This window comes from Amblyomma maculatum, chromosome 5 (assembly GCF_055883805.1).
Source record: "Amblyomma maculatum isolate TAMU_Amacu chromosome 5, ASM5588380v1, whole genome shotgun sequence".
NCBI classification, from domain to species: Eukaryota; Metazoa; Arthropoda; class Arachnida; order Ixodida; family Ixodidae; genus Amblyomma; species Amblyomma maculatum.
This window is the reverse complement of record NC_139348.1, coordinates 146977291-147049379: the sequence shown is the minus strand read 5'-3', so window position 1 is coordinate 147049379 and position 72089 is coordinate 146977291. Positions and strand designations below refer to the sequence as shown.

The 72089-nt window shown below is 42.8% G+C and overlaps 2 protein-coding genes across 2 annotated transcripts in view; both read left to right on the top strand.

Moving 5' to 3' along the window:
* LOC146189876 (sodium-dependent glucose transporter 1A-like) overlaps positions 1-8613 on the top strand; it is a 12156-nt gene extending 3543 nt beyond the window's left edge. The window contains exons 3-5 of the mRNA XM_084605361.1: positions 2672-2798; positions 6048-6206; positions 7427-8613. Coding sequence (XP_084461487.1) covers positions 2672-2798; positions 6048-6206; positions 7427-8424 — 1284 coding nt within the window. The 3' untranslated portion in view covers positions 8425-8613. The remainder of the gene's footprint in view (positions 1-2671; positions 2799-6047; positions 6207-7426) is intronic.
* An 11202-nt stretch (positions 8614-19815) lies between these two features.
* On the top strand, positions 19816-40379 carry LOC146189875 (uncharacterized). Its single transcript, XM_084605360.1, has 9 exons — positions 19816-19888; positions 24381-24427; positions 25719-25757; positions 26468-26503; positions 30003-30099; positions 32885-33018; positions 37012-37059; positions 38000-38035; positions 40197-40379. The coding sequence occupies exons 1-9, from the start codon at positions 19816-19818 to the stop codon at positions 40377-40379; spliced, it is 693 nt and encodes a 230-aa protein (XP_084461486.1).
* The last annotated feature ends 31710 nt before the right edge of the window (positions 40380-72089 follow it).

Below are 72089 nucleotides of genomic sequence, written 5' to 3'. Positions count from 1 at the left end.
ATAAAAAGGACCGCGAAGTGAATGAAGAGTTTGTTTTCATTGCTACCAAACCTAATTGCGCATTTTACCATTCGTGCTATATTTCAGCTGCTCGCTTCCAGTGGTGCAGTTTTTGCCTACACAACTAGGGATCTTCATCCCTTCCTTTGCAAATGCTTTACAACAAGAATACCATAACTACTTATACTAGTAACTGAGGAAGCAAGTAGTAATGCTGATCTTGAAATCAGCATTTTATCAAAATTGCATTCGACTCAGATATGTTTTCGGAAATAAGCACATGGATTCCGAGGTGCTGCGTTTTTTAGTCAAGAAATTGTTTTTATTGCTTCCAGCTGTACTCACGGTTCAGTGCCGCGTTAAGTGCATTATATGTAAAGTCACTGCAGAATATAATGAGAAGTAATAAAAATTTTAGATATCGCTTAGGGCTCGAGAACTTTTAGCTTCAACATTCAAAACCTTCGCTTGTTAGGGCACTCCACAAAAGCGTCATCATACGCTTAGTGGTAACGCTATGATGATAAGTAGCTAAAACATCAAAATAATAGGTTTTCAACACTGCCTTTGTCCACATTGAATAGGGCATGAGGTGGAGCCCTTGGCCACAAAGTAAATCAGCGATCTCTAAACTCAACAAAAGAATGTTGTTGAACTCCAACACAATGAATAATACATAGGTTGACAAGATGTAAAGTCGATTGGGGTGCTTGGCTCGATTTTGGTAGGTTGAGTCAGTTGAAGACTCATACCGAGAGGCACATCGTGCGAAGAAAATACGGGAACACGAAGGTGCATTTCGTTTCTGCTGGGTCATGGTGCTCTTATTATGCTTGGTCAAAAAATTTATTAAAGTCTGTGCACAGGGGAAAACAAACATATTTGGTTGGCGCATATTGAGTTTTTTTTTAATTTCTCCTATATTAATTCGTCACTTGTCATATGCCGTTTCAATACTCATGCTTACGTTCCCCAGCGCAGTGCAGTAGGCCAGAAAATGATCCCTCACTTTGACATCTCTGTCTTTCCTGTAAATAAACCTCTGTGCGTTTCTGTTACTCTAAACTGAAATATGATTGAAATTTTTAGAACTAGCGCTTCCGTCTGTGGATTCATTTGTTCCGAACAATTAGGCCACCCAATACTCTGGCTGCATGTTAAGGTGGCGTCCAGTTGACGGGTGTATTCTGACATATGTTGGAATACAACGCGCTCAGCACAGTGAATGTACGTTCATGAACAAAAAGTTCTAGACAAAAGGAAAGAAGACAAAAGCAATTTCTACGTGATAGAGCAAACCATTTAACTGGGCGAACCCCCTGGGCGTCGCCATATGCTCGCTGGGCTGTTTTTTGCGCCTGACGTCAGCCCGGTGGAAGTGGCAGTGAAACAAGTTTCCAACAGCCGAGTGAGGAGGTGTTTCGACATCCTCGTGCCCTGATGCAAAGGTCACAAGAAGCCACCGATGTGCCATTTTTGCTATTAAAAAAACATCCGACGGGCGATTACGATACTCGATAAGGCGAAACTTTTTGCGCAGCTCATTACGTGGAGGAAGATATACCACCTCACAACAGGACAGGCGAAGCATTTTCACAGGCTGCATCACACATTATTTCAGAAGAAAATGCCCGAGTCAAATACGCGATAACGTAAACGTATCGCACAGCAGAAAACGTGACGTCTTCGTTGCGAGCGGTGTCGGCGAGATGCATGCATCTTTTCTGTCAGTGGCACAGTCTTAGATTATGAGAGGTACTCAAATGATGTTATGGGCGCCATTTTGTGGCGCAGAGGGCAGCCTCAGCAATGCAAGGCAGAACAAATAAGTGTAAGCTGATTAGATACGCCTGCAGCCTTTCGGTGTGCTTCATATAACACAAAATGGCCGCCAACGTGACGTAGGTGCATACTTCCTACACTGTGCTCCCAGTTGAGCAGCGTCACCTAGCGGCCGATTGGAGGAATTTTATGGAGTCGATTAAGAGAGTAAATAGCCAACTCCTCGCTGGCTACTGACTCAACTTATTGCTGCTGTGTTTTTAAACGCGAGAAGTGGTAGTCCGAATCCAATTCTTTTGGTTCTTGTTCCTCTCTTGGGTTACTTTCTCTACAGCACATTGTCAACGTTTAACAAAATAGAGACACTTGAGCTTCGCTTTCGAAGTCGAGACTCCATAGAGTTAAGTGTTCCCTCAAGATCCCAATGCTGCCACACACCGGACTGTCCGAGACGTCTGTGCTCCGGGTGACTTCTGAAGGTTGCGCGAGGAAGACCACAATCCTGCGCCACAGGTTCGCTAAGGCAAACTGTTATAGGGTGATCCAGTAGGACATCCTACAGCTGAGCACTGGGTACGCCCACACCGTTCAATCCAAGAATGTGTGCATAAGTTCGACACTCTCAAAAATAACTTGGCAAGGTATGGCAATCAGCACCCTGTGAAGTTGAGTTCGTCAATGTCCTTGTTGATAACTCCAATTGATGCCGGCGACGAACCCAGAAAAGCGCTTAGCTTCATTGAAATCTGACCTATGAGGCCTTGTACATACAATCAACCCGTCGAAAAGTGAAAGCACTGCACCTCGCGCTTTCTTACTTTATTTCCACTGAGTACATTAAATTGCTTATTTTGTTGTGCTGCGTTTCGCTGTCGCCCCGCCCATGCAGGGACTGATCACGGCTCTTGCTGGCGTGACGTTACTGGATTTGGGAGAAATTTACGGCACCCGAATAGCCATCACGTCTCATCTCATCACGACACGAAGCGTGGGAGGACTGTTGGGCTCCCTGCTTGGTACGAAATGCTTGCCTCTAATACTACTTCTTCAGCAGGCTCGTCGAAGTACCCAGACTGCAGTAGACCATCGGAAAATGTTGCGACCAACTTACGTTTTCATTCGCTCTAGTAGTACGTACACAAAATGAAAATAGCAACGTCCTATTACTGCACCGAAAATATCTGATGAATATGTCTCAATTTGAATCGGTCTGAGTATTTAAGTCACGCGGTCACGACGTCGATCTACTTTTGTGAAGAAAACGCTGAGTATAGCTTAACACAGACTTCGCAATTTTCTCTCTCATTTGATATTGCGGATAATGGGCTACAAAATGTTCAATTACTTATTTGTATAGATAACGTGATTAGCCTGTGCAAGATCAAATCTGTCACGAAATTACAAACGGAAACAGACACGCAAAAAAAAAAAAACATTCCACTTCAAAAAGAGCACATGTCCATAAACAGAGTACCAAAATGAACCGTGCACCTTATCAAGACATGGTTTGGTTTTCTTTCTAGCATAAGAAGAGAATATTTCTTTAGATGGTCGGTTAAGAACAAGATGAACATAATGCTTGCGAAGGCTTTTGTCATATAGAACGCGTACTCTAGTCAATATAGCGCAACCGAAGAAACTAAGATCCGGAACAGGAAAACTTTGTCTTTTTCTTGATATATTACGCGATGCGTATAAAGCGCGTTCAGTGGAAAAGCCGTCAGAGACCTAGTACTATTGATATAATAGTAGTAGTTGTTGTTGACACCAGTGTCGAAATTATTCGGGCGAAAAAATCCTGATTGGTGACAGGGTGACATGTCACAACCACGTGATTTCAAGCCCCTCATACTCATTGCATCTTACCTGTACTCACCTATGGCGCTGAAACGTGGAGGCTAACCAAGAGAGTTCTACTTAAGTTGAAGACAACCCAGAGGGCTGTGGAACGAAAAATGGTAGGGGTAACATTAAGAGATAGGAAGCTTGCAGAGTGGGTCAGAGAAATAACTTAAGTTACCGACATTCTAGTGGAAATTATGAAGAATAAATGGACATAGGCAGGACATGTAGTGCGAAGAGAGGATAACCGATGGTCGCTGAGGGTAACAAACTGGATTCCAAGGGAAGGAAAGCGTAGCAGGGTGCGGCAGAAAGTTAGGTGGGCGGATGAGATTAAGAAGTTCGCAGGGGTCAAGTGGATGCAGCTAGCACAGAACCGGGTTAAGTGGAGAAATATGGGAGAGGCCTTCGCCCTGCAGTGGGTATAGTCAGGCTGATAATGAAAATTAAGGAAGGAATACTCAAAATAATGCAATAAAATATATTCGATGAAATATATTTGTGGTTATTGGGTTTAGAAACCAGCTTCTCTGCATTCCACACGGGCACGGAACGCCACGAAGGGTCGTTGATTCCAAGCTTGTAAGTGCGGACCTTAGTGAACGCATTATTGGTAGTACGACTAGTTAAATTGCGTTTCGGATGCGTATTGACCGTTGCATCAATAACAATTCTAAAATTGAAATGATTTAGGAAAGGTTTTTTTTTAATTCGTGAAATGAAAATGCTGTGTTAACGGCGCTTCGCGTCTACTTTTAAGACGAAGCAAATTAGAAAACAAATTAGAAAACTCATATGTGCAAATTGACAAGCGCTGCATCCTGCACCACTTAAACATCAAATTGAGAATGAAACAAAAGAACAGGAATGAATATTTTCTTGTATGCCCTGCATAAAACATTTTCTTAATGAAAGTACAAGCAAAATAAACATCATGTTAACGTAAAAAAGTAGATGCTAAGGCGCACGTACTTTGTTACGTTTAAATGCGGGGCAAACGTTGCTAAAACAGGGGAGAAAACATTGAGCTTCCGAAGATTTGTTTACTGCTTAACCATTTCATGACTAGCTTGCAATGTTTTTGACTATAAGATAATGCTTAGTGCCTCTGCGCAAAGCTGTTGCAGCTTATGTCTAAGTGCTGGAATAATCGACAATATATATATGATTAACTCATATAATTGACATATACTATAAACAAAATAGCCGGCAGTATACAGCATGGTGAAAATTATTCAATTCATTTTTCTTTCAAGACTCGGGAATGGTATGCAGACGCGATCTGTGCATATTTTTTGTGCCAAAGTGCGGACATTATTTGCGCAGCGTAGCGCATTTACGTGCGAATTTTTTTATCAAAGTAACATACAAATCAACCTTTCAGTTTCTGATGTCTGTATAGGGAATAGCAATATAAATGCGAAATTGACGGCCTTCAGAACTGAAACTGAATTCAGCTATTTACTATACCTAAATCGACACTGTTAAAAATACCGAGCTTAGAAAAAATATTTCCATAACATGTCAAGTTGGACTTGCCCCAGTGAACAGCGCTAACATGGCAGACCTGTCCATGGTATTGTCTCAGGAATCACGTTAACCCATTCCTGGAAGCACATTTTGTAATGTAGTTCGTTAAAGCTAGTATTCTAATAATGATATTTTATTAATGTGTGCTAAGGGAAAATCAACTTGAATACCTTCAAAAGTTGTTGTTTTAACTTTGAATACCACGAACAATACGATGCTGCTTCTGAAATAACCAGTTCGCCCTTTTATGACGCGTCCTAAAGCTAAATATAAAAAAGTTTATTACTAATAGTTCTTCTCAATTGTATTTCTTTGCACTATAACGTGTAATCTCCGCCCCGTGGTACAGCCAACCTACGCCCAGTGACTCAAGAATTTTGCAACATTTTGAAAAACAAAAAACAAAAACAAAACATATCTGCATTGAGCATTCAGTCGCACCTTCAGGATATTAGCGGAATACCAGATCCCAGTGATTGCAAATACATTTTATGTCTAGCTAGTACAACTTTCTTGGAATAGTTTAAACGTACTTAAAGAGAAGGGTAAGTAGGTGTCCTCTGAAGCCGTAAGAACGAAATGTTTCAGACATCATGCTGTTATGCACGGAATCCTATCTCTTCCATATATCGAAAAGTAGCGCACACGCTGAGCCATTTCCGTCATTACGTTAACTTTCTAATTTCCGCGATACTTGACGAACGCGAACTGTTCACAGGAGAACATGTCACGAAGGCGAAGGAACTAAATTATGCTGCGAATGAATCAATGTCGGCATTTACGAGCCACTTTATACCTCACAACTTTGAATTTCGCATTTTATGAACATTTGAAAACATTGATAATGGCACACTCTACTCATATTATACTTCTCCGCTACAATATCGTCACAGGTGGCAAGCTGTACGACACGTACAACACGCAACTGACGTCAATTTGGATGATGCTGCTGACTTCAGTGACAGTTCTCATGGTTCCCTTGAGTGGAACCTTGCTGTTGGCCCACTTCATGGTGTTCTTCATGGGCCTCAGCCTGGGTGCATTCGGAACAGGTGAGCATCAACCACGCGCAGTCTTATCACTCCCGCCCTGTCTACTAACCTATGAGTTTACTTCATTTGGTATTCCTCGCTCTCAGCGAGGCCATGCGATTCTCGCCTAATATGGTTACAATTGCGAAGAATATGTAAGGCAATCCACATTCAACTTGCGCTGAAGCCTGTACCGGCTGCGCTTTGAAACAAGGTGGCATGCAATGCGAAGCACCAAATCTCTCAGCTCCTGGCCGTTTCGCAGACATAGACCAAGCGATTTGTCCTGAGCATTTTAGCATGCCGTATTGCTATCGTTCCTTCCATGTTCTTATTCTATATAATGGTCTAATTAATTTGCTCATCAAATGAAATTTTTCAAACGGCCATCTTCAGTGCTGTTCAAACATTGTTCATGACATATACCGTATACAGCACCCACTACTACTGTCTTTTTTGTGTGTGTGTGTGTGACTCACACATCTTATGACAGAGGTGCAAGCCTTGCAAAACTCGTTTTCCAATGTAAAAATGAGTTGGGTGTCGTATCCTGAAACAGAACGTAACCAATCACTGTCGTCTTGTTCTGCGAGCCGTTGTTTTTTTTTTTTCTTTTCATGAGAGCTCTGGTTATCTTTTTCAGTTCTGGGCCACACTTCCACAAATTCGAGCAAAATATTCATGGGCAAAAGCAGCATTTTGCGCCTGACTTCATAATTACAGATGTCTTATGAGGACAGTGCTATGCAGGACCTCCCGAGCTTTACGCTCGTTGTCTAAGTTTTACCGGAGTTCGCGCTACGGCGGTCAATGAACGTAGATAGTACGTAAAGTACGAAAACAGCAAACAGCGAAATGCAAGGGTCAGAATTTTTTCTCGGTTCTGCCCTTAGATTTGATACTGTGGAGATATAAGTACGGCTTCGATACTAGTGTTATTATGTTACCATTCAGTTGACGTTGAGAACATTTAACAGAATCCCTACGAAGACGGCGTAATACATAGCCATTTCAAATAAATGTCAACGATCTATAATGCCCGTTGGGAAGGCTGACAATTTCTTGTTATTTAAGTACGTCTTCTTGGATCCTTGGATCCTTTGTGTACGTCGTGTGGACTTGCAAGGTACCCCACGAGACCGTTAATTATATAGCATTAAAGTGCCAGTGCAAGTAATTAAGGTACTGAAACATATTGCGGTGTTGTGGGAGCTAAAACGTCTTGAACCATTTCTCCGCAGGCGCAAATGTGTGGATCATGAACATGTGGCCGGAGGACAGCAGCCCTGCGCTGCACATCTTCCACTTCGCCTTCGCTGCTGGGTCTCTCGTGGCTCCGATGTTAGCCAAGCCGTTCCTCTCGACCTTTACAAGTGGGGATGCGCTGTCGCTAAACGGTGGAGCTAACCTGACCAACCATTTCCACTCCAATCAGACTGACCGCAATGCCTCAGAACTCGAAGGGCTGTCCTCCAAAGCCGTATTCCGCACAAGCCGCGTCTATTACGCATTTGGAATCGTCAGTGCCTTTTATTTATTAATCGTAGCTTTAATGGTCATTCTGTACTGCATTGACAAAGCTGATTTCAGGCGAGAGGCGAACAACAAAAAGGGCGAGGGTGGCGTGAACGCGAATGAAAAGTCCGAAGACGTGCGCTTCATCCGTGTCTCCCTGGGCCTCCTTAGTGTTTACGAATGTGTTTACGTTGCCTTAGAGTGTACGACGTCACAGATGCTGACGGCGTTCGCTGTTACAAGCAACCTCCACTTCTCCAAAGCAACAGCGTCTCAGGTAGCCAGTGTATACTTCTCTTTCTTCGCAGCGAGTAGGCTGGTTGCCGCCGTGGTCGCCATGAAAATGTCTTCGTTCTACACGCTGGTATTCACCCACGGCATCCTTGTGGCTACGGGTGCGGTAATGGTGGTGTGGGGCTCAAGCGTCGGCCTCGTGTTTTGGGTAGGTAGTGCGATAACGGGCTTTGGTCAGGGACCCATCAAGGCTGCTGTGGTTGCCTGCACGGCCGATTATATCACCATAAGCAACAAGATGATGTCAGTGGTCGTGGTTACGGGAAGTATCGGCAATCTCGCCCCAGCTCTTCTTGTGGGCCAGTTTATAGACAAAAATCCCGATTTCTTCCTCTACGTTTCTCTTGGGACGGTTTTGCTTTCCGTGATTATCTTGGTTGCCATGCACCTATACATGACGATACGGTGTAAAAAAAATTCAAACAAGTAACTATTTCCTAGTGTCGACTGACGCTTAAGCGTTTAGCACTAGCTGCAGCGTACTCCGCAAAATCTACGCTGGGGTTTATTTTGGGACTGCCTTCTGTTCCAACTTAAGAAGTGGAGCCTCAGAAGTAGAGCTGATCCTCAGCAATTCAGCGGATTGTAGTTAATTTTATGAATGAATTAAACGCCAAATAAGCACGAACGAAGCCTCCAGTCTTTCGTGAAATATCTAAGCTCATATTAATATACTCGGCGTTTATTTAATTTTCATTGTTCACTTATTTTCCACACCAGGGATAAAAATTGATTAAGGTTTGGTTCATCTTGTGGCGTTAAACGTCCCAAACTGACACAGGCTATGAGAAGTCTTAACGGAGGGCTCCGGATATTTCGATCCCATTGGCTTCTTTACCATGCACTGACAACGAACAGCCCATGGGTGCCTTGCTTTCCGCCTTCATCGAAGATCGGCTGCCGTGGCCAGAATTCGATCCCGCATCACTGAGCCCAGAAGTTGAGCGCCCTAGCCACTGCACCACCTGGACGGGGCGAAAAGTGATGATAGGCACTTATAGCCTGTGAACGTTGATGTCTCGTAATTGTACTTAGTATTTTATCCTCCTTCTACTATACAAAACCTAATCAATTAACGCAGTTTGTACAATTATAATTCTGTTTTCCTCGACTGTCGTCTATGACTCGCAAAGGCTGACGACTTGCGGGGACACGCGACCCAAGCTAAGAACGCCCGCCGGACTAACTGTGTCTGAGGCCAGTGCAAGCCGCAGCTCGGTCAGCTCCCTAGCCGATGAAGAAGCCGTAATACCACGGTCACTACCACACAAAAATTTCCTGTAATCAGCTATAGAAAACCCTTTTTATGATTGTCTATAGATATTTGGTCCAAATATTTATAGCCGCTCCTATGGGAATCTTCAAATTTTGCTATAGTTTCTGCTATAGAAGCTGTAGACCTTTTCTGTCGACTTATTGTTGAGTGTGTACTGGAGTCTCTAGCATTTTCTATGGTCACGTATAAACGTTTATGGTCGGCTATAAAAAATCCTTTCTATGGTCGGCTATATATATTTGGCCCCAAAAGCTATAGCCATTCCTATGGTAGTCTTTAGGTTTTGCTGTAATCTATGCTTTAGAAGTCTTTAAGCTTTTCTATAGACTAGTGGTTGCCCATATACTGCAGTTTTTACCATTTTTATGGTCATGTATATACTTTTATGGTAAGCTATAGAAAATCCTTTGTATGGTCGGCTATAGATATTTGGCCCAAACGCTATAGTCTGCTATAGGATAAAAGGAAAGGTTAACAGCGGAACAAAAAGACACTCACAAATAGGCAAACTAGCGCAACAATCAGTTTCAATTTGCTATAGGATGTCTATATCCTATGGAATTCTGGGTCTTAATGTATTGCAGTTTTTAACATTGTCTATAGTCAGTTATAAAAATATTTTATTTTTATAACTTTTTAAATAATCGCACGCGCGCGCGCGCCCGTGTGTGTGTGTGTGTGTGTGTGTGTGTGTGTGTGTGTGTGTGTGTGTGTGTGTGTGTGTGTGTGTGTGTGTGTGTGTGTGTGTGTGTGTGTGTGTGTGTGTGTGTGTGTGTGTGTGTGTGTGTGTGTGTGTGTGTGTGTGTGTGTGCGTGTGTGTGTGTGTGTGTGTGTGTGTGTGTGTGTGTGTGTGTGTGTGTGTGTGTGTGTGTGTGTGTGTGTGTGTGTGTGTGTGTGTGTGTGTGTGTGTGTGTGTGTGTGTGTGTGTGTGTGTGTGTGTACCTGCCTGTGTGCGCATGTGTGTTCATGCGTTTGATATCAGTGTGCGATACAGCAAAACAGCTGTCAGAAGGTCTCCAGAGTGGCTTCCGATTGATCAGCGTCAGCTGTGCCCACTTAGAGTGGGCACAGCTGACGCTCCACTAGTGCGGACTGGCAACAAGTTGTGCTTGAAGACATATATGCAACTTTGGTTTGTTTCCATGTTTACCGAAGGTTTTCTGGTGAAGAAAATGTATCCTTGGCAGTGAATTAGTTACTAATAAAGTCAGTTGGATTTATTAGACGGACTTGAAATATTCCAGCTTTTGGAGCAAAAGGTGTAAACTTCTTCCAGTGATGAGTAAAAAAAGAGTAAATAGCAAGATAACAAGGTATGTAGCCACCTATCTTGAATTTGCTAGCGTCGTTTTGTACGTGTTTCGCATTGTCCCATGCTCACTGGCCTGATAATTACCCTGGAACGCTTGATCACAGCATTCTATTTTTGCTCCCATTCTCACTGGTGCATACACAGGTGCAACAAAAAAACAATATAGCGTCACTTCCATCGAGCACATTTCGCCTTGTAAAATATCAACGTGGGGATACCGAGGTAAATTGAAAAGGTAACGACCATCTGAAATGTAATTTCCGGAAGCAAAGTAATGCGCATGTGCTATTCCTTGTCCACCTCTATTTTCTACAAGAAGCTACTATGCCTGTCTTTCTTGACAGGCATACAGCAAGGGCACAATAAACTGCGAAACGATTAAATTGTACTTGACGCTGCCGAACATTTCTTGTCAAGCATTTGCCAATGTTCAGCCATTTTTTACTGTTCTTTAGAATCGCCGTAATAGTTGTCTTGGCACGGCAAGCATCAAGGTTACCTTCTATCGATCTAGTATCGCTCTGTTTGTATATATTCATATGCCCATTTTTGATTGAACGGGCAAATCTGTCACTTTATAGCAGCATTCAGTTCTGGTCTTTTACGCTTCCAGCTAGTAATTTCATAGGTTGCTGTTGATTGTGTCTTATTATCTCGTGCAATTAATCCAATAACAACCTGAAAGGCTTCCATAATTTGGCTTAAGAGGAAGGATGGCCAGGCAGGCAAGGCTTGATAAGAGTTGAAGATGAAAGATGTACTTACAAAATAAAGTACAGGATCAAACTGAAGTCACACCATGTGGAGTCAGAAAGATCATCAACAGGCCTAGCAGAAGGATACACACAGATCCACTTCACTTACATAGACGAAGCCTACGTGCTGAGTACAGTACCGGATGTGCTCACCTCTGCAGGACGACTTATTGGGCAGGAGCCATTGAATAATTTACTTTACCAAAACCCAATCAAGCCTTTTAATCGAACCACAACGTATATGGTTGAAAACTCAGGCCTTTAATTATATAATACAAAAATGGAACTTCCCCAACACGCGCTCTCTCCACTCGCGGGTCTCAAGCATTCTCTTCGGGTACCAATCTACCTTACTTTCCCACACCTCCCTCCCACCCATCCCTGAACGGCTGCCTGCACAAAAAGGGATGCCGCGAGAGGCGAAGAGTTCCCTCTCACCTCGCTAACCATGAATCGAGAAGGTTATTCCACTCTACAAAAAGGATAACCGATCATCACCACTTAACTTTAGGCCAACGTGGCTAACAAGTGTTTGTTGTAAGATTGTGGAACATGTAATATATTATCATACTGTCAAGTTTCTGGAAACGCCTAACTTTTTCATCCTAACCAACATGGCTTCCGCGAAGGTCATTCTTCTCACTCATAACTCGTTCTTTTCCTTATAGAGATGCATGCATGAATTGATCTAAACATTCCTACAGATACCTTATTCATTGACTTTGAAAAAGCATTTGATAAAGTTAATAATGCACTCCTCATTCTTCAAATTTCCCCCTTAAATCTTCATCCTTTGGTTGTGGACTGGATTCGGGCTTTCTTGATGGACCATTATTAATTCGTACTTGCTAATTATCATTCGTCATCTCTTTCCTTAGTTTTATCTTGCGTTCCCCAAGACACTGGTTTTAGCCCTCTTCTATCTTTTTTCTATATCAGTCTTTTGCACTAACATCAGGTTATTTGCTGATGACTGCATCATGTATACTCTAATAGCTAACTCGCCCGAAGAAACCAAGCTTTAAGAACACTTTTACACATAGAAAAGTGGGGTAACACTTGGTTAATAAAATTAAATTTTACGAAAACATGTCTTCTTTCTTGGTACCACCGTCGCAACTGCCTGGACGCTATTTGTGCAATTAAAATATCCTCATTACATCAGTAGATCCATATAAATGCCTCGGCATCAACTGAGGTCAGGATTTAACCTGGTCGCAACATGTTCCACGTGTAACTAATTCCGCTAATCAACTTTTATTCTACTTACGCCGTAGCCTTGCTTAGCACTACATTCAATAAAATTGCTCGCTTACTTAGTAGTTGTATGATTAAATGAGCACCTGCATGCTCCTGCGTACGATCCTTCCTTTGTTAACCTTGTTGAAACACTCGAATCTGTCCAGACCCACGTTGTAAGATGTATGTGCTCCGACTATTCATGTCACACCAGCGTCTCCTAACTTAAACTCTTTGCTCGATCTTTCTACATTGGTCTGTCGTCGCAAGATCGCTCGTCTTTGTTTATATTTTGTCATATCTTTGATCCTGAAGCTACCTCTATTACACGCGCTCATCGCTTTTCGCGTACTACTCGTCCTAACACCGTCTATCCAGTGAACGCCTACGCCGAAACATATCAGTCTTTTTCTGAAAACAGCCCGATACTAGAACGGCCTTCCATCCGAAGAGACAACCATCATCAACTTAAGCAAGTACACAAGCGCCATCGAAGGTCTCCTGTACTGAGTTGCATTTCACAACTCACCCCATTCATGTAACGTCCCATATATATACACGTTGCCCCGAACAACAGGGCAAGATGTGTACGGCAGGGATAGCTGTAGGAGCGGGCAGCGTTTTGTACACAGCGCGCGAGCCGACTTCAGTGTCCTCTTCTTCCAGGCGCCACTTAAGAACATCAGCAACACCAGGTGGCATTACTCCCGCTCCTAAAAAGAAATCAGAGACGGAGCGAGAGCAATGAGCAATGTAAGCGAAAACAAAAATCAGCTCATGAACAGAATAGATAACGGACGCGGTGTAAGGTGTCCCCCTCCCCCCCCCCCCCCCCCCCCACACATATATATATATATATGATGAAGACCAGCTTCTGGTCGAAACGTCGAGTCCAATAAAATGTTTTTTTTAAATTATTAGCCGGGCCACTACAGACACAAACACGGAGTCTTCTACATGGATGCCTCCGGCCCGCACCATGTCTGTACGCGGCAGTAGTCGTCCACGAAAACACTGTAATAAACGGACTCACTTTCCGTGCACACAACACTACACACGCGTAAGAGGTTGCCATCGCGCTAGCCACTACAGATCAGAACTCACGGGTCATCATGACCGACGCACGGGGTACGTTCCTGCTACAATATCGAGCAGGCGTACATATCGCTCTTCTTCAGCCAACTTTCACAAAACAGCGACTATCTCTGGCCTCCCGCGCATCGAACGATTCTCTGGACTCCGCACACACTGGCTTCGAGGGAAATGAAACAGCCGATGCCGCCTTCCGCGCGCTCACTTCCGGGCACCAACCTCGTCTGCGATCGATCCGGACTCCGAACCCAATCTGCTTACACTTTGAAAGAACAATTCACTTCTATCAATCCAGCCATTCAATCTATTGTAAGCCCTTCAAGGGTTTCACAAAGGAAGAGGAGCGCATTCTTCTTTGCCTTTACACCAAAACTTTACTGAGCCCGGCAGTATTAAAATACTTTGCCCTCAATTTCACGGAAAAATGCCCGCACTGTGAGAAAAATACTTAGGACATTTTTCACATGATGGGGGAATGTAAAAAAAACTTCAATCTACCCTCCTACTCCACCCTTCCCGAGAGGACTGGGAGGCGGTCCTGCTCGGCTGCTCTGACCTGACGGAGCGACGAGCCTTGGTAGAGCGGGCCTGGGCCGCGGCCGACGTGAATTGGCTCCCGTAACACTTTGCCTACCTAATAATTTCAAGGGGCGGCCACCTAAGGACCACTGCAGAACCCTCTCTGTATAATAAATAAATGTTTTTCATCATCATCATCATCATCCGTTAGTAGTGCTGGTACTGGCTTTACCGCTAGCCAGATTTTCTCATGGACGATGTCCCCAGTAGAAGGAATGCTTGCAGACAGACAATCCAAGTGCAGATGTTGCTGGCCTTCGTGGATAATGCTCCTTTTAAGCTCTCGTGGCACCTCGTCCCCGGCGACTGTAGGATCGCGCAGTAGTGCGTGGCTTCTGGACTTGCCTGCGGCGCTCTTCGCTCCTACACTAAATGGCCCATGACTGTTTTGGCAAAATCGGCGACGGTTCTTGGAGGGTGGCGAGTGAGGCCAGCAAGCAGCTGCTCCTTTACCTCACGCAGGAGATACCATATATTCATTGCCTCAAACATGGCAGGGCTGGCCTTTTCGAAGAATTATATCATGTCTTTCTCAAACATGGCCACACATTCGTTTTACTGCTGTGATCTGGACCGAATGGCGATTTCCGTATTTTTTTTTTCGCGTGCACGAGCTGAATCTGCCAAGCGATTCATGGCGAAAAGCTTCTCATTTGGCAAAGGACGCCTCGTGGTACTCAAATCACGTCTTAGCGGAGTCTTGAAGTGCGAAGTACACGTTCGTCTCGTCCCATTGAATAAATCGTGCGACAGTGTCAAAACTGGCCAACCAATGTTCCATGTCCTCGGACCGCTCATCGGTGATCGAGGGGCGAGAAGGGCGAATGGTGGGGCCTTTATGGAGTACCGACTTGCCTGGCGGCCGGTAAGGGATGTCATGTCTCTGAAAAGCAACCTAAATGTATATTGGGTGTCCATGCTAACTTAGGCAAGGGTTAACAAATGAAACATTTCAGGTAGGACAGAGAAACCATTTGTACACAGCTTTGTACACACATTTTTATTTCACAAAAGCTAATTAGTCATTAGGATAAAGTTTTCTACTTTCGCCGTTCGACAATAACTGGATTTGCAAAGTTGGAGAGCATCTTCTGGAACCTCCATTCCATTTATTTCCGACAAAGCCTCAGGTGTATCGTTTTTCCAAGGGCTAAAGAAAGCCCGCGAAATTCAAAAAAAATATCACGTGATTGGCGCATTCTATCACCCTGGGTCTCAGTGACTGAAATCGGCTGTGGATTCTGCTCCCCTACCCCGTTACAGCGGCAGGCCGATATGTCTTTCACTGCGCTGGCTGCAACCATCACCAACATAGCCTACCGCAGGGACTGGGCCGGCAAATCACGTCCACAGCTAAGTTCGTTCATTCAGACTACGATTAATAGCACCAAAATTGGGGCGCATGAATGTGCAGTTTACAACTATTTCTATAACAGTGTTCTCTCCTAGCAGGGAGTGGATAAGCAGGCGTGTAGTGGCTCATTCTTTTTCTTTGATGAGAAGAGTATGCATTTTTTATTTAATCAATCTCTTCCGCAACGGTTAGTAGGTGAAGTATCCCGAAACTCTCATTGTCATCTCTTCCACTTCACTCAGTGGAAACCGGTAGCATAGGCGTATGCATAAAAATAATACGACATGAGGTCACCACACGCGTTCCTTTTCTGCTCCGCCGAATACTTTCGGAGTAATATGGAGCAAACATAACAGCACTCTCACTAAGGACGGGAGGTTGCAGGTACAGATAGAGTGTATCTTTATGTTGAAAGGAGAACATTTATTTTCCACAAACAATAGAGCTAACTTCAACATTGCCCATGTGTAACCATTTCACAACCCAAAATGCTTCAATTGCTAGAATCAGGCAAGTAGACTTTCCTAAAATAATTCGTTATATCAGCAGGGACCGTTAATGCAAGGCTTTATTTCATGGGTTATCAAATCAGAGTACGTGCTAAATGCAGAAAAAAATGTACAAATTTTTGTTTTCACAATTCATCCTTCTTAAGTAGCTTGCCATTGATAAAAAAAAATGTCAAGCTACGTTGGCATGGACCTCAATAAGCGACTGCGATGTGAAGTAATGCGTCTGTATATATCTCATACCTCTTCTCATAAGACAGAGGATCACGACCGTTTTTCTTTAGTTACATTTCCATAGTGCAGAGTGGCATGACGGGTAGTCATATTTCCGTCTGAATTATCTGCATTTTCAATGAACAAACTCATTATACTATGTACAGGACGTATATTTATTACCCTAGAACGACGAAGTGATATGGACACTATGTCGAACAATCACATTTTCCCAATGCTAATAAGGGAGTCAACGGACGCAATACACAACCTTCTGGTACCGCGGTAAGGGTTTTTAGTATTTACGATGTAAAGCTTGCAGCATGTACTGTCTTTTGTGCGGCGTTGAAAACGGTACAATATATCAGTTAATAACTAAACCAAGAAGCACTTTACTGGTTGCAAGTTCTATCGAAAACTAGAGCGGAATATGGTAACGTTCCTTCCTTAAAATCCCGGCATATGGTGATAACATGAAAGTGCTTATTACATGAAGTAATATGTTCGTTGTAAAATGCCTGCGCAAATCAAATAACTAATTTTGAGATGCCTAAGAATGTGGAATGTACGTCCATATCATCAAATATTGCAACGTGCCGAAGAAGCTCGCCAGCTCGCTAAGCTGCGAATCCGTGAGCAGCAGGTGCAGGATGCGCGACGCTACAACCTGCGGCTACGTGAAGTTGAATATCAGACGGATGATCTTGTCTGGGTTTGGTCTTATATTCGACGACGCGGACTTAGTGAAAAGTTCTTGCGTCGCTACTTCGGCCATTACAGAATTCTGCGCCGCGTTGGCGCTCTCAACTACGAAGTTGTTCCTCACGAGGCCCCACATTCAAGTCATGCCGCACGCCCTTAAATGGTCCACGTCGTTCGCCTCAAACCTTATCACGCGAGGACGCCCTCCCTGTGAGTCCGTGACTTGCCTCGAGCATCGGGTCGATGCTTCCTCAACGGGGGAGCTAATGATACCAGTGTGAAGAAGACGATGAAGTTCCAGTTTCGCGCTCGGACCGTTTGCCCCTGGACTTCGGCAACACCGGGCTCGTGTGTTACCGGCTCTGCGGCCTTCACATGGTTTTCTGCCAATGTGACAATATATTGAAATGTGTTCCAAAATTTTTCAGGGACAGACGTTGTGTTTCACTTTTCATTAACAAGATATCATAGCAAAACAGCACAACAGCTATTCCGTGTACTTCTCGTCTTGTGTTTCTGTGTATTTCGCTCAGTATGTTAGATTCGCGCCAATAGCGAAAAGTGTAACCATGTTAAAGTCCGTAACAGAGTTTAGCCAAAACGTTCCATATTTGAAGCCTTTAAATATCGCATGTGTCACACTGGCACACAGATGTACGAAAAAAATCACATCCGCAGTAATGATTCTTTTTAATATATCTTACTATAGCACTTGACGACACAACTGCAAATGCATGCGTTTCTTTTTCTTTTTTTTCAGGAACCCTTAAGCACGCCACCATTGTTGGGCAGTGCAGGAGGCCTAAGTCGGCTTCGCCAAATGTCCGACCACAATCACACAGTTTAAATCATCATCATCAGCCTGACTATACCCACTGCAGGGCGAAGGCCTCTCCCATATTTCTCCACTTAACCCGGTTCTGTGCTAGCTGCATCTACTTCACCCCTGCGAACTTCTTAAACTCATCCGCACACCCAACTATCCGCCGTCCCCTGCTACGCTTTCCTTCCCTTGGAATCCAGTTTGTTACCCTAAGCGACCATCGGTTATCCTCTCTACGCACTACGTGGCCTGCCCATGCCCATTTCTTCTTCTTAATTTCCACACAGTTTACATTCACAGATAAAAGAAACGGAGCAATAACAGGGCATCTCGCGAGTGGTCGGACACCCCAATATGGCGGCAAGCTGTAAGTTCTTAGCATAGCGAGCAAATGCCCCGAAAAAGGAATATACTGCCCAGACTACACTTCGTCAGGTGCATATCATCTACAGGAAGGTAATGAGCAGACGGACATGTCTGCATGTCCTTTGCGGTTGAGGTTCGAACTCCAGATAATAAGTATATCTACCTTTATTCCAAAAAATGAGGGACGACCGTGGGAACCCTTGGAACTGTTAAACAGGAGCAGAATGCGCACCATCACTCACTTGCAAATTTTTACACTCGCATCTTCGTTCTGTCTCCACATTCTGAAGTGGAGTAAATATGTACACTTATCTTTAGCCGGAGGAAAAGCCAGAGACCTGTCTTTGTACCGGTTCACTTAGAGGGCAGGTTTGTGAGAGACAGGGAGGAAGTTGTTTGTAAACAGTACAATGTTTGCCTTGGCAATGCCTTGGCTTCCGAACCAGGCGCCTACAAGTTAACTTGGGGCCATTGCTTCAAAAAAATGTAGTGCTTCGTGTTTCGATTTAGTTAGGCATAAATCTTGATGTCAAAGCAATCGCAGGTTCTAAGCGACATCATCAGGTGCCATTGCAGTTTTCGCTCGAAGTCACCGCTTTTTTTGTTGTTTGTTTTTTTCCCGAGTGGCGATGTACATAGTCGGTTAAAAGCCGGATACGGATCCGTATTTTCGAAATACAGCAGTCTAACAACTTGTACATTTTTTCACCTTTCAGGCGTTTCTATTCTACAAGCAGCCGCCGTTTATCACGCATATAAGGAGAAAACAAAGCAAAACTACCAGCAATGAAGAAAGGATTTGGCGCTTACCTCTACGCATGTGCTCAGTGATCAACGGCTCTGAATGAGACTTGCTCATTCATTATTGTTGAAAAGCAGTTGTGACTTGGCACGGATGCTCGTATTGCATCCTTTGCTGCTATCGTGTTCGCTGCAGCCACCGCTTCTAGATTTTTGCCTTGCCGTTTTGCTCTGTGCTGCTTTTTTGCCTTTGCACTGGCAATAACTAGACGTACTCTACCGCAGTCTCATCGGTGGCAACAGGAACTTCGTTAAAAACGTTTAAGCTAAAAGGTGATAAATGAGCTCCAATTCTCTCTAAAGCTAGTGTCTCGCTTAAAAAATACATCCGGGATACACACACATGCGCGCTAAATAGAGAAGCCCAACTAGAGGCTACACTTTTGGCTCCATAAACATCCCCTTCTGTCCCGCTGCAGCATCAAGAATGATCATCAAAAGTTACCATTTACTGCACATGTCACTCCGCAGAGTAGCGTGATCGTTGCAGGTGTCGAGAAATGTAAGTGTAAATGCGTGCAGAGAAGTGAATAATGTTTAATAAGGAATTTCAGGTGGGCACGGGGAGAAAAACACACGTGTAACCATACACTATGCACTTGAATAATTTTGGAAAAGCTTCGGCCATCCGTTGCACTGGAAACGACCCTTTCAATGACGTCATTAGTGCGTACCTTCTCGTGTTATTGGATCCTGGTTTTGGGTATAAAAGGAATCAAAGTTCCTGCCCACATATATCGAGGGCTACTCCTACCAGTCGAGTCTCTTTCATCGCCTCCTGCCGGACAAGCAATTCAACCATGGCCTCCGCCTACACCCTTGTCGCTCTGCTGATCGCTGCAGCCATGTCTTCTGCGTCAGCTTCAACTTCGAGTAAGCGTACACCGCAATTTTATTACTTATTGGCTTAAATTTTGGCTCAACAATTTCCGCTCATCCTTGCCTGAAAACATCGGTATTTTTGTTGCAAATAGTCCCGACAGGACTATCAACCTTATTTAAATTTTTATGTAAGCTTTATAATTGTAATCGCATATCTCTTTACACAGAAAAGCAAACGCCTGTTGAGAGAGGGTCAAGTTGATTTCGAAATTGTTAAAGATTGGCAACTACAGAAACGTGGTAAGATAGGGGTACATGAAGCCTCCATGATAGTGGTACATGAAGCTGGTACATAACCTCCAAAACTGACTTTATCTTGCGGAACTTCGTAGTGGAGAGCTCCGGATAAATTAAACCATCTGGTTTCGTTAAGGTGCAGCGTCGTCGCATATTACGCGGGCACCTGGCGTTTCACTGCCATCAAAATGCGGTCTCGCGGGTCGGGATCAAACCACCTTCCGCGGACCAGAAGTCGAGTACTTACTAATCCAGTCATTCAACTAGCACGGCACGGCAATTCAAAGTAACAGGCTCTCGAAAGACTGAAACCCCTTTTTTGTAACAGGAGAGAAGGCTAAAAATAGACATAAATTCATTGAACTTAGCCTCCTTATGCACCGTGAAAGAAACTTTGCTGCTAAGCTGTTTTTGTTTTCTTTTTGATAAACTTTGCGCAGGGTATTCAACAGACAACAACAACAACAAAAGTGTACAGCTGCTACACGAATGCGGTTTTTTTAAATGTAAATTATAGCAGCCAAGACTAGCAGATAAAAATAAAAAGTTAAAATTCGTTGTGATAAAAATTATGCGCAGAACGCCGCAAAACATTAAGCCTGCAGTTGATCAGTGGTGGTGGCGTTCAGCTTACTGAAATTAGTGAGGTAGACTCCAGCAGTGGCGGCCATATAACGAGGTGGGAGAACTTCAAAACAACCGATGAATATTTCCCATCGTTGGGGCTCACTTCAGGATCTGAACGATGGGATTTGCAGCGCGAAATTTCTTCAACACATGCCCGCCTAAATAATATTCATATGAAGTGTTTGAAAATGTGAAGGCTTGACACAAGCTTCAATTTTAGGGCCAGCTTCAAGTTATCCGCGGTTTAGGACAACATCACCATGTAAGGGCCAAATGTTGGAGCTAAAAACATACCCAAAGGCACGTCGCCGCAGAGATTTCTAAATTATTTTCTGCCTTCTACTAGAGCGTGAAAAATAAGTTGCAGAGCGCGCGAGAGAATTAATATCTCGTTTTATATTGAATTTAATCTCTGCCCTCGTACAATTTAGGGCAAATTAGGAAAGGTACACACAAACAAAAACTCTTCTTTTTCTTTTCTTCTCCCTGGATTTGCCTTAAGGGACTTATCGCCGGGTTATAAGTGACTACAGTAGAAAAATGGACCCTCAGTGCATAGAGGGAAATATATGTTATAACGACGCATATTTATCGCGATTTTAATTTATAATATTTAGGCGCATTGCACAGAATATTAAGGTATTTCCGGGCGTATGAATGTTGGTAAACAACTCTCAAATGGCGAACACTAAAAATGACCGGAATAATAATACGCCACAAAATGCCCAACTTCATTTAGAATAAGCCGCTGAAAAGCTATGAAATGTTGTGGTTTTTTTCATTCAATCTACCAGTCAGTTCTTTAAATTAGCTCTTTATGAGTAAACTAATGTTCTATTCACATGGAGTTCTGCCAAAGCTTTAAAATAATCCCGGCTCTACTATTGGCGACCATCTTTACGATCAAATCTTCTCACACTCGCCATAACATTGTGTAGAACAAATATACTTTACCATAAAGATGTCAACTGTGATAACCAAATTATGTTTCTCCAATCTATTTTAGAGAGTAATCTTTGGAAGACGTCGTGCCACACAGTTTGCTTTCACACTTTGTTTCTGAACAAGAATCCCTTTTCTCTTATCGCTGCTTCATCAACCCAAGTCGCACCAACCGACCTCTCCTCCTTTTGTTTTAATAAATTACTTTATTTTTTTCGCTCGCTCTCTGACGACAGTTTTAGCGAGTTGATAGGGGGTCTTATTGAGAAAACGAAAGTGGGATAAAGAATGCATGTGCAGGAGGTGTTCGCTCTCCCCACGTTCCATCACTCCTCCATTTTTTAAGTAGACTGCAGCATGAAAATTTAAGCAGAAATACGCAGTCTCCTTCACATGACACGTATGCATGCAATCTTGATCAAAGATTTCTAGAAATTGTCTTTAAACATTTGTAGGACATTTCGACGTTTTTGCATTTACAACCAAATGGCTTTCCGAAGCCTAAACTTTCCGTCTTCAACCAACATTCAAGAAACCTTATCACAGATAAATCGTCTCGCGAGCAATGGACATGTTTTGTTTTGAGGCGATTTCGCAATTACGCTGGAGAAATATCATATTCAATGTTTGGTGTTCTGTTATTGGCAGTTTTCTGTGAATTGATTCTTAGTTGCGATGATAAAAAAGCTACGTACAGAGGAATTCGCACTGCAGATTTCGAAATTTTTAAGACCAGTATTCAAATTATTATGAACCTATAGTGCGAACAATAGCCCGTGTAATCATATACTATTAGTCATATACTATTGCGTATATCTAGAAATATGTGCTTATGTTTGGGGTATGGTATCCACAATAGCCACTCAGGCTGGTATCATCCTGCCTATTGTAATGAAATGGTTTCGAAAGGAACCGAGTGTGATATATGTGACATCGTCTTTGCGAATACCTTGGCAAGCTTCTATACTAGTCAGACTAGCGCAACTATTTGTTGCATTCATTTAGGCTCGACATATTTTGTCTTCTATCAGTTGCCACTATTGTTGCATCACGTGGCAATCATTTTCAAGTTTCCCTGAGAAGCGAGCGGACCATTGGCTTATTGGCAATCAGACTTCACTGCCGACTGCATATCGCAGGCAGTGGTGAGCCGGAGCATGTCAATGTCTATCGTAAGCTCAGGTATCCGTTGCCTCCTGAATTCTGTGTTCGACCTCTTGTTGCTTTCGTCTGGTGAGAGCTCCACATTGAAAGCCCGCCTAGGGAAATGGATAATAATATTCACAGCATATGATACCTGGTTTCATTCTCTACATAAAGTAAGAAGTATGTCATTTACATTTTCCGTGAAAACAAAATAAGCCTTGTTCTCAAAAAAAAAATAGTTGCACTTAGATCTTTCTTTAGTGCGGCAAGGCGAAAGCCTTTCCTGCGACCCTTTGGACTCATTTGCCACTTTTTCCATCCTTTTCTGTGGTCGTTTTCTTCTTTTTGCTTTGTTTTTTTCTCCTCTTTCATTGTTTCTACTTTTTCATTTCTCATCGTGTTTTTTTTTTTACTGTTTCACCCTTTTTTCTCTCACTACGTTTTTGCTCTTTAAGTTTTGACTGTTTTCGATGTTGCAACGCAGTGACGAGGCCTGGAATTAAAAGGTTTGCAACGTTTTTGGCCGTTTTTTGTACGGGTTTCATGTATTTTGCACAATCTTGACTTAAGTGACTGTTTTGACGTCTGCACACAATATTGACGTCTTTAGCTATTTTGACGTCGAAATGACTTTTTTGGCTCTAATGAATCAACTAAATACTCCACATCAACGCACCAACGAAAATTAGCACACGGACACATTAATTCACCCTCTATCTAATAGAGCCATTTTATTACTCATCTATGAGGGCATGACACCCTTCTTAGACTCAGAAATCCTGTCCACGCGCATGAGGCCATGAAGTATTTCTTCTTAAAATACAGCGTTGGCGTTACGAGCTGAAAATCATTGTCCTGTCTCTGGCAGCTGATATGTCGGTGCGCCGATCGGTCGGTAGAGCGACGTCACAAAACCACGTGGCATGGTCAATTTGGTAATAGTTGCCAGCTCGGGCTCCTCAATTCAGACGAGCGGTTGAAGAAAACCAAGATATAGCACCTATGCATTTCGAGCGAGACAAACTGGTCCTCGGCCACGCAGGCATGTTCATATGGCTTGGTAAGCTGGCATTTATGTAAATGTTGGGTGGTCTTTCACATATCACAACAGCTTAGTTCTATTCTGAAGGGTAATTGCGAAGTAGTGGAAGCACAAATCAAGGATTGGTGATTAGGCAAGTGGTGAACTGCATGTACGTGAATATGGATTCACAAGGGCAGCCGCTGAGGAGAGCCTTTGACGAAACCGCATCATACACTTAAACGCGTAAATGTAATGGCCTCTTAATTTCTTTAGTTTGTTGTTAGAATGTGCTCTTCTAAATCAAATTTTTTCCTCGCCTACAGAATGAAGCATTAGGTAAATTTTCAGATGTCGGCTAAGCAACAGGATAAAAAAAGACATGAAGGCAATAAATTGTGGCCTGATACACTTCGAGTCGTGCGATAGCGTAATTTTCAAATGTGTGACAAAACCGGCATGATAATCTCGAAATGTGTGAACAAAATTATTTCTTCTGTGTTTTTTCAGCCTCTTGCGTCAATATTACCCTCAACAATATCCTCAACATTGGAACTGTGAGTATCTCGATCTGTAGTATCCAGATTACACAATTATGTCAACACGTGAAACATTTTTCATCAGCCACTAACACGCCGCTAACGTTTGACTGCTCGCTTAATATGAGAGCTTCAAAACTGTCAAATTTTTTATTGACAAGGAAGCAATGTTAAAGAAACAGAACACTGGAATTTAGGTGTCAATGTTTTTTGGCGAAATGTAAAGATTGATGTGAAAAACGGTGAAAAAAAAATTAATAACAATTTTTCGGGCAGTGCATGTGCTCATTGGTATGTAGTCCGATGCTGGAAACCATGAGCAGCGACCGCGGGGATGACTGGTGGTCGACAAAAAAGCAGTACCGTAAACAAGTATAAATTTCACTCGCCAGACAGTAAGGGGCCATTTTTTTTTTTCGTAGAGTAGCGTCCTTTTCAATTTCATACTCAAGGCTGTTACGACACAATAACTCATGCCTCATCGACGAAAGGTTTTAGTGGGCACTATTATCGCTTCAATTACGGAATTCCAAACCCTGTGGCGCCATCTAGTGACAAAACCTGAAAGCATGCCTCTCGCGGTGCTAAAGGAGGTGTGGTTTTTATTTAAAAACACAGTGGAGAGAGCGCAAAATATAATAATGACAAGCACTCGTAGAAAAAAAAAATCATGTGACTTTAAGAACATCAGCGATATTTTGCTGACATGTAGTCACGTGGAGTACTATAATGAAAGTAATTGAGTTTCTCCGCTAGACTGCGCCTCAGTTCGATTTTAAAGCCTCTTTTCTTTGATATTGTAGTGCTTGATCTGTACTCTATGAGGCAAGGACTTCTTATCTCCACCATGATCAGATGACATAACAGCGTTCTGTCCCTTTAAGGTAGCTTTAAAAACATTTTTCTAAAAAAGAAAGGCTGGGAAAGAAGGTGAAAATAAAAAAGAAAAAAATATTGTTACGTTGTGGCGCGAGTGCTCCTGCCCTCACCACTGCCCGCTTCTTCTTCGTTGCTCGTCCGTACCAATATGCTCATAAAGGCAATTACAAAAATTAGCAAGAATTTATAGAGTTCCTTAAAGCAATCGAACGAAGGCGCAGAATGATATAAAAGTCTTCCAAAGGTTAGGGCCGCTCCGAAAAGCCTTTGGCGTTCGCACGAGAAAAAATTATCGTTCGATGAGTTTCCCCTTCAAAGCCTGGTGCGGAGATTTGATTGTTGCCTTGTTTTTCGCGCCCCATCCCACTATCCGAAAAGAAAAAAAAAAACAGTGCTCAATGTTTTTTGTATGTTTTCTGTTCCATGTCAGTGCGTCGGAAGTTCTACAAACTTCTGCGGCAGCACAACCGTAAGTAATTGTTCGCTTTTCCTTTTTTGTCTCAAAATTCGACGGGTACACATTAGGTTCTTTTCATACAAGTTCCTGCTTTCTTCTTGCCGAAGTTCTCATAGTCCATTGGTGTCAAAAGTTTGTGAGGTTATCATTTATTCAATACTTTTATGCTTTTCACAACTAGCCTATATTTATTCAACTTTTTTGGCGTACCAAGGATAGCGCTGTCCGATTATCACATGTTTCGTGCAATTAGGTTTCATGGTTTTCCTCAATAGTCATGCTGTATTTTTTCGCGCTGGTTAACATGGTTACCAATTTACACTGTGCTTTTCTTATACTAAATATAGTTAAATTTGTACAGGTTGGGACGAATCACATGCTGATGTGCAGTTTGGGCCTTCTTGAGGCCACAGTAATAACATTAGGAAAGAGTATGCCTAACAATTTCGCGGAACGCATACTCTTGAAGTTGCCTGTATAATTATCCCAATCTCCGCAGGCCACAGTAATCAAAAAACGAGCGTAATTTTACAACTGTTGCTTAATTTCGAATGCTTTCTATTCTGATACAAACTGGATGTCACTGTCGAATTACTCACGTTATAATCGAACGTACGTCCCGTTTAAATTGTAATTTTTTGAAACACCTAATTATATTATTTACTGGCAAATGTGCTCATTTGATTTTAATCCTTATAATAAATGCTCGTGTCTATTTGCAGCAAAATCTCACGCAAGGACTCGTGAAAGTCATTAACGTAAGATATTTTTTGATCTTGATCCATTGAACTAGCTGAAACCTGTCGCCTTATTGTTATCGCAGCTTCCCTGGATACTTTTTCGCTCTTTGTCACCGTATTGCACAAAAATGAATGCTTGAATCAACTTAAGGCCGATTCGCATTGCCATTGTATAACATCGCGATCTCGGAATAGGCCGCTGCCAATCCAACCCAGTCGAAAGAACTACAGAATATTCTGTAGTTTCTGTTTCTGTTGTTACGAGAGAATTTCAGAACATGACAGAAAATCTGTTGTGGCAACAGAACATTCTGTAGTAACATCAGAATTTTCTGTAGTTATAAGAGAAAAATACTGCACAACTACAAACAACAACAAACTAGTATACCAAAAACTACACAACTACAGAAATATGTGACGTTTACGATAGAGCTACCGAATATTTGGTCGTACTTTTGACAGGTTCTGTTGTTTTTTCGACTTGGAAATGGCTAGGAGTGACTTCTAAAGAAACGCACGATCGATTGGTTCACTCCCTGCACGCGGCAGTGTTTCCCATCTTCATTGGAGAAGTGGAGCCTCAGGGCTCCAGTAATTAGTAGAGTAAAATCAATCTCTCCATTTAGAGGGCTACAGAGAACTTTCCTGAAAGACGTCGCTCGAATGAGTGTGCACGTACTCCGTGCATGGAGAGAGAAGTCAGACATTATTGGCTTTTGATATCACTTTATACCTTTCTGCAGAAATGGTACTTACAGCGTGTATTGCATAGATATCATTATGGCACCCCCGCTAGGACGGTGCCCTGTTTTGATTCAATATTGCCGAAGATACGAACATCCGACATCGTCTTATCGAATCAGGCAAAGTCGAAACTTGAGCTCTGTGGATTCAGCGATTCTCCTGAGAGAACATTCTACGGGATGTGTATAATTGCGCAGCACGCTTTATTTTTAGGACATCACTTTTCAGGCAGACATGTGCACGAGAGCAGTGCCCTCTAAACATAGTTACACATTAGTCATCATTAAAGCATACCCCGGGCTATGTTTCCGTTACTTTCGCCGGTGTTGCTAGATAGGAGATCGATACCCCTATAGTGAGTGCGTGCTATGTGACAACGATGCAGTAGGCGCCCAGGCCGCTGTTTAGCACCCAGGCAACATTTGGTGCTCTCAAAGCAAGCTAAACGCGCATGTGTAATGAGGGTGTGCGGGCTGCCAATACTCTGGTAATGATAAGGCGGCATACAGTATGCTAAGGTGCCCATTACTTTCCTAAAAAAGTTATTCGGCCACGAGCACTCTTGAGGGAAAAATTGGGGCCTCCAATATACCTAGATAAGCTAACTGCAGTTTATGTTCGCTGGAAGATTTTCCTCCGGCTCAGCTTTTTTTTTTAAGTAAGTTTAGTTCTGCTTAATTCTGAGAGAAGCTGTATGTCTAATTCTCTCTGATCAAGCGCTGCAGTTGGCTCCAGTCTCCCAATAGTTGCTCCTGACATTATCTACTTTCGTCCAGATGGGTGCAGCTGGAGCGAAGCTGTTGTCCTCATGCCTCTCACATTACTCGCTGCACCTGCTGCTCCCAGGCTTCGCACAAACATAACGCTTTATTCGCAGATGACAGTTAACAGCTTTGACGAGTTCGACCTAGACGGCAGGCGAACGCTAACAGGGCCGAGAAGCAGCTGGAACGAAACTTCTGTTTCTTCAGCACAAGGGGCACCGCACGAGCCTTACTACATTCCTGCTTCGAGGTTTCATCGTGACAAATAACGACCTTTTGGTACCCAATGAAGAAAAAGTAATAGAAATTGTCTGATTTCGCAGTAGAATTTCAGTGCGGCTTTGGCCTTTAAGCCATAGTGTCAACAAATACCTGCATACGACAAACAGTATAGCTCCAAGTACTGTATAGTAATGGACAGTGGTTAACCCAGTAATTGCGCACTAAACTATGAACGAAGAGAATCATATATGGCACAGAACACTCCAAGCTGCACATGGACGTCAGTCCATGTACTGCTTGGCGTGTCCATGTGCAAGAAGCTTTAAATATTGTTACACATTTGTGTACATATTTTTGTGGAAAAAAAATGCAGGACATAAAGTCAAATGCACAACGAGCAGACGACATTACCTCGCAGACAAGACGTAATTACTTGCCACTATGAGGCGCTGGCTACGTCCGCCTTTCAGCCATCAGTCTTCACAGCGCGTGATGTGGTCTGAATAATGCAGCAATTAGAAACTCTTCAGTTTATCGTCACGTCAAAAGTCCGGAATGCAGCACATAATATGAGAACGGTAGCTGTATCAAAAGAGAAAAATAGTTTGGCGTATTATTTGGCCTGTTTAGGTTGCGCGTGTCTTTAGCCTATCACGCACACCCTCACAGAAAAGAAATTTATGCAGTGCACATTTTGTGTTAGACATCTGTACAGTGTGAGCGACAGAGTGCTACTGATAATGATAAAGTCGCATTTGGGGATCCACAGGTCATCGATAACTCGCCATGTCCCTGTACGAGTGCGATTATAGAAATAGTTCATAGATCTCCGTTAAGTGATAAACACAGAAAGAGCTTCAATCCTCTGTACAAGTAAGGCTAGAGGAACATTTTTGTTAGTCTGCAGACTCCGGACTGCGCCAAATTTGTACATACCTCAGAATAAGCGATTAGAGAAGTTATAACGGATTTTACAAAACCAGTAGAATGTTTAAACGAAGTCAAGCTTCGCACGGGGCGTCCTGTAATAGGGGTATTTAGAAAGGTGAAATACTTAAACAAAATAAAGGGGTTAAATTTTGATAGTGTTGGGGATACCCCGCAATCTCCTACAAGTACGGTTTTGACATACTAAAATTCTCCAAAAGCAGTCAGGAGCTCTAACCATAGTAACCAGTCCGGGGCGCATCTTTGAGATTCCAAAATCTCAATAAACTCGTGAATTGTTTAAAGAACGTACATACACGCCGGTAAGGTGTCACTATTACAGTGATACCCGGCCATTCACGATTGCCATATACAATGGAGGCCCACACTTGGAGCAACGAGTACTTGTGACCTATAAATCAAGGGGACAGATAATAAAGATGGCTGTCCCTTTGATCTACAGGTCACAAGTACTGCTTGCTCCAAGTGTATTAAAGGAAGGCTTAAAAAAATGTGACTTAGTACCATGTATATGGGTAACACTGTGAATACAACAAATGAGAAAAGGAAGACATAAGGAAAAGGCGCTATCGCTTCTTATTGTTAAAGCGAAATGTAAGCGATCGCCAAGGTTTTTGAGGATTTAACGTGATTTTTTCTTCGTACTGGAGAGCCTTACATCGACGCCTGTTTTCGACATCTTAGGTAAAACTCTTAAGCACTCAAATACATCAGATATCAGTGTTCATTGGAAGTGATCGCATTGAAGTTCTTCAAATTACGTCACTGATCCAATTTTTGGACTAACTTGCTTTCCTATGCTTATGATGTAGAAGTTAAGGGAATTGTTCTTCTTGCAGTGTGCCATTCGGGGAATCTACCAGAACGGCTCGCCGCAAGGAATTGTCAGTGCCTTGGCGCCTCTGCTCTTGATCATTGTAAATCGAGATATTCCAAGTGAGTACACTGCGGCGTTTTATCGTTTTGCTACTCTATGATGTATAGGAGGAGGAGGAAGATGAGGAGGAAAGGCAGGGAGGTTAACCGGTAAAGGAACTGGTTTGCTACCCTGCACTGGGGGAGAGGAGTAGGTGGGTATAAAAGTTGTGGGTGAGAGAGGGATGGGTGATGGCAGTACAGTCATATCACAGACATGTCACATCACATCACGTCCCAGTCATATAACGTAACATAAAAACTCATAGCCTTTCGATCAGTCCTGTGCTTTTCATAAAGCGGAGCAGTGCCTGGGAGGCCTTCACCGCAGACGATCGTCGTGGCCAGGGACCTAGGATCTTAATTTCAGTTAGTGGGCGTCCATCTAGACGCTCCAGCGCACGGCATAGGCACTGTCTTTCCTCGCTGTTTATGGGGCACTCACAAAGAATGTGGCCTATAGTCTCGTCGCACCCGCAGTTTGTACATACAGGGATATTTGCCATACCTATCACAAACGAATAAGAGTTTGTAAATGCTACACCAACCAACAGGCGGAACAGCAAAGTTTCTTCACATCGTGGTAGGCCAGGTGGAAGCCGGAGCTTGAGGTCAGGGTCCAGGGAATTTAAGCGGCAGTACCAAACTGGTCAGAATTCCACAAGGAGAGCGTGTGTTCCCGCGCAAGGGCGCGAAGTCTGCCCGCTGCGTCTGCCCTGGAAAATGGAATCAACACACAATCGCCCTCTTGGTGGGCTGTTCGTTCTGCTATGTATAAAAGTTCAATGCGACTACGAACCCTTTTCTTTTAAGTGCAGCGTAAAAATACTAATCAACCGAATGCACATAGCCATTTTTGTGGTTCATTGTTACTTATTCGAAACGTCCTACATGCCCTATGAAGTCTAGGAGGCAAGCGGCGTCGCAGTAAATAAACAGAGTAGCACTTTTACAGTGTCAAGGCGAGAACACACTAACGCACGACACGCGATAAATCTAGACACATAATCATTCATGTGTCTCATATGTTACGAGAAGTGCGCAATGGTGCAACCGACGACAGATTTCTTTTGAAAAAGTGGAAAGTTAAAAAACGCACAAATCAATACCCGAAATTGTCGCCTAGAAACTATAAAGCACGATTGCACAACAGGGTAAAAATGGCTACAAAGACGCAACAAAGCGTCGCAATGCTACGGAAAATTAAGCAGGAAATTTTCAGATTGCGGAATAGATTACTGTCTATCCAAATGTTCTCTTTTTTGCTAGAGTCTTCGTGGAGTCACTATGCTTTCTCGCGTACAAATCACATATATTGGTTGCTTCCGTCCTGCTTTGAAGATGTGTGCACCTTATCCTCGGAGCATCTGATCGACGGATCAAAGACAATTGTGAACATGTTGCATAACTCTCCTTCAAGTATGGAACAGGTTCCACCTAATCTGAAACAACCATCGCGTTCTTTCAAACAGTAGTACACTCGCTTACGAATAACAAGTCTTAGTAAAGAAAGCGTGGGAAGACAAGATTCTTAAAAAATGCAATGCAACATAAACAATGTTTGAGCTGAAGGGATGATCAACAGGAAGATGTTTTTGCTGTTAGGAGTGACGAAGCCACTCCTGACTAGATAATTTACTTCATTCATGCGCTTCAAAACAGCATTCAGTCTGTTGCTGAATATTTGCGGAGCCTATCAGATCTCATGAACTCTCAATGTGCTAAAAATGATTGCGTAGTTCTTAAAACGCTGAATTGAAGGACGTCTGTTACGATACATTAGTGTGTAGATTCGCAAATAACTGTAAAAGAATTGTGAGTTGAGCTAGTTGGTGCATCATTTTTTAAAAATACACAGCGCAACGAACATAGGACAAGCGAGTAGACGGGAACAGCGCTGACTATCAACTGCATGATTTATTGAAAGAACACGAATATATACAATAATGTTCTGACAACCAAGTGCGCATGTTCGCAGATAAAACAACAATTCACTTTAACCAGTTTCGTCAAGATATGAGATTTCTCGGGGATGAATGATAACAGATGGGGTGCTTACGCATGTGTCAGAATTCTTGTGAATGAGATAGGCCTCTTTTAATTCTCGTGTTAATTTCTCTCTCTGTTTGTACAACACTGTAGTTTCTTTGAACAGGGGAGTGTAAGGAGGGTGCAAAGGGGGCTTTTGGCTACATTCCTTGTGGTGTAGTGCCAGGTTCGATGACGGGGCTTTTTCTAGGGAGTTTTCATGTTCTCTTAGCCTTATGTTAAGACACCTTCCTGACTGACCAATGTAATCTTTTCCGCAAGTAAAAGGCACTCTGTATACCACTCCTTCTGTGCACGGAAGAAAAGCTACATTATGTTTTACCTGGCATCTCCCACGGCCTGCACGTCGTTTTTTGTCATTTATTTTTCGGTCTACTTTAGCGCAAATGCTGCCAAGTTTTATGGGCGCAGAAAACATGACCTGTACTCCATACCTATGTCCAACTTTAAAATAAAAAATAAAAAAATAGTGTGTATATTGTCTCTTTCTGCACACGCAAACATTCTTAGAAGGCGTTTGAACGATCAATTTTGCCTTTAGTCGCAGAGTTTTAATTCTTACTTTTATCGTGTTTATCGTTTTTCCTGCTATTGTTCTGGCCTAAGCTCAGGCCTTAATTTTTGTTTTTCAGCATCAGGGGATTATATTAAGCAATTACAGGCTTCTTCATGCACCCTGATCATAAATGGAGTATAAATAGTTGCAAGCCATTATCCATAATTTTTTTTAAATAATCAATCAAATGTTCTTTCGCAGCCGGCCTGAACGCGGGAATGCTGGGCAACTACCAGCTCTGCAATTCGACAGGTTGCCTCAGCTTCCTCATCAAGAACGACTCGTGTGTTGGCTCGATCAACATTGGGCTGCCTGCCGTTGGCAATCTCAGCTCGGTAAGGTCCTTTTTCTGGAATGCACGACCATTTACGCACGTTTCTCGAAAAAAGAGAACGCGCAATATTTCTCCCCTCTGTCAAGTCTTTATTGTCATTATCATTATTTTACATAAACCGAGCTTCATCTACATTAGCCACTTTTCGTAGGAAACCCTTCACGCCAAATGCCAGCTTTCGATATCGCTTGATTCATTTCAAATATTGCCGTAATTTATTTATCATCGCAATTGCTCACGTTGAGTTTACTGCAGAGAATAGTTTAAGAAACACCTAAGCTTCGACTCCAGCGGTATCATACGCGTAACCACTTGCAGGTTGTAGTTCGCGTGTACTTACCTCATTATTGCTTTACTACTGGCTTCATCGACAGTTCCTAATAGTTACTCTCTCTTATATACTACATACTCATTCATATAGAGCTGCAATCGGCCGCATTATGAGAAGCCTTACACGCAAAGATAAGGAGCCCTACAGTAACTAAATCTAAGGAACGTGTCCGCGGGGCATAGGCACAAACGTGCGCTGTCGCCTATGTCAACAGCCAGAAACCATAGTTCATTGCTTTGTGTATTGCCATGATGCAGTGTTTTTTTAGGACATTCTTCAACGGACTATCCAAAAGGACATTGATATTGCGCCCTATACTATAAAATGTTTGCCTATATGCTACCGACCACCAGGTAGCTCAGAAACTTTCGTAACAAATCTGTATGCTAACATCTCAGATATAAGAAGCAATTTCCCAAAGGCCGACATCTATTTATTCGGGGATTTTAATTACCTGAATATCAACTGGAATACCTTAAATGCATCGGCACAGGGCCCGGTTAATTTCGTTGAAATAACATTAGACTTTTCTTTAACTCAACTTGTTTCTAAACCTACGCGCGGCCTGAACATTTTAGACCTTGTTTTCACATCGGCTCCAGACAATGTTAGCCTGATCTCCCTCACGGATGGTTTCAGTGATCACAAACTTCTCCATTTCACTATAAAAATGCCATCCCGCCAACGCAGCCAACGTCAGAAATACATCTTCGACTATAACAGAGCGAACTACGATGCCATTAACCTCGGCTTACAAACTTTCTGCGATTTATTTCTGCAATTCTTTCCTAATCAATCTGTTAACAAAAACTGGCGTCAGTTCAAAGATAAACTCACGCAGTTAATGAACACCTACCTATATACCGCGCATATGTTTCCGTGCTAGCTCATCAAAGCCGTGGTACCACAAGAATCTTCGTACGCTGATTAACAAAAAAAAAAAAACGACTTTTCAAAACACCTAACGGCCGAGAACACCCGAATGATGGGAAAAACATAAAAACGCCGATAAGGAATACTGCTTGGCCATGCGGAAAGCTAAGCAAAAGTTCATGGCTTACGATTTGCTATCCCTCCTTAAGAACAATCTAAAAAAATTTTAGAAGACATTATCACCTTCCGAAACTTCAGATTTTACATTGATCAATGAGGCTGGAGATTCCATTGCTCCAGATGAACGCCCTCAGACCTTCAATAACTTTTTCGCCAATACGTTCACGAAGGAAGACTATTCCAATATTTCATCGGCACCTGAGTATGACTATGACTACATGAGCCCAATAGACGTTACTGTTGGTAGTGTTGCGACATTGATTAACAATCTAAAAGTAATTACTTCATGTGGTGTTGATGGGATTAATTCATAAATTTTGAAACATACCGTGGGTCATTCCAGCGTCATACTCACTCATATATTTCGCCAATCCCTTTCAACAGGAGAGATACTATACGAGTGGAAAATTGGAGAAGTTATTCCAGTTTTCAAATCTGGTGACCGAACTAATGTTGCTAACTATCGCCCAATATCGCTGACATGTATATCTTGCAAACTTCTCGAGCACATCATTGCATCTAACACGGCACTACATTTAGAAGGCAACGGTTTCTTCTATTCACAACAACACGGGTTCAGAAAAGGGTTATCATGTGAGACACAACTACTTAAGTTTACTAGTGAGCTGCTTCCTCGGTATGGACGAAAATCTTCAAATCGACTGTATATTCCTCGACTATGCTAAAGCCTTCGATCGCGTTCCACACTGTCGTTTAATCGCGAAACTCTCATCCTTGCACCTTGATTCATTAACAATTTCTTGGATAAGAAACTTTTTATCATTTCGTAAACAATTCACTTCTGTTGATAACAATTCGTCCCCTCTAATTGATGTAACATCAGGCGTACCGCAAGGTAGTGTAATAGGCCCTTTACTGTTTCTTATTTTCATCAATGACCTACCGTTAAGCATCACCCCAACACTCAGAATGTTTGCTGACGATTGCGTCCTTTATCGCAAAATCCGCTCTATCCTTAGAATCTCGCAGAACAATAGCACTTATCTGTTTCTTTCATAAAATTGTTTATAGTCATCATTCCTTCACTCTACCTCTCACAAACCTGGCCCGCACATCTCACCGATTGCATAATCACCTCAGTTTTAAACGCCTTTCGTGAAGAACCACTGCATTCAACTCATCAGCCCTGCCCCGTGCCATCATTTATTGGAATAGTCTTCCTGACAACATTGTTCAGATTTCAGATTATGTTATTTTCAAAGAAAAAATAAGCAACATTTCGTTGTGAAGCGTGCGGTTACTGAAGTGTTTTCTATAGTGTGCTTTTCAAATTTTGTTCTCTTTTCTTGTGTTTGCCATTGTATAACGTTAACGTTTTGAAAATAACGATGTCAAAATAACCATCTTCTACCTGCTTCTGTTTCGCACCCCAGTTATGTAACCCTCCTCACATAATACTCCAATCGGACCCCATGAGGTATTTGAATAAATAAATAAATGAATAAATAATTTAATAAATAAATAAAAGCTTCTGAGGATGCATGTGATTTTTTTGTGCTCCTGGGACTGTTTGTGAAAAAGCCGCATGACAGATTGCCAGGCAGAGCCACTACGTTCATTGAAGCCTCTGTTCGGAGAACAATGTGCTACGGTGCGGGGGATATATGCTCCGCATGAGCGACCTCCTGCCTGGTTACCTTTACTCGATGCACGTATATGTCTCCCGGAAGTTTCGTTTGTAGACAAAGTGATAGCTCGACGCTGGTGTCACTCTGTATGACAGACTACGAGATGCGACCTGAGTAAATCGGGCTTCAAGTACCTCGATGCAATAAAGCAAAAAAAAAAAAAACGTATGCGGTGCCAAGAGGCAGCATGTCTAATTCGAAGATAAAAGCCGTGGTTTCGAATTCTATCTCGCCCCAGTTCCAACTTTTTTTTTTCAGTGCTGTTCATTTATATCTTACTTCATGTACTAATCACGATGGAGTCGAAGTGCGACATTGTAATCCAGTTTGTAGCATAGTTTCTTAATTTAATAAGGCTTCAATGTACGTTGGACGCAAATTCTTTTGATCAATCCGCATTTCTCCTGCGCGCCACAAACGCCTGCACTTGTATGCTTTTTTTATGCGGGAGCTTGAACGGTGTCTACGTTAAAACGATTTTACCAGTTTTCACTCGGGACACGTTAAGCAGCTATTAGGTGGCAATACGAGATTCCCTGCAAGGCATTAAATGCTGAGAGACGAGAACGGTTGCTCAACTTCTCTGCGTAGTACAGGCCCTCTCTTTTATCATTTTCTATTCTTCAACTTCATTGGAAACAATTTCAGTAGTATCAGAACTCGGAGACTGATAAAAAATCTAGGAAACCATAATCTGCACAAAGTTATCAGTGGCTTGCCGACGCTGTGCCACATCATTATAATCAATATCAGTTCGACTAGGCGCACTGAATGACAACTTCCTCTCGTGTTCTGAGGAGCCCTAAGGGAACGTTTCCATTTTTTTTTTAAGTTTACTTTCTCTCTTTCTCTGTTCTTACAGAGTAATAAGCCTGTAGAATGAAAGGTACAAGGAGTGTCTATAGTAGCACCATTTTCTTCCGTGACCTTACACAATTAACAACTCCTTTTCTGTTTGCAGTGCGTTGGAGACACAGCTATGTTGTGCACGGCTGGATCACCTACCACCGTAAGTTGGCGGATACATTGAGCCAACCATTCGCCCCGATATCGATGGCACTGCGGTGGCATATTTTACGCCTCTGTCCAAAACAAAGAAGACAAAAACATTGAGGGGAAATGTTGATATAAGAAAGATAAGTAACCAAGAAATAAAACCACATTGATAATTTCATGGAACATGACGCTACGAGAATGCGCTGAAGGACGTATTGTAACATCTAGAAATTTTTTCAATGCTTCTTGTTGTTGAACCAGCAAATTGTGGGGAACGTCACAGTTGAGCAATGCTTCTTGTCGTTGAACCAGCAAATTGTGGGGAACGTCACAGTTGTGCATTGCTAGTAGTAAATGTGAACGAAGCTACTCGTGGGCGTTTTGGCGTCCAGTTCTTTGGCAATAATAAACAACTGCGGAGCTGGTTACAAGGGGGAATGCCGACGGCGACGACGACGCGAAACGCAGGAACGGGCGCCAAAGAGCTGCGCTCTAAACCACTATAACTGAGGGGGTGCCGAGAAGACAAACACTAAACAAAACAGTCTAGCCTTGATACATGAGCGTCCATTTTCGTAGTAGTAGCTCATACTCAAGGACATGCAGAGCATTGTGAATGATGCCGTCATTTTACTGTGCGAATCCTCACCGAATACTGGCCGGGCGATGGTTTGAGTTGTTCTAATGGGACATCGGACAGGTTGGTCGTGCTTGAAGACATCTTTAGTGCAGGAATAAGATCTGAATAATCAAAATGCACCGCAATGTCCGCTGCTGTATCTGGTCCACGTATAAGCTTTGGCTTTGCAGCAAGGTGTGTTCGAGTCCCTACAGTTCGCAGCTCATGACTGTGACTTTTTTTGACGTACGCATTTTTGCTGTTTTTGTGCGAATACCTGGAATAGCAAATACTGAATCCCATTTGTTTCCCCTCTATGTGTTCCTTCTTTCAGACAAACATGATTCAGTCCACAGTGAACGCCATTGCTGTGAGTATACTCAACAGTCTTCGTACAACTCAGCAATACCATCTTTTTCTTTAATACGGACTTTCCCATTTTGTTTCTGTTATTCAAAAAAATTCAAATTGCGAATATGATAGGGAATATAGCGGGAATAGCAGCAAATTTTTTGCTGTTTTATGTTAATCTCATTCATTTCCGAAATGATTCTATGCTGTCATACGAGCCATTACGATCCTTATTGTAGAGCGAAAAGATAGACCTAGTAAGAAGATATCTTACCACATAACATATTTGTGTGAATGTTACTTTTAGACTAATTGAACCATCGCCAATTATAGATCTTTTTGTCTTGTTTTCAAACGCACTTTAGTTTTTATGCAGCTTCACAATTTGCATTCCTCAAAACAACGCATTTGTGGAAAACAGTGCATGTCATGCATCTTCTGGGCACAACAGTAAGCATACCAAAGCAGGGTAAATCAGTTTGTAGTCCCTAGCACTCAACTGTATGCAAAATATGAAAAATCGGGTATGCACAACACATATGGGTTTACCATATGTGGTGTTAATTGTGCATACCCGATTTTGGGACAATTTCATATATTGTACATCATCTCCAGATGCTGATGCTTGATTACGTGTAATAAAATGAGACTTCAGAGTAGCATACATCACAATGAAAGTTCAATGTCTGCATCCTAAAGGAACTAAACAGTATATATGCATAATTTGGTCTAGGAGCTGTAGCAAAGATTGCGTGAACTTTTCTTAAAAAATACTATCTCTCACGAGAGAGGGCATGCAGCTCGTTCGATTGAAAAAGTGTTGCCGTCGCCGTGTGATAGATTTGAGAAAAGATTATCGGAATAAATATGTCCGTGATGTCTTATCAAAATATGGACGCAACTTTTCTTTGTCCAACATTAAAGACAGTTTCATATTTATTTGCTTGTCATTGAGAATCCAACCCCCAGTTAAGTTGATGCCTGTTGGCGATAGGAATTCTAACCGACGACATGTGTCCTTCCAATTACATGCCATTCATTCTAAGTGTAGGCGTCCCATGAATATAAAGAGAGTGCACATTTCTTTCCCCTAAAACGAAACCAACGAAACATATCTAAAAGAAGGCAAACGTTATGGCACTCCGTCAGTGCCAGAAATTTGTTTAACTAAAATCTGCTTTTGAAGACACTCGTCTACTCTTAAGGCCAAGCTTAAGCGCCCTCATAATTTTTACGCAAATTAAGAAGTCGGTGAAAAACACGATTCAGAGTTACGAGAATGTCCTGGGTTGGAACTCGGTCCTGATAGTTAAATAGTTTATTATTACTTACTTGGAGTGTGAAACTCCCTACCTTGTCTTGTCCCAACCTCATAATTTGATGATATGATATCATTGATGATATCATTTTTCTTGCTCCAGCCTTATCATTTTTATCATTCGATGGAGACATTGAAATGCAAGACGCCCGTGTGCTGTGCGATGTTAGTGCGCGTTAAGGACCCTATGTGGTAGAACATTTCGGTGTCCTCCACTACGGCGTCTCTTACAGCCGACTCGCCTTGGGACGTTAAATTCCATGAACAAACTAACATTGCCTTGGAGAGGAAAGAGCAAAAGCCTAGCGGTTCACAACAACCTGAGTGGGGTCGGTGGTGTGATTTGACATATCACATGTTTTAAAATACTTCATACGTGCACCTTTCATAGCCGCCGAGAGGGCTTTATATTTGATTGTTAACAAATTTCTGACAATTTGTGACTCTGATATTTTGTAAGTACAAAAGAAACAATCAAGTTGCTGAAAGAGCCAAAATAAAACCGTTTTTGAAAGTGAATCATCCCGCTGCGAAACATACGTTAAACAATATCTCATAGATGATGCAAAGCAACGTTTAACGTAAATCTAAACGGTAGCCGTACCAAATGGCACATATTAAAAATGTTACATGGAAAATACTTGGAACAGCTCAGACACAATAGGATAACTCTGAATAATTATGCGCTTCTCAAATACAGTTTGTGTCTGACACGGCGGTCGGGCATGCTGGCTACATATGAAACACGAATTTCATGTGCGGCGTGCGTTAAAACATCCACTGGTAGCGAACTGCCGAAGCACTATGAGGATCTTCTTGGAAAATTTTTCAACCATGATGCCATTCATTTGTTTACCTGCAGTGCATCCTCGGACAGCTTCCCGCGGACCAGCTACGCACTGTTCTTCAAGGCATCGTCTGTCAGCTGGTCATGGCCATTAACCAGGCCATACTGGGAAATGGGGCACTCCGCGCGACTTTCGGCCCGTTCAGCTTGGCGATCACCACCTCCCTAGGCGTCTCGTGTGAGTGGGCCGCATACTAGTCTGGAGAATGAAAAACGATCCATAACCTATCATATTTCCTAGAATATACTTTACACCCAGCGCGGCCACCGCAGGGACCCTCGTAAGTTGAGGTTAAACACTTTTTTTCAGACAGTTTGCATTCATCAGGTTTCCGCATGTAATCTGTCGGCAACAGCGACCACTTATCAAAATTCCATTACTGAGCGAAACTCGATTGAAAAAATACGTAGAAAAACATCCATATCTGGATTTCTCCGGTCTAATTTTATTAAGGCAAAAGCCTTTAATGGCTCATGCTGTGGTGGACAAAATGCGTCACGTTTTTGCGGCGTCTCTGATTGGCCGAGGCACGATGACGTGATAGAGGCCTCGACTAATCACAGAGCACCACCACAGTATGCGCGAATGCGTGCCTTATATGGCCATATGTCAATCAAGGATCAATTACAAAATAATGAATAATGAAACACTAATTTATGACTAATTAAGTAAATCATTAAAACTGATAATATAATTGAATAATAAATAAAGATTTATTCCATCTCTAATGACTAAATAATTATACATTTACCTAATTAGTAATTAATTATTACCAATTAGTGCCAGTTGCTTAGCACAAGGCGGCACTCAGGCTTTCGCCTTTCACTACTTTAGTCGCTAAAGTCCCTCGTAATTTTTTTACTACTATTTACCTTAATTCAATTTTACTACCAGTGTAAAACAAAACAAACTTTTCAATCGAATACAGTTATCGTTTCTACCATAAAAACTCAGAGCACGAGGCATCGAGCGGCAAGTTGCTACTGCTGCTTCTTCTCTCCTCGGTGCATATGGCACACAACCACAGTGGGGGATTGGCCAGAGTTCAGCGCACGTGTAAGAATAGAATTCATGATGTCGACTTAAAGTGTAGGACTGATAACTTATTAATTAAGCTGCTTTTTTTTTCTATGGTGTGTAATGCCGCTTTCCCCTCGACTTCTTCCAGGCCCGTTAACCGGCTGAAGAAGAAAGCAGTCAGTCTACACTGCAGCAGACAGCAATGGCGCCCTTCTTGTCACTTGACTGGACGCTACATCGCTTTACTGAGTAAAAAAAAAAAAAAAGGTGGTGGTTGGCATCTATACAATAAACACTTGGTACTTATTGATTAGTATATTCAAGCATTTTACTGAGTACTTCACTGGTGCTGTGGACCTTTTGTTTACATGCGTTCTGAAAATTCATGTTCGTCAACTGAACCTGTGTCATTGGTCGCTAGGCAAACACCATATTCGGAGCCTGAACACCACGTCGCTAATCTGAGCCCGACAGAGGCACCTAGAACTCGATGAAGACGAAAAGCTAGATAAAGGCGGACGCACTAAGAATGTAGTGTGCGTTAAACAGACATTGAGGCCAACTTCACCAAATGACTAAATTTCACTTAACTAAACTTGATTTTCTCGCGGTTTGTAAAATAGAGGTTTAACATTTTTCCGCTAGCTGATGAGACCTGGCGAATTCTGCAGTGAACTGGGCTGGTTGAGGCCGTCTCGAAAGCAACTATAGAGATGCAGAATAGTTTCTTTTGCCTGAGTGGAAGAGCCGTGCCAGACGCTTTGCTTCGAAAATCGTTCGGGGTAGGGATGCCTCTGCTTTTTATTCCATCACGCAAAATCTGCATTTTGTGTTTTCTTGGTGTTAATAGTTCACGGCATACCTCTGTTGGCCACATTTAATTTACGTTCCGTGGCTAGTTTTCGAAATGAATATTCTCGAAATTATCTCAGCCTGCTATGACTACGCTGCATTTGAAAGGCCTCATGTCAGGATCAATCCAGTATAATGTGACTGTGACACTCTTTAATATTATTGCCGTTATTCTAGCCCAATTTGTTATTCGATGCATAGTGCAGAGTGCTGCGCTGTGAGAATTACACCACGGTACTTCTACAGCAATTCATGTTAACGAATTACATGCTCTCGAAATCCATTCACTCTATATACTGAGACTAATATGCAGGCTACAAAATCGCAAGATTTCGAAACTATTCAGCACGACAGACACAATAATGCATCATAATTAACTTGACCATGACAAAATGAAGTTAAGGTAGTGAGACTGATGAGTTTGTTCGAGGAGCTTTTACTGTCAAAATTGATTCGGCCTAAATGCACTCTGTTGTACATTTCTGAACATCTTGTTATTGAAATTGCTCGAGTATACTGAGACTAAAATGCACTTTATGCAACCACCTATTCTCAGGAAATATTTTGTTCAGTGAGACAAAATCGCACGTGAAAAAACCTCAGGCAGCCGATAATTGCTCAGTCGATGGAGAACGACTACGCCGCACGCTTTTGAACATTACGTCGTCGGAATCTAAACCGAGTGTTAAACAGCGACAATATATTGTTATGTATTGCTCGCAATACGGATTACGTATTTATCGAGTAGTCGACGAAATTCTTCGGTACTGCTCCGTTAAGCACTATTTTACCACCGCTTACCATCCACAAACGAACGGCCTCACCGAACGCCTCAACCGCACGCTCACGGACATGCTGTCAATGTATGTCTCGGATGATCACCGTGACTGGGATATCACATTGCCGCTTGTAACGTTCGCGTGCAATTCCTCTCGTCACGACACAATGGGCTGCTCACCGTTTTATCTTCTATACGGCCGTGACCCTCCCCTTCCGTTTGACAGCGTACTGCCTCCCACCGCTAACGCCAGTTGCTACGTTTGTGACGCCATCTCCCGAGCTGACGCCGCCCGCGTTATTGCTCGCCGCCGACTGGCCTCCTCCCAAAATTTCTCAAAAAAGACGCCATGATTCTCGCCGCCGGGATGTCCACTACTCTCCGGGCTCTCTCGTCTTGCTCTGGACTCCCGCTCGTAAAGTTGGGCTGTGTGAGAAGCTCTTGCCACGCTACGCAGGACCCTACCGTGTTTTACGGCCAGTCACTTATGTGACATACGAGGTCGCCCCTGTACATCCGCCGCGACAGTCCTCTATGCCACGCACCGAGATTGTTCATGTCGCCAGAATGAATCCATACTACCCCTGCAGTAGTTTTTCCTAGTGCGCACCGGGACTGTGCTTTTCGTGGCGGGGTGATGTTACGTATATGCCTCCGAAGAGGACGACGATAGAAAATAGAGTGAGAGACGACGACGCTGAAGGAACCGTTGGGGCTTGCCTGAACACCTGCTGAGTTCTGCTCTGCTGTGCTGTCAACACTTGCTCATCACCTGCTGGGGTTTCCTGTGCTAGCCTTCTGCCCCGTATCAATATAAAGAGTATGATGTCGAATTTATACATGAACTCACCACTAAGGCCGAAGCCACAACGCGAGTTTAATATCTATCATTAACATGCTGTGGTTAAAACTGGTGACTTCGCTTTTCTTTTCAGAGCTATCTAAAAGAATAGCGCCTATCGTCACGCGCATGGTGATTTCACTGATTTTGTTTGGGTATCGGCTGGCACATGAAAACAGTGTAGTCGTCATGATTAGGGGGACTGATTCAGCGATCATGAACTCCACTTTCAAGCCAAGACGCAGAGCTGACTTAGTTAAAGTTTACCTTTGTTTATACAGTACGAAAAATGGCGTTCAATACTTGCACACAACCGCATACTCTAATTACTCAGCAGCTGGGATGAGTATTTTTCCTTCCTCTCTGAAAATTGTGCCACCTAGTGATCCTTACCGCCGCAATAACGGTAGCCAAGGAGGATGCCCAAGGACCCTGCCTCAGTCAAGAGAGGCTGCAATTTTTGTCTCATGTCCTTCTACATTTTTATACGCAATATTTGTACCCCGATTAAGCTACACAACACAATAAATCCCGACAGAGTACTAATGGTGATAAATTCAAAACACATTTCATTTGAAGCATTGTGGCATCTTGAACCTTTTGAATATATAATGTTAGTTCTGATACTTATTTCAAGTTCACCTGGTGATTCCTTATAGATTGCTCTTGCGAAATACAGATTGCCGGACAGTTTGGGATATTCTGACTTTCTAATATAAAGATCTTAAGCAATGAACCTTCATAAATTTTTTTTAGACTTCGAGAAAATGTGGAATTATTTGCTTTCTCTATGTTAGAACCGTAAAGCCTGGAATGCATCTCAATCCTCATCGACATATGATGAATATAGATAGGGTCATTGTGGCTCTCTCTTATAAAGAATATTGCGAGATTGCTGACATTGTTTCGTTGAGAAAAGATAGATGATGCTGCTAGTCTATGCAGGTTATATCCCCTCAATAAGTTTTATCTAGCTTAGGGAGTCTACATATTGCGGCGTTTCCCGAACGCTCCCTAATCAAGCGTAGCATCAAGCGATATGGGACAGTGGGAGGCGCATCTACCTTCGTTCAGGGGCGTTCAGGTGACCGAACCTTAAGACTCCCGAGTCTTGCCGAAGCCTTGTGGAATATAACATGACTTAAGGCTTTTCTGCTAAACATTATGGCGGGCGATCGGGCACTTTCCGTAAAGTACAGAGCATCTTGGTCGAAATATGTAATATCAGCATTTTCTGTCGTTAGAACAGAAAAGTACTACAGAACTGAAGGCTACAGAAAAGCTACTGAAAACATCTTCGGTACTACTGATGGCACTACACAACTACAGAAAATTCTGACGCCTGACATTATGTCGTAACCGTCAGAACTACAGAATATCTTGCCGCATAGACACGGTTTGGTAGTTGTTGGTTTTTTCAACCTAAAATCCATCAGATTTTCGTTATGGGCTTAGAATTTAGCAAGGTGCTCAGAAAAAAATCCCGAACCGATCACGTTCCCTTGCACTGATGAAATGGGAGAGTAGCTACAGCATCCTATCTAGCACACCTACTACCCTTCCGAGTCATTGGCTAATGTGAGAACGGGAAAAAAACAGTGTACTTTTCGGCCACATTTCCATTAACTACAGCGATTGCAAGACAGGCCTACATTTCACGGTTCTTGCTGCCAATTACACCTGGCCATTTTTTGTAAAGGATATTACGAAGAGTAGCCAAAGCAGTAGTCAAAGCGATGCCGCACATATCTTGCGGAGTCATTCACAGCGGTGTAACTGCATAAATGAATAATTTGTTCTCGTACCCTTTTAAAGAACCAGACAACGCCGAAATTAACTACCGTTCAGACTGTGCTGTTGAAACTAGGGAATCTACGGCTAGCATTCTCTCTAGTAGCCCCTGAGCGCATCTCCTTCTTTTAGGCATAGTTACTGAGTGATTTGACGGTCAAAAAAAATCTGTTGAAGCGATAGCTTCAACAGATTTAACGCTTTGTAAAACCAAGTTCTCCGTGCGCGGGAATATGACCTTCGAATGAGCCAGAGGTCAAACCACGAAACACTCATGTCGCTATGACGTAGCACCCCTTGGTAACAAACGTCAAAGATATGCACTATGACGTGGTCATATGGTTCGGTGGCAGGTGATAACTGACGTCACATTGTGAAAGATTATATTGCTGGAGCATGGAGCCCTAGGGAGCGGTGCAAGTGAAGTTATCGTCTAACCCTAGGTTTAACCGCAGCTGAACTACCAGCAATTTTTTTTTCCGCGGCAGAAAAGAAAACGACGAACGTGTGATGCACAATGCGAATTTACTCTGAAGAACCTTCGGTAATCGAAAATAATCGAAATGCGCCCTCCTACTACTGCCGTTCTCTCTGTTTCGTCTTTCGCTTTTCTTTTTTTAATTCACTTCCGAAGCTGCAGATGAGATATATATTGATAGCTACTTATAGCCACTATCCAGTCATCAACTCAATCGACATCCCCTCGCCTCGGGGGCGCACCTCGTTCCAACTTGAGACATGCGTTATTTCAGTTGCTTCCGTTCTTTTGCAAAGCAGCATACAGTTTTTTGTGCCAGGGATTGAAAGTTACTTCAAAAATACGTAGAACTGTTCCTCCTCGTTGCGCGCTTTGACTGAGTAAGAAATTGAAGGGTGTGCTGAAGTCCACAAGAGTGCAGAAACACGAAAGCAACGTGAGTATCGTGCCTGGGTCCGATATTAGTTCCCTGTTTCGTTGCTTATTTGCCTCTTCAATTGATGAAACTGGGATGAAAGTACAATTGATGAAATTGGGATGAAAGCAAATTTTGATGGTAGAAGACCGAAATTTTGAAGCCATCACTTGATTGACCATATTGAAATGAGATTTGACCCCGATTTTGGTCGAAATCAGGTGAAGTAAAATCATGGAGTCTATGGTGGCCACATTTCGGGGGTAGCCATTTTAATTAAAATATGCGGGTGACCACTGAACTGTTCATACTCAAATTTTGATGTGGTCAAATTTTGGCTATGCGGTGTATTTATTTTCAGGGGTTGTTATCCCAATTTGAATAGCGCAGAATTTGTCATACTGTAATCAGGTTAGACTCCATTTTGGTCCTCTTCTGACGAGGTAAAATGTCTGAGGTCCTCGGGCTGAAACTTTAGGTGTGTCCCATCCAAATTTGAAGGTGACTATCAAATTGGCCTTGTATCGAATTTGACCAGATACCAAATTTTTGTCAAATTAACGAACGCCTTAACCAACTATTATAATATTCATAAATACCACGGATGATGGAGGGTTCCAGCGGGCAAGCTGTGTCCACAGCTCTCTTCCGCAGCTCCTGTTCACACTCATGACACAAGGAGTGTTTTCACATTCAATTATACGCGTTCAATTAAAAATAAACAACGCATGAACTATACGGTAACAATGCGTGGTCAGGTGTCCTAGAACTACTATAACGGAAAATGCGAATCTTGCATGTGCTTCAATTTAACTGGATGTATTGCTATCTCGTGTAAGAAAATCTATTCTACCTAATATTGTGAGATCTTAAAAAGGTATAAAGCAATCATGAAGAGGCTTGCAAAAGACTAAATAAAAGAAAGCGGGAGCTGGCCGGCAAGGCTCAGTATTACGTAAAATGCTAATATTTAATTTAGTGGGCGCATATAATGTCACACATATATATACATATATATATATATATATATATATATATATATATATATATATATATATATATATATATATATATATATATATATATATATATATATATATATATATATATATATATATATATATATATAGAATAACGACTGTGAACGCACAACGTAAGCCTTTAAGTGCCTAAGCGTTGTTTATAAGCTTCGTTTCATGAGCATGAACGCCATAGGTAAGCATATCTCCTTTCCCATAGACCTTCCCTGTGATTATGATCCATCAACAATGTTTATGATATTTTTAAGCATCTGGTACATCTCAGAAGATATGGAAAGGCCTACGGAAACAGTTGTCTCTAAGGAGGTTAGAAAAAAATCTGTAACTTCGTTGGCTGCTTTTCATCCCAATCCAAGGCATGGTGGCGACATCTCACCAAAAAGAGCGCAGTTCAAAATAACACACTATTGTAGTCTGTTCTGATCTCAGTTCGATAGATGCCGCTAGTATTCCTGCTACTCTAGATCCTGCCGGCAAACACAAGAGAGCAATTTAATAAAAATGCCGAAAGCATAATGAACAGGATAAAAATTCCCAAAGCCATTTATTGCGTGAATCAATCCAATTTAATCAATACTGAGTAACCAATTATTTCAATTGAGTGGATTCAATGGTCGCTCTTTGCGCATAATGGTGAATATACTGCAATAGGGTGTCCATGCGGGCTGGTTGGTTTGAATCAAGCATAATGCAATCAGCGAACAAAACGGAACACAAGAAGAAGGAGTACACAAGACAGCGCTGGTGAATATGGTGAATATACACTGGCAGCACCGAAATTTTACAGAAACGTTAAATACTTTTTTGGCAAGAAGTTGTATTGTATTATTTTCTATCACTTTGGTAATATTACAAATAAATGCTTGAAAACAATTATTTAAAAATTGGGAGCAAAAAAGTAGCATGAACGCAACATAATTTAGACACTCTTAAAAATGATGAGCAATCTTGCACGAGAAAGCACATAAGCGCAACACTAGTAAAGGTACTCGACCTGAATACTTTGCTAAGAAGATGGTAACTGGTTAAACGATGGTAACTGTGGGAAGGCATGTTGCCTTCATTAGTGAAATCAGACGCGAATGCACTGTTGAATATTTCCGTGCACACGTGGTCCAGTAACCGCACGTGTCGCTAGATATTTGTCCGTGTATTATCATGACGATGTCTAGGATTTAAAACTTGCCTGAATTCTTTCGGATTGCTGCTGATTAGTGGCTTTGATAAGTGATTATGATAAAATAGGTGCTTGGCATCGGGAACTGCAAGCAGGTAGGGGTTTTTCAGATGCGAGGCAATTGTCCCAAGCGGCAGATTGTCAGTGCGCTTGGCTGAATGAAGCAACTGTTTCTTCTTATTTTCTTGTTGTTTTAGATGCTTAGGAAACCATCACTTATGGCGAATAATTTACGATGTAATCTTTGGAATAAACTTAATACTGAGAATATTTAACCTATTTTTTAGAGAGTTTTAAACATTGATTGGTACTCGAGAAAAATGTAATAAGGCCTTAAGTTATTTTTTCGTAATTTACTTTATCATAAAGGCTTATTGTTTTCCTGGCGAGAGCTTTTAAACGAGGTAGTTGAAAATTGAGAATTTATGATTTTAAGGTCTCTGATTTCCGATGATTTCGTGCTTGAAAGCTTTCGCTTTTAATCGCTGCCTCTTTTAGCGCTTAAGCCTAGCTCACTCTTATATAGTGCTTTACAAAGTCATCTCCCTGGTTTGCAATGTTCTTTACTTTTTCTCTGGCGGATTGAATTAAAAAGAAAACTGGACGATGTGCTGTCAATGTGTAAAAACATTTCTGGGGACCAAAGTCCTCACTATCAGTGCACCGACGTGGACCCCGATTTTGTAGATTATATAAGTAAGAAGGGCTATAGCTTCAAAGTTAAACAAGGGCATTGCTGATAGACGCTACGCTACGACGCGAAGGTTTTAGACACCTGCGCTCATCAATATTCTTGCGCAAGACGCTCTTGTCTTGCGGGAGCAGTTCTTGCTCTTTCAAAATGGCAGGTCGAAGTTGTGCCTTGTCGTCAAACGTCGCAGCAAAGTTAAAACAACGTCTGTCTTCGGCATACGTACTCTGGTTGCAGCAACAGGGTTGTCCGGCTTGGTGATGGGCATACTGTTCTTTATGTAAAAAAGTGCTCCCCCGGGGGCGTTCCTACAGTACGGTTTGTATTCTAACGTGTTTTACATAGAACATTCTTTACAAAACGTCATCGATTGCAGAATGCATAAGCAAAGTTATCCAGTCGATATTTGGGGGAGTACGAGACCGCAGCCTTAGAATACAACAGTTCAAAAGCTCTGCAAGCAATGCTATCACGCGTTTCTTTTTTATGCAAAAAGGAACGTGACATGTGGCTTGAGTAGGTGTTATGCTCGTGCTTGTTCTTATATGTACAGTACGTATGTGTTTTCTCTACATCTACACCCGCCACAGCTACCTTTAGTTTTCTATTCCACTTTCCTTGTATAAAGTAGGGAGTCAGATAGTGATACCCCAACTCACCGTTCTGCCGCTCTCCCGTCTCTCTCTCTCGCTCTCTTACGAGTTAAACTCCCTGAATTTTATTTATCGTCCTGCTTGGCAGGGAAGGTGGTTCTAACTACAACATACTGAAGCAGACATGCCAGTGGTTTACTAGAGTAACCTCTTCATCTAGGTAACTGCTGCGAACGTCATTGGCACTTTGAATCACAAGGGTAAGAAAACATTAGTTGGTTGCAATATCAGAACGCCATTATAATTGTCATCAAGTTTGTGATGATCTGCCACGTGTTTCCTTCTCTGGATGCCTTTGAGGATCGCAGGATGTTATCGTAATAGGCACTTACTCTGTTTCTCAAGATTTCAACGTTTTGTGGACTCTGCTGAGGTAATGTGACCCGTATGAAACTTCATCTGATGTACTATTTGATTTGAGTGTGCAGCTTGTTTCTGCAGCACCTGCCAAATCTTTTGCACTGTCATTCCGCTGACGAAGCGCGACCGGATAAGGAATTACTGGAGCTCGGTCTGTATTACCAAGGCATTCCGGCTTTCCGCACGGGTAGTACGGCCACCCTTCGTGTTGTCTATAATATTGGACCTATTTTCGGCAGTCCACTTTCATGCTAAACAGAGCGTCGCGTAGTCTATATCTAGCCATGGTTCCGCTGGGAGCACATTAAGGCTGCGGTTGCACCATTGCTGATTGGCCACCACTTGCGATTTTATATCTTGCGGGGAACACTTTCTCTCTGCCTTCTCAAGTTCATTTTCAAGCAAGATTTGCCTTTTTTGTTTCCCCTCTTCCTTCATCGCTGGACAGTTCATGTCGAGTACAAGCTGTCCGGTTATTACCGCTGAATTATTCAGTGTTGTAAAAAGTTTGAGTTATTTATTACTGTTATTAGCAAACTGAATTCATTGATATTTACCAAACAATATGAAGCCATATATGTTTGGACAGCTTATATCGAGTACGATTACACTACATTAGTTGTATATTTTAATAATTACTATTGATTATTTAACTATAATTACGAATTGAACTTTACGCTTCCACATCGTAATATATCGTTGAAAAGGTTTCGAAGCGTAGAATCAGAAATTAATGCCGTCGCACTGCGATCACAGGATCACGGCTGTAACCAGGTTTAAACACCTGTGATTTTTTCCTCTTCTTTCGGCAAAAAAGTGGAGCTTGGTCAAATTCCCCACGTAAACTGCTGCGAGCTTGTATAGGCGCATATAATTGTTGCCTTTCAACATGTTAACGTAATGGCATTCATGCTCTTTCTTTTCGTTTTGCTTCCTTCTTTCTTTACGTCTCTCTGTCAAATTTTGCCCTTGTTCTGAACTGAATTTGATTTTCGATTGCTTCGCGAGACAAATTCCCGATTTTTACTCGTAAATGGACTGCAACCTTGGTATGTCCTTTCGACATTCTTCTGTTCAAGCTTATGTGGTCATGGCGGGCTACGTTTTCCAAATAGCCGCCATCAACACTTGCCATTTGTCTGCTGTGCTTCGTTGTTCACTAGGCGTCGTCTTTGTGGAAACATTCGTTGTGCCGACCGGATACTCAGGACGAAAAAACTCGTTGTAGCAGTATGAAAGCTCAAGGTTAAGACGTGGGCGACGTGCTGCACTTGTGGGCGAAAACAATGAAGTAGACCATAGAACAATCAATAGGTGCGTGCCGGCAACGTTTATAGAGACGCATGAATCACATGCCCTGGCACCCCGTATAATGGAAATCGATGCCACGGTGGCGTGCACGTTTCGAGAGATAGAACTATGAGCACGTCACGCAGGCGCATGCCCGTTCGGAGGCCACGGGTACGAACTCTTTGTGGCAGTTTGAGAGCGGCGCCAAATGACCGCTGCTATGTCCGGTGGTTTCGATTGGAATAGAATGTCGAGCTCCTCTGGTGTGCGAGAAAACCCGGTTAGACCTCCTCGCGAAACCATTCTCTTCTTCGCTTTCCGAAGAAGGAAGGTATGTTGCGGCTCACGGCTCTGGCGGGGCGCTGGACACTCAGCCTCGGCTATATACGCTTGCGATCTGTCCCCCCTCTGTCGTGTGCGTCCGGCGAGACACACCGCGGTGCCAGAATGACCATCGCTTCAGCTTTGAGTATTTTGTGTCTATGTGCGCGAATAAGGCGATGACAGTTAGCCGGCCGCGCGAGTGTTACGGGTTCTGAGGAATGTGGTCTACGGCCGTTCGAAGATGCGCCGCTCGTACAGATGCCCCAAAACATAGACAGAACGGAGACCGCAGCTACTCTACGGACCGCTCTTGTGGCCCCTGCTACGCGCCTCTATTGTTCCTTACAGTTATCTTTCTTGTCGGTTAGCGGAGCTGTAGCCATGTGCTAAATGGTGCTTAACAGTCTCGAGGAAGTACACGGTGCTGGAACCTAAAAGCAATCGTGTTGGCCTCGGTGCACTATTGTTCTATTTTACTTTGAAATGTTCTCATTGGCAATTAAAAGCTTGACTGTGATCGTTTTGGAGAATGTGCCCTTCAACGCTGGGAAAAGTTATTTTAGGGGATGTTTTGACGCGAAATGAAGGGAGAACGCGCCGAGTCTTGGCCGCCTCTGGTTTGCCTTATATTTAACGGCCCTGTACCCTGGCCGGCCCCATATAAACCACCTTATGATGAAAGTCCGTCTCCATCAGCAACGTGTCGCCGGACGAGCGGGCGAAGGAGCTTGGAACTCTTCCACCGACACCATCTACGATCACCACTTCCTTTTAATTTAACTGAATATGTTGGTTTTCGGAACCATGTGGACGCTCGTATGTTCAATCTTTACAGTGCTGTTCCATCTATGTGGCTGCGTTTGAAAGGGCTGTCTTGAAATAGACTTTATTCGCCAAGCGGAGGAAGAGAGAAAGAGATAAAGGGAAGGTTTCTTTCGGGTTAAGTGGCAAGCTTAAACAAGGTAATTGCGCTAAAACAGACACGGACGTGAAGAGGACATGTACGTCCGTGTCTTTTTTAGCGCAATTCCCTTGTTTAAGTATGTATGACCGACTAGCCCAACAACGTGCTCTCTTAAATTATGTGGCAAGCTTCCCTTACCCGAGGAACAGCGGGTAACATGCAGTAAGCGAATAAAATGACTTTAAATTGCGAGAACTTTTCTTGTGTCGAAGATGGTACGCAAGCGCTGCGAAAAGCCGTATAGGTGAGGGTACTTTCAACTCATATAAATATTCCGTTATGTGTTGAAAGATTGACAGTCTGCGTAATAGGGCTTCTTTTTGTACTTTCATATTGATTAGAACTTGCTAAACCTCCCGCATTCAATAGAATATGAGCGCATGCTATAACCAGGAATAAAATTTAAGTGCTGAAGCGGAACAGGTATGCAATATACATGCAGCCATCTCGTCAACCGAGCTATGTCAAACCTGGATGAGCAATAAATACCTTTCTCAGAGAAAACTGCGGAAAAGTTGTTGCTTGTACAACGGCATACAGTGCCTTTCGTCACAATGTCAGCATGTAAGAGGCGCACACAGCTTTAGTGAAAGACAGTTGACTACATCTTCAGAAGAGCATAATTTAACACCCCGCCTCATTGACCAGTTGGTTAACGTTCATCTAATCCTTTCGTTTTTAGTCAGCGCTCTTGTCGTCTTCTTTTTGGTCTGTTCCTTGTCGGGTTCGCTGAAGTCATCAAGATGCACACTGAATGATCATTCGTTCGAGTTGGGACTGCAAACTATTAGAGGGAAAAGCGTAGATATGTAAAAAAGGTAGGGACTTGGGCATGGTGAAACAATTTTCTAAGGAGTTAAAGAGGCTAACATTGTTTTGTTTTGTTTTCGAACGAATTGTGATACATGTATAAATGCATACAACCCTAGCCTCAGATCCCACGAATGCTTCCGAAGTTCAGGGGTTTAATTCTTCGTGGCTGCATATGCTATGTCGAAAGCATGATTTTAGTGACACATACACCCAAATACTAAAATAAATATAGTATTCAGATTACTTTAGTGATAAACCAAAACAGCTTCATTGTTATGGAGTGGTGTTTTGAAATATAGTAAATATTAAAGAAGGTAAAAGTCACTTGTTTATAGTATTCTTATAAAATGAGGTATGGGCACCTTCGGACAGCAATTTGTGGCACGGCCCTCAAGTGCCCATGAGAAGGCAATGTATATAAACCAACGTTTCGCATTATGAGCATCATAACCGTTTGCCATTGTTTCGTAGCCTTGTATTAACCGTTAGCTTTTTTTTTTTTTTTAATCCTGTTCATTACGCTCAGGCGCAGAGGATGTTTTGAAAGCCGTTTCGCATTTACGAGGAATCTTGCGCTCTTCAAAGACGGCGGCGCATTTTTTCCCCTCGGCGCCGTTTCGGACTGACACTCGATCGGCAAGCGAAGGTCCAAGAAAGCTCGCCACTCCGAATTAGATTCTGGGCAGTCCAGCAAACGTAAAGTACACTTTGGTGTTGGTAGCATTGGCATCGTTTTTCCTTGTCTTGACGCTGTCCTCTACATCCTTGAATGGTTGGTACGCAACGAGCCTATATATATATATATATATATATATATATATATATATATATATATATATATATATATATATATATAGATACCGGAATGGGGTTTCATTTTGCTCTGTCGAAACAAGAGGTTGGAAAATAGCAAAACCTTTGCTTGCCTTCTTCCCGCTCTATTCTCAATAAAAGAGAGCCCGTATACGACGAATTTTCGGCTGTTAGATATACAGGAATGCAACAGTGCTACCGTAAATATTTTAGGTGCAACTATGAGCATCCTATATGCAGATTGAATAAAGTACCGGTCTGAGCGCGAGCCCTTTTTCTGTTCGTTTCTCAGTCTTGACAGTGAAACTGAGCCCCTCAACCACTGAAGAGCAGCGTAGTTGAGTCATTAGGAGTGCGCAACTCCGTTGAAACTATACACTCTAAACACAGTAACCTATAATATAACTTTTAGACGTCAGTAACCTATGCAGAAAAGATTACAAGTCGTCAGTTTTCATGTTTTGGTCATGTTTTATTTATTTTTGCACATACTAAAGGTTACAACGGCCAATGTTCGAGCGTTTCAAAGGTTACCATCAAATAATTGCCAAGTAATCCTTGCACAGTAACATATGAGCAGCTTGTTAACTTTGTGCCGACGAAATGGGAGATATGCCCATAGAGACACGCATGCGCACACGCGCGGCGCGTAGCCTACTTTTTTGAAAAGTGGCGCCATTTGTCGAACGGTTGGCTTCATTGCACGCGGTGGTCTGGACGACGGGAAAGCCCTAATGATCCAACATTGTGGCGGCTGCGCCGTTAGCGCAGTCAGTTCGAGTGCTTCAAAGTTCTCATGAACCACGCCGTTTGCTGCTGGCCTTTCTTGTGTGCATTGTTTGGGGTGACATAGATGTCTTTGAGCCTGTGTACAAAATCTCCAATGCCGCTAAACAGGAAGAGACTTGTGAAGTGTGCATCGCGGCAGCTGTGCCTGCTGCGTTTTGTTTCACACGTCAATTGTGGTGCCGAAGGCCCTTTAGCCTCGTTCCCACGACAAAAACGTATTTTGCTACAAACTGCAATAAATAAATAAATAAAGCTTTTATGTGGTTGACAGTGGTACGTCATTGCTCGTTGGACGCCTTCGCAGCTACCGCGATTATTTTTTACTGCTGCAGCAACTGTTCAGTCATTCACACCAGAATCACGAATTTTGGTAAGTGGCTCTTTTTTCATATAAAACACCGTAACGATTGACGCAGTTTTTTTTTATTCGTTACTTATCAAAACGTGTATTTTCTCTGCTCATTTGTAAAGTTCGTTCGGTAACTGCCCTTCGTACCTAAATCAGGTTGAATCGATTTCTGTTTGTACATGACTGACTTATCACGCGAGAATTTGTGTTGATGAGTCTAGTTAGCTGTGATATTGGTTCGGGTCGGTGGCTTGGGTCGTTGGGTGCAATCTATGAACAGTACAGATTGGTAAATCAGCGCTATAGTTTTGCCCGTTCGCATGCGTGTGGGCGCGTTGGTGACATGTGGCTTTTCTTATACTTTGAGATGAGCACGCTTAAAATGCGCGGCTATACCTCGGTTCTCGATAAAAATTCTGCAACACTGCACGTCTTTCCACTCCTCGTCGATTGATCGCTTCGCCGTAAGCGTACTGCGCTATAGCCATGCAAGTTAAAAAATACTGAATGTGTGGCTGTACTGAACCATAGTCTGTGGATTACGCGAAATATCAGACAGCCGACTGATGTTTCAGTGTAGTACGGATGGCATGTAGCGACACTATATACCGTGAAGAAATTTCACGCTTCTTGAGAATTGATTACTTCTTGTGTTTTACTTCGTATCTTGCCTAGGTGGTTTACAGTTAGTGAAATTTATGAAGTGCAACAGCATAGTTAACAGCATTTGCTCAAATGGTTAAGTGGGTTGAAAACACGAGTGCCTAAAACAAAACGCAAAACCAGCACTTAAAGATGCAGGAAATTGTTTCAGCGAGCACGATATTCTTTAATGAAAACAGTTATAGCGCTACTTGTGTACTTAAATTTGAAGCCTCTTGAAAACCACTGGAGATGTGGCTAGTATCTGATAGCTTCGAGACAGACTGTTTGCAACAGGTTCTTATTTCACATCTGACGCCTGTTGCCCGAATAGCCTTCTTTCGGCGAGCTTCCTCAAGTTGTGTGGCTATAGCTACTTTCCGACGTTTGCTTGCTTAACTGCTGCATTCTCGCTAGTTTTTAAGTTGTAATGAAAAAAAAAACGAAAGCTTAGGGCTTTGGGAGTGCCCGTCAGTCCACCTCGTTTCTCTGTGTAACATATGTTTCATTCTGGTGAGACTATCAGCCATGCTTTAAGTACAGGAATTAGTTGTTCACTGACTCTAATTTAATATTCCACAGATCCCACTGCCTGAAGATTTTCAACTGATTGCACCTCATGTATATACATGTGCTTAACACACTGGCATTTCACTGGAAGTAGTAAAGAAGTGATCTCGATCAGCAACGGCAACCTGGTACACTCACCTTCTTCTTGGTGACGTATTAAATAAAACACCTCGACTATCCGCCGGCATTTTTTGCCGTAATCATACAGCTGCAGAAGAATGCCCTGCCCGACGCTGTAGTGCTACGTGGACTGCTGATTGACTAACCGAATCTAACCGACTTAAGAGCCTGGTAATGCTGTTGAAAAAAAAAATAATGTGTTCTAATTTTCAAGAAAGAAATGCTTTTTTAAATGTTCGCTTTCTAATATGTTGAAGTATATGAACACAGGTTCAGGTAATATGCGAGTGTTGTCAAGCTTATAGCACTGTTAATGTTACAGGTTAATGCTATGTCATTGTGCATCTTTGTTATAAAGTGACTGGAGGAGTCATGAAGGTCTTTTGTTTACATAGTCTAGGGAAGTTGTGCTGAATTCTTTGATGTTACGCACCTCTAAAAGTACTCTTGGGTGCACGTATATCTGTGCGCTGCTTAGTCAAGATGTTTAAATCGATTGATTGTTGTTTAGGTTTGTATGTTGCCAAAAGTTTTAAAAGAACTCATGATATCTGCACTGATTATCTCCCTTTTCTTGATCTTTTATTGCAGTCATTTGAATCTTTGTTTTAAAAAGTGTGATAAAATATGTGATCACAATATTGCTTTCTCTGATAATTTTACCATTTATGTTTTTGTTTGTTGTATCCCTTACAAAATGTCAAGTTGACTTTGCATTTGGTCTCAAATAATTGGGCTTTTTTTTGTTCATTTTAGTACTACAATAAGAGTGCCTATTTTCTATTTAGATTGGAATAACAGTGATATGTTGCAGACAAGCTCTTTTCGAAGCAAGACTTCCTTTGAGCTTGCCTTATTGAGTTGCTTGTTCAAAGTGATTCTGTTTGGAATGCCAACAGCAATACCGTAATATGGGCCCATATTTCAGTGCCTTGCATGCCCACGTATTGTGACATAATTTTTGCAAAACGTTTTGGGGGGGGGGGGGGATGCCTTGAACATACCTGCATATGTTACATTCCATAGTTTTTCTTTCATGTACACAATATTTGGGAAGTTTGTTAGGTATTTTCTCCAGTCTTGAAGACGTTAGAGTCCATTAACAATTTGACTATCTTACCAATATTTGTCATTTTTCTCCTTTATGAACCATTCTCTTGTTTGGCCAATTTTTGTTTCATTCAAATCAAAATTCAGCAGACCTCCGTATTGTATCACCTTCAGCAAGTTGCAAGAAACGTTCTGCCATATTTAGGCCAGTCATTGTGGCGTACAAAGGCTACACATTTTGGAGCATGTAACCTTTGTCTAACTCGATGATGGATTCCTTTGTAAAGGCTACAGCGCTAAAAAATCTGCGTCACTTATGCGGAAAGATATGTAACCTTTACAAAGGTTAAAGTTGAAAGGTTACACTGTGTAACCTTTATGTCATAGGTATACTTCAATGTGAAAATGTGCACCTTTACAAAGGTTACACAAAGATTACTGTGTTTAGAGTGAAGTACCTATCCATGCACAAATCTGTTTGACAACAGCCTTCATCTTTAGAATTTGCGGCCTTTCTAACCTTTCTTCACGTTAGACAAACCTGAAAACTGCTCAGTTCACCAGTGGTGTGCGGCTGCTGTCGCTGTACTCAGCACTGGTAACTTTCTAGGTTTCTTTTAGACCGCTATTCAAAGCACACCAGCTGCTGGCCTTGTTAATGTTCTTAGTCGTTGCACGTGACGCGCGCGACGTGATGACGGTAGGCTTCCGCTTCTGAGCTGCTTCACTCTTCTCCCTCTTACTCGTGCAGTCGCCAACCTTACTCTGAATGCACCGTGCCCAAAAATGCTAACGAGTTTCTCGCACCACCCTGTTCCCATTCTTCGCGCTAAAGGATTGTATGCGCACGCAAGCTGCGCTCGGGAATAGACTTTCGTATACGTCAACACCCATTCATGCACATGGTAAGATTGCCTAGGGCGACGCATCCTCTGTTCTCACGTATTATGCGTCAGTGTTGTGTTTGCCGTCTCGCTCGCACTAAGTGTGCGTCATGCGTTAACTGTGCTTCACGGACGAGCGTAATTTTCACAGCGCATGCTTGCACATTAGCCTATTCCACATGTTTATGCGTGGGCGGGCGTGTGTTTAATGAGAGCACGTATTTACGTTGCCTCGCGTGTGTGGTAATTGACAATAGCAGGATGTCCTTTTCTTCACGGTTTGATCAGAACACGGATAATGAAAACAAATATGATCACGGTACACAATGAGGCCTTTATTACCATTTATTTATATTGAAAATACATGCAAAAAAAACTGAATATATTAAAGTACGTTATATGTTCGTTTGCTCGTTGATTTACTCGCAACACTACACGCTCTCTTCCTTCAATGAGAAACAAAGAAGTACTTGAACAGCATATAGGAAAAGTGGAGTAATAGACGACAGCGAACGATGAAGCAAGTGAAAAGTCGGATCACCTAAAAGATTAATGAGCTGTAGAACAAGAGAATTAAATAAAACATGGGAGAAATAACGAGCGATAGAGCAAATAGACAGCTGAATGAATATCCTTTTATATATGCATTGGTTTTATCCCCTATTCTTTGGGTATGCTTTTCAGATATTCATGTGTTTCCCGTATTTTTTCGGATTTCGCTACCTCCTCCTCACTTTCTCAGTCTACAAATTGGAGTACAATGCAGTCAATTAAAACTAATTGCTGGGCTAGTTGGTACATAGTCACAGAAAGGAAAGGTTAATAGCGCAAAAAGGCACTCACAAATAGGCACAAATAGACACACAGGACAGACACACAGCGCCGGTCCTGTGTGTCTATTTGTGCCTATTTGTGAGTGTAAGCGCCGAACAAAAGGATATGCAGACAGAGGATCTCCAAGAAAGACGACTCTCACTGTTGTAATTGTCATAAGGGCATCCATGCACAGTCAATTCAGCGTAAAGTCTCGCGCTCTGAGCGCCCCACTAACTTTATCAGTTGTGCTTAGCGGGAATGCAAAAACTCGGTTTTTTGCAAATATAATCCCTTTCATCAGTCAAGTCTTTTCAGTTTCCCAGCATTATGTACGGTCCGACTGAACTCCTTCCCATGTTATTGAGGCAAAAGCGTTTTTAGGTTTATGGTGAGTCGTCACAAAGTACCGCCGGACGTGGCCGCTGGACGCGTCATCAGAAAATGCGGGCCGTATGAAGACCAATTAAAAAAGAAAATTTATTGACAGCGATTGTTAGCAATTATTATAGGTTATAGCAGCGATTGATAGAGATTATAACGACTAATATTGACTACTAGTGACTTGTAAGGACCCACATGTCTAGCGGCGACTTATAACAACAACAATTCATTACAAATCCCTAAAATGCCTAGTAATGAATAGCAATTACTAAGATGACTGCTAATACCTACTGCTACTACTACCACTACTAAGAGTTTGCTGTTCACCTCTTAAGATATATTTTAGGAGATCCTGTAATTTTTACATCTACTAGTGTCCTATTCTATCATGCCCTCTCTTACCCAAGCAATACTCTCCGTATGACGAGTTCTTTTATCACATATGCTTTGAGCATGAACGACATGGACCCCACATAAGAGATACGAAGTGTCATATACTACGCTTGTGGAAGTATGCGTTTTCCCCACTAGCTTGCGTAGATAATATTTCAGCAATGCAGAAATTATAAGCAGAGCGTATAGTAGAGTTATGAATTTACACATATTTTCCCTTAATGTGGGGGCTCCTAATTTCCATATTTTATGCAGTAACCTTATATAGAACTTTTCAGCTTCTTTCAGCTTCTTTTGTCCTTTGCTATCCTATTTTGCATCGTTTATTTATGCTGTCAACTCTCCTAACATCCTCGTACCCATCCTACTTTGTTTTGTCCTGTCCTACTTAGCTTGTCCAGAGCATAACTTTATTTTATGTCCTGTCCGCACTTAATTCTTCTAAACATTCTCGCTATGATGAAGCTGTAAGGCGTTCATAACGTGCATGGTTGCACTCCGACGACCTCCGGCGCTGCATGGTTATACACTAAAAACAATATACACACAAGAGAAATAAACCGCATCATCTGTGTTAGCGTCCTGGTTTATTTCTCTTGTGTGTATATTGTTTTTTGGGTATAACCATGCAGCGCCGGAGGTCGTCGGAGTCGTATAGCCAACTAGCCCGCTCTCAAGTACTACTGAGAATGGTTGCACTCGTTGGAGTAAGAACTCAAATTAGTGGCCGCGCACAGCAGCACACCAATACGACCGCCATGTATGCAGAAGTTGCATTATTTGTTGCTCGCTGTCATCTACAGTGTTTGAGAGCCTGCTGCCTTCGAGCTTTCCAGCGGACGGCACGATGCCCCGCCCCTGTGCACATGAGTGCCATATTTATTGAGCATAAGCGTTTTTCCAGTTACATGTTGGAGGTTTCGAATTCTAAAACAGTATTGTTTGCCTGCATTTGCAAATAAAATTATTGGCACAATGCCTTGACAGCCCAGATAGTAGAATATAGGTGCATTCGATATTATTCCGCTTACATGTCACCTACAAAAGTACACGTCTTATGATATTGTTTCCATTGACAATATTTGCGTCTGAAGCTATTGCGGACACATCTCCGCAGACTTGTTTCTGCACACTCTGTTCTGTTCTAGCGTAAATTGCCATTAAAACCGGAATTGTGTTTAAAGCCACCGATAAGAGCTGATTTGATAAATTTGGCCTAACAGGAGGAGATATTGTCGAGTAGCTCAACTGGTCTCTTCTAAAATCCTGATTACGGTGTCGCAATTGATGGCGCTTAATATTATTTTATTCTGATTCTTTCAAGAACAGCTTACGCAATGACTCCAATAAAAAAGATGCCTTCATGATGCACGGGACGAGGATTACAAGCAATTCTTCCAAGTATTTTCTTTCAGAAAAGCATAGTACAAGGCAATAATATAGTTTTTATCAAAACAAAAAAACTGTCGGGTATCGGGACGCTGTGGATGCAATCACAAACAGAATGTTGGAACAACAGCACAAAGCCATCGTTGCAGCATGGTGCTGCGATCATGTAACAGCGTGCCAATCATGCACTTTTATAAGATGCGAGCAAAATTTAGAATTATTTTTGTTTCTCCTTTATTTCACAGCCCAATCTGCTTCCTCACTGCGTTATTCAGTATTTTCTCACAGTGAAAGAGCCATCCCCAGAAACTCTGGCGAAAATTAGTCGTTTGCGTTCCCCAAGACATTTCCTACATGGCACTGGGTGACTAATTACAGCGCAAATTTAGAAACTTCTTTTCAAATCGTTTACCCTTGTGGTAACAGAACTAGTGGGGGTAAACGGATAGATTTTAATAATCATAGGCTGCAGCGAATAGGAATAGTATGTCTACAGTACCAATACGGTTCAGGATCTGGACAACATTGTTCGGATTTCGGTCAACGGCATCTGAATGCTTGCCATAAAGTTTCGCGATACACACTGCTGACGGCCGACAGGTGGTGCAAGTTGTTGACGTCCAAGAGACCAGACCGTGTTTACCAAGCATTTTATTTCTTATGGCCTTTTTGTGCATTCGCCGTACTTTGCAAGAGAGCACAAACTCTTGCGACCATTCCAGACAAGACAAACATTTCTCGATATGCTCAGAACGTCTCTGTTTCGGTTAAAATAACACTTCTGTCCTGTGCGGTGTGTAGTTGGAAGTGGGAACGAAAAATATTCCTGCGGCAAGTTGAGAAAGCAAACTGATGTCCGAGAAGTTCACTCTCGCGAAAAAGCAATGTGAACAAACAGGGATCCTAATCCTGCAGTCTTTGCCTTTGTGTTGCTTTGAAAAGAAAGCTATTTAAATGGAAGTTCTTATCAGACAGACCCTTGTTGCTATTTATGGATCTGTGCTCTTCCCATAAGAGAGCTCCGCTGAAAACAAAGTTGAAGTTTAAAGGGTCAAATGGGGCAATAAACGAAGAAACAAGATGGTTTAGTCTATGTGCCACGGAGCAAAGTGTATAGACCCGTCATGTGTATGTTTCGCCTGCTTGCGTGTTTGTTTTTGAATGGCGTGTTCGAGTGAAATCAGCAAGCAACATGACGTTAAATTGTTGTCGTCGTCTGCTTTCGCGTGGTCTATATCTGACTTGAGGAAAAAAAAGAAATTTGTTAGCGCCGTTGAGAGAAGGCTGTTTCAGGTTCAATGGAAAGACCCAAAACCCTAAAATATACCACAGCTTGAATGGAAAGGCCTTGAACTCGCCCCAGATAAAACTCATTTTGTCGCTCCAAATAGTTCGCGGGTGCACAAGACTGAAAGCAGGGGACTCAACATAAAGATTCCAGCAAAAAAAAAAGACAGAACGAACACACACAGACACACACAAAAAACAACAAAAGAACAGTAAAACAAAGGTTGTCTTTGTTGAAGCAGGAACTCCAGGACATTTCGGAAAGACAATTTCAGAGCGGGATACACCTGCAGCGCACATCAATGAGCAATATGAATTATCCATCCTAAGGCGAGTAGGCAAGACGCACCATACCACCGGCTGTGACATCCTTTCAGCTCATTCTTTTAGTCGCCATTGTCTTCTAGGAGTGCATCGAATGTTTTAAATCTGTCTTTCCTACAGTGTTTTTGAGACAAAGAAGTAAGCCGGTTGTTTTTCATCCCTTTTATTTATCGAACCGTCAAGAGAAATGAAGCCTTGGCATTACACCTGAGGCCTAATAAGAGTACTATAATGATTTGTCTAATTGCCTAAATGATACGTAATAATGTATAATATATAAATAATATTTAGTAAAGCTAGTCTAGCTATATATATGTATAGATATATGTCCTCTAAGAGAGAAGAGGAGAGGAACTTGGAGCGAGTTGATAAACTCACACCATCGCTCCATCATTAAATATACCACCATTATAAGCAGAGGTCACCTTCACTCGGGTGCTTGTCATTTATTATGGGCTTGAGGGCCTTGAGCTCACTTCTAAATCAAGCAATGTTGAGGAAACTTAAACATAATCGAGTAGACCCTTCAACGGCACTCCGTAATCGATATGATGGGATAGCGTTATTGACTCGCTTGCTTTGCGGATTCTAGTTCCCTAGTTCGAATTCTTCCCTAGTTCCCTAGTTCGGATTCTTCCCCAGTTCTCTAGTTCGGATTAGACATGTCCTTTTCTACTGGAGTAATCAAAACCACTTAGATGTGGCTTCCTTTATCTCGCACATGATAATTAACATACGGTCGTAACTTACCATATTATACAAAAGTCCAGCCGACATAAATATCAGGCCCCTCATTTGCCAAGCCATACGAATGTGCATTCCTGGCTTAAGGGCAACATATCTGACTCAGAATCAAAGGGTCATAAAAACCTGCATTCTGATCTTAACTTCTCGTTGAAAAGGTGAAACCTAAACTAGCAGTGCCTGCCAACACGGCCATGAAACGTGGTCAGATGACATCAGAGGTGCAGACAACGAGTCAGTGCTTGGCCCTATCACCTGTCCACTATACCCTCGCCAGAGGCATTCCCCTGAGCTTTCGCTCACGAAGCCGATACCGACAACGCGGACACTGGATTTTCGAAAGCTCCTCTGTAACCGAGCCGTATGAACATGCCTGCGTGGCGGAGGAGTAGCGTGCCTATTTCGGCGTCCAAAGGACTAGAAGGCTGATTTCTTGACTCCATTCCCGCCTCAGACGAGCAACCCATTTTGGCCGCCCCTGCCAAGTTTGTGGCAGAATGTGCTATCGCAACGTAACACAAGCAATCGACGAGTGAGTGCTATGGAGTGTCACTGGCCATGGCCATCTACCACCTTCATTACCAATCATATTTATCGCAAAATCTATCGGCGATGAAGCCATTCACGCTGTACCAGCGCCCTCCTTTCGTAGGCAGCAGTACGAAGCCGGGGAGCGCATGTGAAAAGGGAGAAAAGTAAGCACACGTGGGAAGGGAGCAGCGGCGAGTCATCGACCGGAATTTGCGCCAATGGACACCCTCTGCCCCAGTGCCAGTGTGTTCCTGTTCGTATTCAGGCGTCATTACTGACTTGGAAATCGGACCGTCCACACCGACTTTTCCTACGGGCGGGCCTGTACCAACTTGTACCCAGATACCGGCAATGCGTGCCGTGCAAATAGTTTCGATTGATGCGAGGGAAAAGGTCTGCTTTTCACTATTCATGCGTCGCGTGCGCCGTGCGAATCGTCAACGCGCCTGAAGACGAGCCAATGGAGAAGTTCGCAGCGATGGGATTAAGTAATGCGACAAAAGCGCCTGCAGGACACACACTGCAACGAGAGACCAAGGCGAATGCTCACTAAATATGTTCCAATAAAGCAATGTGCACTTGCCCGCGTCTCTGCATTGTTGTAAAGTTCTAATTATCGAATGATGCCTTTTCGAAGGCCGACGCCTGCGAAGACAAAACTTGGCTGTGGCGCAATCATGGCTTCACATTATCACAAACAAGCATTCTAGAAAATTTTATAACTAAAAGCTTCTGCAACAGTGGATTTTGTGTTGAATGTGGCCTTCAACGTTGTCAGACTGTGAAGGGAAAGGCGAGAGCTATATGAAAAGCACGCTGGGCAAGATCACCTTTTTATTGGAAAGGAGAAAAGCAGAGGACAAAACGCTGAAACGGGCGCAGAAAGAAGTTGTCTTGTGCTCAGATTTACCAGCGTCAAGGAGGACTCTGATCAGAGTACTTAGAAACAGCATAAGCACGAATGGCGAGTAAAAAACACATCAGCATTCATGAAAAGCTAAAACGAAAGCTACCAGCGAACGTATTTCTGCCTTATATATACGGGAGCACTGCGGTTAAGAAACGGAGGTTGGAGTTTTGGGCTTTTCTGAAAATCAAGAAAAAATATGCGATGTTAAAAAGAGAATACAACTAATAATCTCGAGCTTTTTAGAAGAGAACGGAAGAGATCAGGAGAATTAGCCGCAATGTACAGAATTCCGCAAAAGGCAGGGTGAAAAGGCTGTGAATGGCGCACAGCAATAATGAGAGCCCTCGTAGAGTGACCTGAAAGGTCGGTTGAATTAGAATAGGCGAATGAATAACGATAAGATGATATGCATACCTTTAGGAACGAGGCAGACCTTCACCGGCAAATATATGAAAACATGCGCGGAACCGAAGGCGTACTCCATATTCAATGTGGTGCTCAATGGGACCGTGGGCTCAGAATTCAGAACAAAAATGATGGTTTATGCTCGAGCTCCCTTTTAAGGGTATGACTCAATAGCATAGGCTACCAGTCCACACATTAAGCCCCTCTCAAACCAAACCGTATGAAAGTGCCTACGTGGCCTATAGGGGTAAAGTGAATGTAAGGGTTTGGCAGACTGATTCTGATATCACCCTCCCATGTGAGAAGAGAAGCCCAAGTGGACAGTTTTGCCAAACATAATGTCAGACCACCCTATGTTCAATTAGTGCTTTGCCATGTCAGCTGCCAGCTACTGCCTGTCAGGGCACTGCTCGTGATTTTTCGCGACAGTCTAAAAGCGCCGTGTCGCTTGTCCACAATCCACAATTCACAATGATTAAAAGACAAAAAGTGAAAAAAATGACCCTCCGCTTGTGTGAAACGCTACTGCGTAATTACCGGTTAAGTCCCACCGAGCGTTGTGGACTCATACGCGAAATCGCAGAGATTACAGTCACCAAACTCGCCGCGCTGACACAGCCTTAGCTAAGCTTTGCAATGTTGGCGACCAGGTGGGCCACATGGTCCGCCACGTCTCCAACAAGCGTGGGGGCCTCAAAAGCAAGGATTAGATGCGACCCGCCCATGTTTTTGTGTCGAGACGAATCCATACCTGCACTTACGGGAACACGATGAAGACATCTTGGAGGTTACTCTCCGCAAGATGATCAAGAGGACACTCGACCTCCCGATCTCTACCTTCATGGCAGGCTGCTTGCTTGCTTGTGGTGAACTCCTATCGAGAGCTATGCGAAACGCACCTCACTAATCAATACACGCGTCTTTCCCATACCGTGTCCGGTCATCCCCTTCTGAACCGGTGGCGTATACAACGCAACCATAACATTAAGGAAAGGGTAAGAGTGCCCGAGCTACGGAGAGGCGCCCTCCGTGTTCGACCCCTGCCTACCAAAATGGACAGAGAAGACTAGAATATGGGCGGCGTCAGGCGTGGGCGAATGTCCAGCACAGCCACTATGGCCTCAAACGCTGTCCTTTATATGGACGCTGCGGGCCCGCACCATTCCAGAGGAGGATGACACACGGTTGCAGTCGTTCACAAGGAAAGACAGGCGGCCGACCTCACCTTTAAGGCACCTAGCGTAGCCCACGCAGATGAAGTAGCAATTGCCCTCGCTGCATTCCACCATCAATATAAATTCATGGTATCCAACTCGCGAGCGGCCTATCAAAATTATGAGTTAGGAAAGATAACACCTACAGCACAGCGAATACTTCGGGGAGCAGCTCAAAATCAGGATCCCAAGACGCGATTTCTCATTTGGACCCCAGGCCACTTTCGTCTACCAGGGAATGAGGCCGCCAACTCGTCCGCCCGCGCACTCACTAACCGAGTCGCAATGTAGGCCCGACTATTAACTTTTCAAGAGATCTCTGCTTATTACCGGGACTCGCATCGTTAGTACCCCGCTCCTCTCAAGGGGCTAGAAAAAGTGGGTGAAATAATATTTATTAAACTTTTTACTAATACTCTACTGTGCCCGGCAGTAGAAAAACATTTCGACCTCTTCCTTTTTTGGCCGCTGCCCTTTCTGTGGAGAGATGGCTGACGCCTTTAACATGTTCAGGGCATGCCAGCTAAACCCCTCTCTTTCACCTACAACTCCTTTCCCTGGTCGAGAGGAATGGGAGGAGGTCCTGCTCGGCTGCCCCGACCTACCGTCCCAACAGTCTCTGGTCCAGCAAGCTCGAGTGGCGGCCTAAACCAATGGGGTCCTAAATTAAGGGACTCCATCTAGCACTGTAAGGGGACCGGTTCACTAAGAGCTGGTTGCCAAGCAACCTCTGTAAATAAATGCTTTTCGCCACCAGTACCGCCAGCCTCGGCGTTCTATCGAGCGCAAACAGCGCGTTCCGCTGAACGCACCCTGGGGCGTATCAAGTTTTAAGAAGCAGAATTCGAGCTTACCGCTGACGTCATCGCTCGACAAGCCATAACAGAAAACATATGAAAAATAAAGACAAAAACTGAGAGAACTACTTTAGTGCGTGCGAAACGCTATCCCATGTAACCTTTACCGGTGGAGCTTAAGCGTCCTCCTAATTTGTTTCGCTCGCCAACGCCACCGTACTGGCGCCGACGCACGTTGTTGACGCCTGATTTTCGGTGAACGGGGTTTTAACGCTATCGTGTTTAAATATAAATAGAAGGAATAGAACCGAGGTAAGCATGGTGAACGGAACAATGAGGATTATCGCCTCGACCACATGTTTGCATTTTATTCCCCTACCTCCAGATTTATGCGCTTCTTTCAAGTCATATAAAAAAAAGTGATAGAAGTGGGAAATAAATCGGGCATGTTAAACACACACGCATAATCGCTGTCGCAAGTTTCTACCATGCATGAGATGTCGTATATCCTCTTCCGCCAAGGGGGGGGGGGGGGGGGGGGCACTGAGCCCTTGCTGTGCAGCCATCTTCACGAAAAAGCGAGTCCGTGGCATTTTATCGCTACTAAATTCTGCTATGGCCATGTTCTTGTAAATCTGAGCGAGGAAGGCAGGACGATGTTCCTTTGGGTTTTCTCTTGCTTTTTTTGTCTTTTTGCTGGGTTGCTTAACGCCTGGGATTTGGCAGTTCTCTTTATATCTTCGCATTTGCTCCCAGCGTGTTGCCTATCACATGGATGTTTCCTGGTCACTTTCCTTGCACTATTGGGGGCGTCCTTATCATCTAAGCGCGGATCATTTTTGGGTGCACGTTTCTTGGTTGAAAATGATATCTGTTGGGAGTTACAACCAACAATGTTGACAACGGCTTCACAGAAGGAGACCAGGCACAACGTGGTGACAAGCTAAACCTTATTTGCAGTATTTGCTGTCTGATATATATGCAGGAACACAGGAACATGAGCGCAAAATAATCTGCGCCTAGTATAGCACATGTGTTTTCAGTAACAATAATATTCCCACCTCCCCTGTATGGTTTTATTCTACACAATTTCAAGTCGCGATGTTTATTGTTTATTGTACTTACAATGACAATAGTTTAGTGCTTAAGCAGCGTAGCCTCATAGGACATTCTTTAACACATTAGGTCTACGTGAGGTTGCGTCCCCAAGATTCGAACCTGCCCTAATTCACATACAGGGATGAAAAATATCACTATAGAGGAGGTAAGCTGGGCGCATGCTTTTCTTGTATTATCAGTGGTATTTGATAATCTGAATAGCTTGGTACAAGTGTGGTTCCGATTGAAATTTTCAGCGTCGTATTATATATCCTAGCTATATCATTCACCTCATACAGCACATTTATCTTTATACAATATTGCACGAAACGGAAATGATATTGAAGTAGAAACGCTCCATTCAGGTGCTATAATGACACTGCTGTCATTTCGTACTGACACACCAAAAGGGTTGCAATAGTCGTCCCGAAGCTCGTCATGACTGGTTTGGTTTGGCTTGTGGCGTTTAACGTCCCAAAGCAACTCAGGCTATTAGAGACACCGTAGTGGACGACTCCGGAAAGTTCGACCACCTACCGCCATAAGTACCTCCACTTCATCGCCCCTCAAGCTAGCATTCGTCACTAGCCGTAACACTGGGCTTAGCGCTTGTTGTTCCAGCCCTCTTTTTTTTTTCCTTATACGTGATAAGCAAACTTTTCATGCAAGAGAACATAGATCCAGCTTTGATGTCTTTGTGAGCAAATTAGCTTGAGCTAAATTTTAAACTTCAGATTCTCTGGCTTCCAAAGTATTTGAAGCGTTGAAACCATTCTAGAATAAAACTGCCGAAAAACTGTAATAGAGTCCACGGAGCTCTGTTTTCGGGATGTGGTGTCGACAGCCCTTTTACTTTTCCTTCTCGCGTGATGAATACACGAGAGAAGCTCAGTATAGGTTTCTGAATGTCGGCTAATTAATTAACTTCATCCTATTTGGACCTTTTCAATGAATTCGCTTGAATATGAGTGCATCGTAATTTACAAACAAGATATCATTAACCGCATTAGAATTCATCTTCAGCAATCGATTACATTAAAAAGATAGTGTCAACAGCCCCTTTCAGCACTGTCTCGAGCATGTGGTATAGTTGACAGGTGAGGCTGCCGCATACTAATTGGACGGCAGGTCGTGTGACGTTACGGCGGAGCTCTTTATTATTACCAGCTCCGAAATTTCCCATAGCTCCCACGGCGGCATTGATTAGTCAAAATTCGGGTTCATACGGAGAGTGGCGGCGCCCGCAGTCATTGTAAATTTTTATAAATTTTGTAAAATTGATGTAAATTTTCACGTTGTTGATAAATGCACAATTACCTGAAAAATGATATCGGCTGAATAGGTGCAGTAGCAGAAATTCTTAGGGGTAAGATTCGTATAGGTAACTAAGAGGAAAAGGGAAACAAGAATGAAACGATTTTCAGAACGTAATGACGTCAAAAGCAGACAGATTTCATTGGCCGCTTCTAGATAACGCTACACTTCATAAGCGCCCGAAAAATGTATGCTGATGCTAGTCAATATTAAAAGTGGAGTTTCGCTTCTGGTATGATCAAAACCTCTGGTTACCGGAAAATGTCAAGTGGCTGCCGATCGGGCTTCTACTTTCAGATGGATGGCTGGGATGGAAATAGAACAGTCCCAGTGCCATTGGGTGATGAATAAGAAACCTTAAGCCTCGCAGGTAGGTCCGCAAGGCTTGGATAAAGCGGGCTTTGTAGATAAATATCTTATGTCTCCTTTCGCAAAACTGGGTGGCTTACGGGTGTTTCCTATAAGGAGTCTGTGTAAGATAATAGCGGTGCAAATCAAGTTATTATAGATTAGGCGAGCAGCAAAATGGGTATTTGTTTCGTTTTCCTCATGTAAGTTAATTTAGCGGACAAATATAAGCGCATCGTATAAAAAAGGTAAGACATTTTGTTCACTATTGGTGTGAATAACAGTACTAATTTAAATAACGCTAAAAAATTACAAAAATTCTCACTTCTCGGACACTTAGAGTAGTACGCATAAACAAATGAATGTGATTTGACGTATTTAAACATACCCACAAATGGCGCGAAAGCATGACCCGGTCTGTGAATTTCTGCTGCTCGATTCGGGGGTGACACGCTCTCCAACGTTTTGAATGATCAGTGTCGAATTTTCGTGCGAATGTCGAATCGGACACGTTTCGTTATACTAGTATATCATTTTTGGTACAATTTGAGAAATGTCGGTTTTCGAAAGGCCCTTGCCAAATTTTGTGGGTAGACGTATACAGGACCAATTTTCTTCTCGTTCATCCAACTTGGCGCAATCCGTAACTCTTTGATATGAATTTTCATTTACTTTCGCCGAGGCTAAATTTTGGGTCATCCGGGTAAGCGTTTTGGGTATAGGCCGGGTGAAACTGGGGTGCGACGATCTATCGGTAGAACGCGGTTCATTTTACTTATTATCAGAATAGGGCAAAGTTCGCTTGGATCAATTTTAGCCTGACCCTAGGTAAATTTGTTAGTTTCCCAACTTTGTCGCAAATGAGCGCGTTCGTGCTAAAAAGAAACATAAGTGGGACAAACCTGCACCACAGGGAAGGTGGGCAGACGACACCTCCACTGAGCAGCCAAAATGAAAAAGTGGGAGTAAATCTGTGAAGCTTCTGCAATTAAACTTGTTTGGTGTTTTTCGTCAAGGTAAGGCAAACATCACTACCTACGTAATGACCCTAACTTCCACTAATACCAGCACGCGCGCTTTCCAGCGCCGTCAAAGTTAGACACGTTCGTTACCGACTTTGCAGCCTTCGCGTGCGTCCCTTCCGGCGAATAGTTGGTGTGTATCGGCGCGTTCAAAACATTCTGCTAGGTTTAGCAGGAATGCAGAGGTGAAAGGAGAGGGAGTGAAAAAATTTCTGTTTACCTATCAATAC

What these genes read in the sequence shown, in the direction of transcription:
- LOC146189875 (XM_084605360.1), top strand. Translation starts at nt 19,816, where the DNA reads ATGGCCTCCGCCTACACCCTTGTCGCTCTGCTGATCGCTGCAGCCATG. An exon ending in TGCGTCAGCTTCAACTTCGA is followed by an intron (nt 19,889 to 24,380) that starts GTAAGCGTACAC and finishes GTGTTTTTTCAG; the next exon opens with CCTCTTGCGTCAATATTACC. An exon ending in ATATCCTCAACATTGGAACT is followed by an intron (nt 24,428 to 25,718) that starts GTGAGTATCTCG and finishes GTTCCATGTCAG; the next exon opens with TGCGTCGGAAGTTCTACAAA.